Below are 72,089 nucleotides of genomic sequence, written 5' to 3' on the forward strand. Positions count from 1 at the left end.
CACCATGTCTCTCCACAACCTCTCCTTTAAACTTGCAGGGTTAAAGCTTTCAGTGTTGTGAAGATCTAGGCTACTTCAAAGTTGAGACTATTCCTTTTCTAGGAGAATATAACATGTCAGAGTGGCCCATGTGAAGCAACAAATTAGAAAAACTAAACACAGTGAAAAGCCCTCTTCACTTTCTCTGGTCAATAGCCCCTGGATGAACTCAGAAGGCCAAAGGCGATGGAAAATGGAGTCTTCTGTAAGTATCATAAGAGCAGCCTAGTGTAAAAATTTAGCCTATAAACTAAAATATCTACAGAATGTGACTGAAAAAAAAATACAGTAGACTGCCAGTGTAAAACTAATCAGTGTTTTCTATGTCTAGAAGCCGTCTGTCAAGACACTTGTGAGCTCTCCCCTTTCTGATGTTGCCAAAGGGTGTTGGAAGTCAGTGTTCTGGGGGCTAGGTGTGTTCCATATAGTGGCATGAAGACACAGACCAGAAGGAACTGTTTAAAAAATTCCTGTCTTGGAGCTGGACAGAAGGCTCAGCAGTTTAGAGCACTGGCTGTTCTTCCAAAGGACCTAAGTTCAATTCCCAGCAACTACATGGTGGCTCACAACCACCAGTAATGGGATCGGATGTCCTCTTTTGGCATGTGATGCAGCAGAGCATTCATACATTAAATAATAAACAAGAGGATAAATAAATAAATATTAAAAAAAAAAACCCTGTCTCCAGGCAGCTGTGTTCACTCCTGTGTGGGGCTCTGAAGAACACAGGTCACAAGGCAAGTCCAACAAGCATGATGAAAGGGAGAAACCAGAGGGTAAAGAGAGCTTGGCTAAAAACCTAAGCTATGTTTGGATTTGAAACATCTCCCAGCACTCATGATTTGAATGCATGCTCCCCGGCTGGCAGTGCTGTGTAAAGAGGCTGTGGAACTGGGCCTACCGCACAGAGGTGCTCGCTAAGGGCAGGAACTCAAGGCAGGAGCCTAGAAGCAGAAACTGAAGCACAGGCCATGGAGGAGTGCTGCTTACTGGCTTGTTCTGCCTGACTTGCCCAGACTGCTTTCTTATAGCCTCCCAGGACCAGCAGTCCAGGGGTGGTGTGAACTCGGCTCATCCCTCATCAATCAACAACCAAGAAAATGTTCCGTAGGATTGACCACGGACCAGTCTGGTAGGGGTGTTTTCCCAATTGAGGCCCTTGCTTCCAAAATCACTCTGTTTTGTGCTAGTTGACATAAAACTAGCAGGCACAGGCCCATGCTCTGTGCTTCCTCCTGCTATGAGACGAAGATGCTCTGCCACACACTCCCACGACTGTGGCCGGAGCCTCTCTGCCCTGCCATTCCTGTGATGGACTGAACTCAGAAGCCCATGGAGTAGTTTGAATGAAAATGGCCCCAAAAGCTCATTGTGGTACAATTGGGATGTGGGGCCTTATTGGAGTAGTTGTGTCCTTGTTACAGGAAGTGTATCATTCAGGCATGGGCTTTGGGGTTTCAGATGTTCAAGCCAGGCAAAAGAATCACTCTCTTTTTCTGCTGTCTGGGAATCCAGATGTAGAACTCTCAGCTTCTCCTCCAGTACCATGCTTCCCTCCATGATAATAATGGACTGAACCTCTGAACTGGAAGCCAGCTCCAATTAAATGTTTTCCTTTATAAGAGTTGCCGCTGTCATGGTGTCTCTTCCCAGGAATAAAACCCTCACTAAGGCTGGGCAGTGGTGGCCTTTAATCCCAGCACTTGGGAGGCAGAAGCAGGTGGATTTCTGAGTTCAAGGCCAGCCTGGTCTACAGAGTGAGTTCCAGGACAGCCAAGGCTACACAGAGAAACCCTGTCTCGAAAAACCAAAACAAAACAAAAACCCTCACTAAGACACATGGATAAGTCTTTCCCTACACTGTATCTATCAGGACTGTATTCATTGCCACACTAAGGTAACTAGTACCTCCACCAGTGAGTTTGCCAAAACCTGACTATTTGGTTCTTAGGCTTTGGAACTGGTTTGTGGGAGGAATGTGGAAGAGTTTGCAGGTGCATGTTAGAGAAGCCTGAGAATGTCATTACTGTCTTTCTTTATAATCATTTATTATTGCTTTTTATGTGCATTGGTGTTTTGCCTGCGTGTATGTCTGTGCAAGGGTGTCAGGTCCCCTTGAAGCTGGAGTTACAGACAGTTGTGAACCACCATGTGGATGCTGGGAATTGAACCCTGGTCCTTTGGAAGAGCAGTCTGATCTCTTAACCACTGAGCTACCTTTACAGACCCCATCATTAATGTCTTAATGGGACATTCTGGCGGGAGTCAAGAATACCATAATTCCAGTAGACATGTAGACAGTAAGGATGGGCTAATGAGACTTCAGATGAGAAAAGAGACTCTATTAAAACCGGGAATAGAAGCCATGCTGAATTATGGTAAAGGGTTTATGTATATTCTGCACATGTCCTGAAACCTTGATGAAGGTTTAAAGTTCAAAAGCAATGAAGTTGGGGGGTGAACTTTGAGAGCAACTTAGGCTTTGGGTTGTAGCACGGTTGCAACTGGCTACTTTTCACCAGTTAACCTTCAGCTTGTAGCATGGTTACCTTTTGCTACTTTTAGCCAGGTTTACATTGAAAATTGGTAATGAACAATCAGAGTAGGACATGAGAGGTTTACATTTTGGTCAGGAAACAGGAACAAGCAGAATTAAAGGTGCTGACTGAGCAGATGCAGATGAAGTGACAGGAATTATTAAAGATTAGTGACCTGAAGCAGACACAGTGCAGTTTGCACTGAGACAGCAGCAAAGGCCCTCAGGGCATTCAGGAAGTGGCAAAATCTCATGCATCCAGGCTCCAGGACACAACCCTGGAAAGGAGAGCTGTCCTGCCGGAAACAGGCTTCACAGAGAATGTGTTGTTTGTTTAGTTGGTTGCTTGGTTGCTCTGCTTTCCCGGGGCACGCAGAGGCCGCTGGAGCTGTGGTCCAAGGAGCCTGACTATTGTTTGAGATTGCAGCAGACCATGGCATTGCCCACACGGTACTGTTTTGTCAGGCATACAGAATGCAAGAATTATGGGATTATGAAGGCTGCACCAAGAGTTTTGAGAAAAGCCTATGGAGCAAGAAAATCTGTAGCAGGAATTGATTCCTCACTGAAAGCAAAGAAAATGGAATTAACAGTTCCCAGAAATGGGAAGATTTATGGACTTTAAGAGTGAAAACATGAACCAAGTATGGAGGTGCATACATGTGCTCCCCAACTCAGGCTACATAATAAGACCCCTTTCTCTTACATACACAAAAATAAATGATACTATCTATACAAATGTGCATATGTTTTTGATGAAAATATATTCTAGTGCATTAGTAATTGATGAATTAAAATCATTGCAAATGCAGTTCTTACAGAGGACTTGGGTTCACCTCCCAGCATCTACATTCAGTGGCTCACAGTCATTGACAATTCCAGTTCCAGGGGATCTGAGCCTCTCTCCTGGCCATGTGGGTTCTATGCTCATACCCATACACAAGGATAGGCACATAACTTTTAAAATGTAAATATAAGTCTTTTTATTGTTTGTTGGAGATTGGTACTAATGCTTTGAATCTGTGTGTCTAAAAGCTGAAGGTCCTTGTCCCCAACTGGTTTTTGATCTATCAATAAAGATGCCAGTGGCCAATGATTGGGTATGGGGTGGGACGCCTAATGTTGCACACAGGACTTGAGAATCTCAGGGACTCGAGAAGAAGAAGGGGATGTATCGGCAGGAGATAAAGCCAATCAGCCACGTGAGTTTTTGGGTAAGGGGCCACTGGTCACTTCCCTGATTGGGCCTGGGATGGCAGGGGAAGGCTTAGCAGTACCCAGCCTTTGAGGTAGCCAGGGCACTTAAAAATTGACTGGTGTGTGTGTGTGTGTGTGTGTGTGTGTGTGTGTGTTTTCCATTCACAGATCTGAGATAGCTCCTGGGTGGCATGTGCATGTGACCAGCTGGGAACACAAATCGGTGCAGCTAAAAACTCACTGCAGTAATTACTATCTAAATAACATTGGCTGAAACAGAAAGGTTCAATCAGTTGGCAAGTATCTGAGGTAACTGTAGCAATATTCACTATTTAATTGGAATATTATACAGCAGATAAAATTAACTGCAAGTATACATGTATTCACATAGATATATTTGGAAATACTATGAAAAATGTACCAAAAGGCAAAATGAAGTATATATGTAGGGGGAAGGGGGGCTCAGAAGTATGTCTACAAAGTAGTAATGGGGGAATTGAGGCATCTCATAATTGCAGAAAATTGGAACTGAAAAAAAAATCCTGCAACTTTTCATTTATTTAGCTCCCTTGTTTTAGAAGACAGAAAAATGTTAGTGCTAACTCCTCCCTCCTTCCCTTTCCTTCCCTTTTCCCTCCTTCCCTCCCTCCCTTATTCCCTTCCCCCTCCCTTCCTCGTTCCTTCCATCTGTTTACCATTTTTTTAGCTACCAGTTAGGGCTGAGGATATCATACGTATTTTCTGGCATGGATTTTGTACACAGCAGACATCAGCCACGCGTGGAATGGACAGGAACCCCACCCACCTCCGCCCACGTTCCTGCTCACTGCCTCCATCCCCTTGGCACTTGCCCTGCTGTGTAGACCAAGACCTGCACCTTGGAATCTCATTCCCGCCCTTCTTCCCTGGCTACGATGGGGCTGACTCTTCAGCTCAGTGTCATCTGGGAACTTGATGGAAATGCTCTTTCCTTGGCTCGGCTGCCAGCGATGATGCTGATTCAGTGGGTGGGGGTGGAGAGAGGAGCCGGTGGCCGGGTTGTTTTAACATGCCCGTGTGAAGCTGCCCATGCAAGTGGCTGCAGAGGACATCCAGAACACAGCCTTATTGTCTCACCACCTCTGCTAAATACCCGTCTCGGTTTCTACCGCTCTGAAAAGCGGAGGAAAGGAGGTCCAATGGACGGCGGGTGAACATGAGCCCACAGAAACCAGGGCAAGGTTCGCAACCTGCCCATGGAAAAGAAATACCGGACTAATTGCCAAACTGAAAGCAGACTACTCGTGCAGGTAGAAACGGCCGCAGCAGTTTCCACTCTCGGGGACAAGGTTAGTCATGGTAATGCAATGCTTGTTGAACGGGAGGAGTCAGGCCCTTCCCCTACCCACGGTGAACAGGGGGAGCAAACAGGCAGAATCCAGCTGAAAAACTTCCTGTTTTTCCACAATGGCATAGAGAGGTCTTATCACTTACTAATGTTTGCCGTGTTCTCTCAGCCCGTTTAAAAGGGACAAAATACTGACCTAAAATTCATTATCAGAATATTGAAACAAACAAACAAACAACAACAACAACAAAAACCAGCACAAATGTTAATGTGTTATTGACACGCAGAATGCAGAGCTTGCTAGCAGAACAGATAAAAAACTGGCAAGAAGACGCACAACCAGGCTCTGGCACAATGTAATTAAGCCTTAGTCTACATGTTGTTTCTTCATGTACAAACCATGTTCCATGTCTGTTCACGTGCCATAGCTGGGGTGACTCGATTGTGAAATAGTCTCCACTGGCTCGAGTATTTGAACACTTTGTTCCTGGCTGGTATCCCTGTTTAGGAAGGTTAAGACCTTCAGGAGGGTAGGGCCTTGTTGGAGGAATTCGGCCTCTGTGGGCATGGCCTCGCGGTTATAATCTCGCCTCACTTCCTACTGGCTCTCAGACCCCTGAATGTGGATGCATTGTGTTACCCTCTGGCTTCCTGTTTTTGCAGACCCGCCTTCTCTGTCATGATGCACTGTTTCGTTCCCTAAATTGTTTTTCCTCAGATACTTGTCCCAGCAGTGAGTGAAGTGACAAGACACTGTGCACAGCTGTAGGAAGAGACTCGGTAATGTGGTCTGCATGTCCATTTCTCTCTATTAAAAGGCATGTGACCTAGGCACCCTTTCAGTTTGATCATGGAGGATGTCTGTTAGTTACCTTTGAGGCGCCCAGACTCTTGGGGGAGGGGGAAGTGAGGTGGCCCATGTACCCTTTTTCTATTTCCTAGGAAGCCAGAGAACAGAAACCAATCCAGGATTTGCTGATTTGGATCTAGAATGTTCCCCAAACCCATGTGCTGATTAATGGCTTGGTCCCCAGCCTCTGATAATTGGGAGGATTTAGAACTTTTAGAAGGTAGAGCCTTCTTGAAGTTTTTCACTGAGGCATGGGCTGGGGGCCGGGAGGAGGGGAGGGGGAAGGGATACTGGAACATGGTCCCTCCCTCTTTTTCTTTTGATTCCCAGTGGCCAGAAGTGAGTGGTTAACCCTGCCACACACTTCTACCATGGTGAGCTGCTTTAACACAGGACAAAGGCAACAGAGCAGAGTGAAGACTGACTGAAACCTCCAGAGCCAGCAAAGTGAACCGTCACACTGGCTTGCACGTGTGTAGAACGAAAGGGGACACACCTCTCCACACTTGCATGCAAGTCAGTTCAAGATGGACCAAAGATCGGGATGTAAGACCTGAACTCTGACCTGCTACCTCTGACCTAAGGAAAATACTTCTACATGCAGCTCTAGACAAGGACTTTCTGAAAAGTCCTCCTAACAGCACAGGAAACAATTGGCAAAAGCAATTACACTAAAGGGCTGGATGGCAAAGGAAACCACGAGCAGGCAAAGAGACCATCTATACAACAGGGGCAGTCTTTGCCAATTATTTACCACAAAGGAGCTACCACCTGGATTCTAGAAAAAGCTCCAGCAAAAAACAACCGCACAACAACTCAAAATCATTAATTCATTAAATAGACCAACGAGTGGAATAGACAGTCCTCAAAAGGAGAAATACAAATGATGGGCTGGGGACAGGTCAGTGACTGGGACTTCCAGCCGCTCTAGCATGAAGGCCTGAGCTTGGATCCCTAGCACCCATGTGGAATAAGAAAGGGTGGTGGGGAGTAAGGCAGGGCTGGGGATTATGAGGGCATATTGCTCTTGCAGAAGGTATGCAGTACCACGTGGGGGTGGGGGGCTCATCACCCCCTGAAGCTCTGGTTCAGGGTGAGGGAGAGAGCTGAATCTACCCTCTGCTGGACTCTGATGCACTGCTCTCGTGTACACACACACACACACACACACACACACACACACACACACACACGCACGCTCCAGTGCACACACACACACACATACATAACAAAAAATAAATATATCTTAATAAAAAGAACTCATGCTGCCATATATGTGTCATGAGAGCAAAGAGGAGACATCGGAGGGAGGAAACAGGTCTTGCAAGAGGGGAGAGGGGAAGGGGAGGGTCAATACAGACCAAGCACGGCCATGAGCATTGTGAGGATACCATGATGGACCTATCACTTTGTGTAACTTTAAAGAAATGTTTTTTATTTGAAAATAAACATACAATCTTTCTTGCTCTTGAGCTGGCTACCTCGGATATTTTGTCATGGAAGCAGAAAGATGACGAATAGTTTGAAACCTGACTTAGTGAGCACAGAGCCAGTGACACAGCAGGCAGTGGCCCTGTTAAGAGTCTGACTTGGATGGAATCCTCCATGGTGGGTGCTGGACAGGGGGGCCGGACTGAGTTCTGGCCTCAGTGAGCACCATGAACTTCCTAGTATCTACTTCATTCAGTGTCTGTACCTGAATCACCCAAGGGAGAACCCCAGGCAGACTCCCACTGCCTCAGAATAGGAAAAGGTTCATGAGAAGGCAAACTCCTTACTTAGAAGAAACTTGCCATAGCTTTGGAACTCATAAAGTCAGGAATTTCAAATACCTTTGGATTGGTCTGAAGACACTGATAGATGGTGGCCCTTCTATTTTTTTTTTTAATTTATTATATCTAAGTACACTGTAGCTGTCTTCAGACACACCAGAAGAGGGTGTCAGATCTCAATACGGATGCTTGTGATCCACCATGTGGTTGCTGGGATTTGAACTCATGACCTTTGGAAGAGCAGTCGGTGCTCTTAACCATTGAGCCATCTCTCCAGCCCCAAGATGGTGGCCCTTCTTACCCCAGCATCAGCATCACTCGGTTTCCACCAACTTTGAGTTAAAGGATATTTGAAACACAAAATCCCACCTGTCTTAGAGATGTATACACACTCCCTATCATCAGCGCCTGAACAGCACAACACAGCCAGCATTGGCTTATTTTTGTTAAGTTGAGCATTGTAAGTGACTCAGAGCTGATTAAAGTTCATGAGAGGATTGCATAGGTTTTATGCAAATATACGCAGTTATATACAGGACCGAACACCTGTAGGTTTGGGTGTCAGAGTAGTTCCAGGAATTCAGGCTCCACAGACATCGAAGGTCACCTGCATTCCTTAGAAGCCTCTGACTCAGCGCTTGCTGTTCTAGGAGTTCATCTCCGGAAACACTCCTGAGATGCCGCTACATGGTGGCCTTGGATAAAGCTACACGATAGCCTATGACAGAAATGGTGACAGGCACACCATCCTGAAGCCCGAGACAGGCAGTTTGGGGGTTGAGGGGTGGGGATCAAGGGGATTAAGGAAATGTTAAGTTTGAGATGCTTCTGAAACACCCAGTGAGAGTCCCAAACCCATATTTGGATGGTTTGGACGTTGGGAGGACAGAGACATCCAGGTGGAATGAACTAGCAAGTCTTCAGCAAGTGCATGGCCTTTAAAGCCATGGATGTAAACTCCAGGAAAAATGAAGTGAAAATGTGAGTTGGCATGGGGATCTGGGGAGGTAACCCAGTGATGAAGGCTGGTTACAAGTGTTTGCTGGGGTAGGAGGAAAACCACAACATTTATTAAACTGTGAACCAGCAAGAAGGCAAACGAGGAAATGGAGTGGGCAGCTGTTTTGCCTTACAGATAGCTACCTTGAATGAAATCGCATTTGAGAACATGAGGTCAGGGACAAAGGAACCTTAGAGAAATGGAGAAGCCATTGACCAGACAAGGAACCGGAGAGCAAAGGAAGAGACTGGGAGTGTGTGCAGGAGATCAATGGTAGCATGCTCTAGGCTAGCCCATACTCTGAAGAGGATTGCAGGGCTGGGACACACACAGACAGAAGACTCCACAAAGTGATATCAATTACCTTGATGTCCACTACCAGGGTAACCATTGATATTGTCATTTTTTAAAGAGTTATTTATTTATTTTATGTATGTGAGTACACTGTAGTTGTCTTCAGACACACCAGAAGAGGGCACCAGATCACATATCAGATGGTTGTGAGCTACCATGTGGTTGCTGGGAATTGAACTCAGGACCTTTGGAAGAACAATCAGTACTCTCAACCACTGAGCCATCTCTCCAGACCAACTATTGATACTAATAACAGTCACCTTCTAGAGAAGATATTGATGAGGGGGTAAAAAGAGACATAAATGGAAGAAGGAAATTCTTCACATGGCAAACACTTCATGGTTACCCTTCAGAAGGCATCCTCATGGGCATACACCCAGAGCATCAATGGCCCTGGTGTAGCTGCCACTCACCCAGGCTGTCCTTCTGAGGCATGAGTTTTCAGGGAGCAGAATGCTTGTGGTATGACAAGACAGGTAGAGATGTGAGGGTCTCTGTAGATGTGCAAATGAGAAGAGAATCAAATTGGCCCATGTGTGAAGCAGGACAGCAGTCATCTTTGTGGGAGATGGGAAGGAAAAGTCTGAAAGCTCTCACCAGAAAAGAGTCTCCTAATGGAAATGCCTGAGTAACTAGATCACGTCCATTGGAGATTTGTGGTCATGAACTTGAAGGGAAGTCACTCAGCCAACCATGTACCATTTCCCTGCCATGGTCAATTAGCTCAAGGGCAGCCAGGGACACTTTCCCCAACATCGCTGCTCCACCAAAGGCCCATTAAGCAATGGGCCAAGCGACCAGGGGCTGACAAATCCGAGGCTGTAAGTCAAAATGAATCTCTGCACCTCTTGAAGTTCCTTACCTCAGGCATTTTGTCAGTGAGCAGAAGCTGTTGAAAGGCTTTTGAGTCAGAGTCTTAAATTATGATAAAGTTAGAAATGTGCCTTAAAAAAATTGACTCTTTTTTTGTTTGTTTTTTGTTTTTTCAAGACAGAGTTTCTCTGTATAGCCCTGGCTGTCCTGGTACTCACTCTGTAAACCAGGCTATCCTCGAACTCAGAAATCCGCCTGTCTCTGCCTCCCAAATGCTGGGATTAAAGGCAAAAATTGACTCTTAAGTGTGAGTGGCTGTGTGTATATTTGTGTAAATGAGGTACAAATGTGTATGCATGCATGTATAGACCATATGTCAATGCTGGGCATCTCTCTTCTGGCTCTACCCACCTTGTTTTCTGAGATAGGGTTTCTCACTAGCCTGGAACCCACTGACTAGGCTAGTCTGGCTCCAGCAAGGTGCAGGGTTCTCTTTGTTGTTATGTCCTAGTGCCTTTAAGAACAACAAACAAAACCTATGTTGTGGGGGCTGAACCCTGGTCTTCATGCTCGCAAGGCAAGCAGTTTACCCACAGAGACATGAGGATGCTTGAGATAGGGGGACGATGATTATGACAGCATCTATGATGGTGCAAGGCTGGAGCCGCTGAGCGAGGAAGTGGGTACAGCAGGTACAGTATGGGCTAAATGGCTCTACCAGCGGCTCCTGTCTAGACCTTGGAACTGCGGCTATGACCTTTGCCTGAAGAAGTGTTTGCAGATACCATGAAATGAAATATCTGGAAATACCATCAGCCTGATTGTCCGGGAGGTCTTTAGTTTGGATCCAGGATGTTCCTAAAAGTTGTTAAAGGCTTTGTCTCTGACCTTTGGCACTATCTGAAGGTGGCACCATACTTAGGGAGGGTATGGTGGAAGTGAGTTAGATCACTGAGTTGTGTCCTTGAAGGGGATGTGGGTGTCCCAGTCTCTCTCTCTCAATCTCTCTCCCCCTCCCTATCTCTCTCTGTGTGTCTGTCTGTCTGTTAGTCTGTCTGTCTCTCTGTCTCTCTGTCTCTCTGTCTGCCTGTATCTCTGTCATTCTCTCTCATCCAGCTGCCATGATGTGAACAGGCTTGCTCCACTCGCCCCACCGGTGATTCACTGCCTCACCACAGGCCCAAAACATTAGATCAAGAGAAATGAACTGATGCCTCCCACCCTTTATTGTGATTCTCTCAGGTATTTGTCATGGTGACAGACAGCTAGCTTACAGCTTCTAAATTAAAACAATTCAGACTGCCCTCTTCCCCCACCTCCAGTCTTTGGAGACACAGCATCATCATGTATCCTTGGTTGACCTTGAAGTCTTTGTCCTTCTGTATCAACTCCCTACACACCCTTATTACAACACCATAATGTATATTAGAGCCCTTAAGATAGAACGGTGAGAGGACAAGGCCCATAAGAGAAGGCCCTTGAAGAGACAGATGTTCCTCAGCTATAGGCCAGGTAGAGTAGATGAGACAAGGCAGGATTCTCCCCAAGTCCCCAGCGGAGATTGCACATGTCTTGACTTAAGTCTTCCAGTCTATACAACCATGAGAGAGCAAATTTTTAAGTACTCAGCTCGAAGGAATGTTTTATCGCAGCCCCTAAGGAACTAACTGGCTTCGTCACCTTCACATGGGTGTGAAAATATTGAGGAGAGATGTGTTAGCCAGAGCAGCGAGATCAGGGCTGGCTTGCTTTTAATCCAGGGGCTGGCCAGTCATTCCCTCCACCTTGCTAAAAACCACTAGATTTTATTCCTAAAGCTAGCCACCAAGATCTACTCCCTTATTTGGCCACTTCCTCCTCTTGAGGCTGACTACCAAGGTCCAGCTATCAAGTAAAGTCCAGCAACAAAAGCCCCCTTTGACTCACCTAATTAACATGCCCAATCAAAATTAAACATTTCATCCCAACATGGGGGGAAGTTGCTCCTCTTATACCTTTAGAAACCGACATTTGCCTCTGGGCCCTGTCTGCTTTTCTCTATCCAAGGCAGTCCTTTGTCTCAGACAAATATCCTGTCCCCCTCTCCTTTTTCCTTTCCCCCTCTCCCTTGTTCCCTCCCCACTCTCCCTGTTCTCTTCCCTTTCTCCCTGTCCTCTGTCTCCAATCTTTGCCTCTTATTCCTGCCTTTTGTCTCTCTGGGGACAAATAAATGTCCTTCGAACTTGGTCTTGGGGTGTCTTGAGTCAACTTGGAGGAATCTACAATGACAAGCTCGGGGTAAAGGAGGAAGACTTGGACAGCTGGGCTAGAGCTGTGTGTGTGGGAGAGAGAGAGAGAGAGGGAAGTCTGAGATAGGCTGAGCCTAAAGCATGAGTTTAGCATGTGCAAGGGCCTGAGTTCTATACCTAGGACAAAAAAATAAGAAAACGAAATGATAAAGCGAGAGAAAATAGAATTTAGAAACAGCAGTTGGCAAGGGTATGACCAAGCAAGCACTGTCCTGGGGTCAGTCTATTCCTGCTAACACAGAAAGGAAAGAGACAAACAGAGAAGACCGAGAGGCATGGCCTTCTGAGGACAGGAGGCCTGGAGCCCTGGGGCAATACCGATGGGTACTGTCTAAGCATGAGGACAATTGCCTGAAAATTCAGGTGGAGCTGAGGGGCTGAGGGGCTCAGCATAAGGCAGCCCTGTTGCTGGCCTCAGGGGACTCATCCCACTGACAGCTGAGCAAGCTGTTGGAGACCTGTCACCTGGCACACCTGCTCCTACTGCCTGGGGACTGCGCCAGCATGCAGCTGCCTTTATGGCTCCTGACAGAGTACCTCAGGGCAGAGCTGAAGTGCTGGTGCTTGTTTGTCTAGAATGATGTCCAGATTGGATCTCAGGATTTATATTCCTGCATTTTGAACACTATGGGGTCTGCTATATAAATTATGAAACAGCCGTGGGATGGAATGCTGCCCAGCCATTGCGCCTTATATGGTTGAAGAATGTGGGTGAATCTCCACAAGCGACAGTGTTCAACTCACTCAGACTTGTATAACAAGGCACCGCTGGCTGAAAGGCCTCTGAATGACTGAAACCTAGTTCTCACAGTTTGGAGAAGTGAAGAAGTCCAAGGTAAAGGTGCCAACTGCATATCCGGTCTCTGGAGAGAGCTACTTTCTGGTTTGGGCAGTCATACTTCCTCCTGTGTCTTGCTGTGGCATAAGCGAAACACTCCATGCCTTTTATAGGGTCACCAATCCCTTTGTATGTGGGGATAACGACTCCCTAAGTTACTTCTATAGCGCCACCTTGCGGTTGGGTTTCAGTATGAGTTTGGGGGTCCCAGGAGCATTCACTCAACAGAGTCACAAAGCTGTGAGCCCCACTCACTTTGCAGCTCTGCTACCCGCCAGCTCCCCAGCTCCTGCTGGCCTTGCACGCAGATGTTCCTCAGGCCCTGCACTGGCCGGATCAGTCTGCCTGCCACTGCTCCCCGCAGCTGGCAGGGTGCCCCAGATTCTCCCAAGAGCCGCTTAGGGCTGTCTGTCCCTTTCACCTCCTCCCTAGTGAGGGTTTTGGTGACAGCAAGGGGGAGACAAGGTGATGAATTGGACCTTTTTGACGTATCTCTGGGAATTTGCACTTAGGTTAAATTTAGAGTACAGATGTTATTCTCCGAACTCACTTTCAAGACACTTACCCATGACTTGCATGTCACCTCTGTCCCCTTTTAGAGAAATCAATGAGTTTGTTGAGTGGGTCAGCACCAAGACCTAGTATAAGTCCCCAGAAAATTCCTGTGGGATTCATATGACCCAGTCGTAACTGATTTATCCCATGTCCACATTTCAACATTTCTTCTGTGGCAAGGCCAAGGTTACGTTCTCACAGAAATCCCACCACAAACACCTCAGCTCTCACTGCTCTATGGCCCAGGGATCCTCCACAGTCGCTGCTGACCTCTGCACCGTGAGGGTAGTGACCCAACTCCCGGGCTTCATGAAATGTTGTACGTGCGGGCACAGTGCCGCTCATAATTCATGCGTGTCACCCAAAAGGTGGTGGCCGGCAATTGAAGCCTTTCCAAGAGAAGCCTAGCATGACTGGTTTTTGGTAACCTAGACTCCTCCCAATGATCACAACTTCATGCTCAGTTGCCGCAACTCATCCACTTCCCAATCCATTCTAGAATCTCGCTAGAAATTTATATGGTACTCAGTGTCCTCTAGTTCATTATATGAATTATCCTCCCTCTTTTGAAAATTAAAAGTGTCCTGCCCCAATAACAAGCTGATGTAGGAAACGCATCTCGTATATATAGAAGTCCTTAAAATCAGTAAACGTGGCAACAGCCCAATAGAAAAAAAAAAAACCTAAGACATGAATAATCGATTCAGAAAAGAGGAACCCTGCAAACCCCATAGTGAGACATTCTACCTCATTTGGAAACAGTGACATTCAAACTTAAATCAGTGGGGAAGCCTTTTCCCTCTGTGTAGATTAGGACATTTGGATGCTAAGCCCTGTGAGGCTGTGGGGGAGAGCAACTTTTACATCCTGCTATTCAGGCAGAACTGGGATCTGCTGAGCCACAGGTTAAGGCTGCTCTAGGGTGGAAGTGGCGAACCCACCCTCAGTGAGCCGCATCCCTGCAGTACTGTAACGAGGGTTCAAACCACTCAACTGTTCACCAGCTAATAAGGTGATTGATTACAAGTTGCTAGTACTGTTTCGCAAGGAAAATGAACGGCATGAGATAGGCTATGCCAGGGTTTCTAAGTCCTGGTGTTGGTCTGTTGGCTAATATCCATCTCATTAGAACTGCAGTTGTTTTAGAATAACATTAGGACTAAATCTATTTTTATGTTTATGTATCTATTTACTTGTTTATTTATTTTTGGTTTTGGTTTTTAGACAGAGTCGTGTGTAGCAGTAGTCCAGGTTGGTCTCCAACTCACTTTGTAGCCAAGGATTGCTACCATCAAGGGATCTTGATGGGGTTCATTTTCTCTGCCAGTTCAAGAAGTAAAAGGCAGGAAAAAAAAATCTCTAGCTCAACAAATAGCAGTGGGGAAAGTCTGAGCTACTGTAGGAAAATTCAACCACCAAAGAAAACCTTGCATTAGGGGGTGAAGAAACACACAGCAAGGCGCATGTGCACAGGAAGACCCCCTGTAGAGCAGAGAAGGGCTGAGGAAGCCAAGCCTGGTCTCTCCTAGAGGGTCTTCAAGGGGGTCTTCCTCCCCTAGGTCAGGGTTGGTCCTTCCCAACAAAAACAGGGAAGATGAACCATCCACAACTTTTGTAAATATATCCACAGGCAGGGGGCTCGGGAGGGGAGCTCACCAGTCCTTTGTTTTAAGCTGTCAGGCTTTTGTCACAGGTCAGGAGCGTGAGGAAGAAGCTGGACATCTTGGAAGTTCATCACCTTTATTTCCTAGTCATTCTTCTTCTCCTTTTCTGTCTACCTATCAGGGAACATAACTTCCAGTCCCCCAGGGAGACATTAAACTTCCTATCCTCCTGCCTCTGCCTCCTGAGTTCTGGGATTACAGGCACGCACTGTGATGAAGCCTAGTTTGTGTAATGCCGGGAGACTGACCCAAGGGCTCTGTGAGTCTAGGAAAGTGCTCTGCCACCTGAGCCACATCCCCAGCCCATGTCATTTTCCTTAGGCTGTGAGATGGTCATACAAGTGTAAGTACTCCATACATACCCCGAGCTGTAACTTTGCAAATCTGTGGGCCTTCCTGATTAGATATTATGCTCCAATAATATGGGCAGGGCTGGACATGAAGATCTGCGGTAGAATGCTTGCCAAAGCATGCTTGCGCAAGGCCCTGGGCTCCATCCCTTGCACTAAGGAACTGGAAAGATGGCTGGAAGGCAGGAGCTGAGTACAGCAGTGAACACTGCCAGCTCTCCCTCCAGAAGCTGAAGCCTGGGGGGGTTGGGGGGGCACGATCGTGTGCTCCAGAGATAGAAAGCATTCGGAGCAAACATACAGAGACTCCCTCATCTCAAAAAAGCAAGAACCAAAACATTCCACAACTACAAAAATAAATAAATAAATAAATAAATAAATAAATAAATAAATAAATAAAATAAAGGAACATGAGCCTTGTGTGTCAGCAGAGAGCACTCTCTCAATCTCAGAGATGCAAGGTTAAAAAGACAGCAGCAGATGTTTCTGAGAGTCACATAGCATAGTGCCATTTATATAAAGTTTTAGAAGTCACTCATCTAGATGACATGGTATTTATGCATCCTGTGGATGTGAATATATATGCCTGTGCAGATAAGGAGGAAATGAAGAGGGAAATGGGCCAAAACTCAGGGGCCTCTGCTTAGTAAGTCAAGTAGACAGTAAGCAACTAAATCACTGTATTATGGTTTCTACTTATGCAATAATATATATAAATACACATACACACACACATATATACATATATACATGTATTGTTGTTGTTGTTGTTGTTATTGTTTGAGACAAAGTTTCTTTGTCTAGCCCTGGTTGTCCAGCCTGTCTTGAACTCACAGACATCTTCCTGCCTCTGCCTCTCCAGTGTTGGGACTAAAGGCATGAGCCATCACTGTCTGGCTTGTACTAACATATTTTAGCATAAATTTTTTTGTTTAAAAAAATCAGGACATGTTACATCTCTTTCCATCCTTCTGGTTCCTCTTTCTCCAGGATTCCCACAGTTAACCTTCAAAGCTGAGAGTCCTGTTTTTCTCCGGCTTAGTGCTAAGGAGCATAGATAACATCTGGGGTCACATTCCCCGAACATAAACCCCAGCTTTGCCATTGGCTGTGTGACCTGAGCAAGTGACTCAATCTCTCTGGGCTTCAGTTCACTCATCTGTAAGAGGAGGGATCTATAGCAAGACTGAGCTAATGAAGTGGCTGCTGAGGTACATGAGGTAGAATTCCAGGCACGAAGCCTGGAGTATTGCTGCCAGTGCCAGTCCGTGTGATGACCTTCCAGAACAGACGTCAGGACAGTTGGAGAAGCTGGGTGAGTCCCCACTACCTTTACTCTCCGCTCACCCGAGGTTGCCGGCCCCCTTACCACCACCATCCCGGAAGTGAGGGGCGGGGATATAAGCAGGGCTCCTCCTTCCTCTGTACCTCGGTTCTCTTCCCACAGCCCCACCCACTCAGCTGCTGCGTTTTGTTTTTCACAAGCGGAGGATGGGCGGGGCCTGGCTTCTTCACTTTTTGCCTCCGAGGGTCTTTCCACTTTTGAGACAGTTGCCTGTATTAGAGTTATTGCCATCTGGTTCCTTGGCTTTGCTTAAGAATTTGAAAAATCTGGTCTTATCCAGTCTTCATCCTCACAGGACTAAATGACTGCCTTGGGGTAACACAAGCCTGGTAACCCTAGCACCTGCAACATAGGGCCACCACAGGGAGAGAGCCCCAATTCTATGTACTTCAGGACCCCTGTCATAGACACAGGGGCCCAGAAATGACTTGGGCTCTGCTTACTAATCAGACGAAAATCTTCCAGAAGTGGTCCCATCACCTGAGAGACCCAAAGACGACCTATGAACTCAAAGGATCCTGCTCTAGTTATTTGGGCAGGAGGGACTGTCCGTTTAGATAGGTGATCCCATGCCTTCTGTTACAATGTCCTGTTCTGGGTCCCTCCATCCCGCATTAAATCACAGTCCTGGTAAGAGTGTCTGTCCGTGGAGGCTCGATGGAGAAGCCACTTCATGAAGTTAAATTATTCATCTGAAATCCCTTGAGAAGTCCGGTCCTTGTGGTTAGGACAGGCTGGAATTCACCTGAGCCACTGGCTCCCACCTCCTAAGGGCAGGCCCTGCAAATCATTCTTGCAGTCTGGGGAGCCATGCAGGAAGAGCAGAGCTGGAGAGCTGCTGGCTAGTGCCCCTGTAAGCACGGCTATTCTGCCTCCTGAGGTGTGTGGAGCCAAGTGCTTTTCCAAGTGCGTGTGTGTGTGTGTGTGTGTGTGTGTGTGTGTGTGTGTGTGTGTGTGTGTAACGCTTATCTGTTTTGTTTGCTGTGATTTTTTTAATAAAAATCGATTTTACAGGTTTAAGTACAGGCTGGCAGCAGAGGCAGAAAAAATTCAATCCAGGTGTACTGGCTAGATTCACGTCAGTTTGACACAGCTGGAATCATCTGCGGGAACCTCAATTGAGAAATGCAAGATCAGGCTGTAGGCAAGCCTGTGGGGCATTTTCTTTTTCATGAAGTAATGGAGGAGGGTCCAGCCTATTGTAGGCGGTGCCACCCCTAGGCAGGTGGTCCTCGGTTCTATAAGAAAGTAGGCCGAGGAAGCCATAGGGAGGAAGCCAGTAAGCAGCCATCCACCATTGCTTCTGCATCAGCTCCTGCCTCCTGGTTCCTGTGCTATTTGAGCTCCTGCCTGGGCTTCTCCCAGTGGGCTGTGCTGTAGGACAATAAGAAAAATAAACACTTCCTCTCAAGTTGCTTTTGGTGGCAGTGTTTTATCATAGGGATAGGAATCCTAACTGAGACACTAGGCACAGGAGGAGTGCTGTGGTAGCCCTGCTACTGGAAAGCCTCAGGTAGGCAGGTCAGTTGAGCACAGGAATTCAAGGTTAGACTTAGTGAGAGTTAGTAAAACTCTGTCTCAAAGACAAAAGTACTTCTTAAAAAGTTGCTTTTTCTTTCTTTCTTTTTTTCTTTTTTTGGTTTGGTTGGATGATTTTGTTTTGCTTTGTTTTGTTTTGTTTGCCGGGAAGTGATGGCCCACACATTGAATGCCAGCCCTCAGATGCCATCTCTTGAGTTCAATGTCAACCTGGTTTACCAAGCAAGTGCCAGGATATCAGGGCTACTTTTTTTTTTTTTTTTTTTGAGTAGGGACCAATGAGGTGATTTAGTAGGTAAAGGTGTTTGCAGGGCCACCTTGGGGACTGAGTTTGACCCCTGGAGCCCACATAAAGGTGAAGAAGAGAACTGAGTCCACAAAGTTGCCCCTTGACTTCCCCATCATTCTTATATTCCACACTACGTGTGTGTGTGCGCGCGCACACACACACACACACACACACACACACACACACTAATAATAAATAATGCCTGATGCATTTTGCTATAACCCCAGCATTCCAGCCAAGGCTGGAAGATTGCAAGTTCAAGGCCACCCTTGATCTCATAGCGAATTCCAGGTTAACCTGAGCCACACAATGAGACACTCAAACAACAATAACAAAAATTTACCGAACAAAAACACCAGAACAAGATTGTGCAGCTCTGGATGAATGTGTGAGTGTGAAAGAAAGAGCTAGGAGAAAGGCTTCACTCCTCTAGGGCAACAGCAGGAATGGACCAGGGCCCACGAGACCACAGTGCGGAGCGCCGGCATGCTCTCCTGACCTGAGGAGCCAGAACTGTATCGTTCTTTTGCCCCCTCAGCTGGAATTGTGTTGGTGGGAAGAGCCCCCACCCCACTTGAATGATTTTCTGAATTTAGAATCACAGAACCTGAAGTCTCAAGCCGGCTGTTTCTCATGCAAATGTTGACACACCTTACAGATTCCCAAGGGAGACCAGTGTCATCATTTGTTCTGTTTATGGCCATGGTTGGGGCTTATTTATATATTTATATTTGCATATACACATATACATATGCATATACACAGATACATAGATACATATTTATATACATAAGTACACACATATAAATATATACTCATAAATAATAAATGATAAATAAAAGAATAACATGTAATAACTATAAATAAAAATATATAATATAAAATATGTTTGTATATTTATGGTGTATTGTGTATTTATGGAGGTTTTTAAAGCCATACTGACCAGAGAAAAAGGCCACATTTCCTAACATTCCTTGTAACAAGCTGAGACCAGGTAACCCAGGTTTATGACTAGGATACACAGTGGAAAGGCAACCTTAAAGCATGGGGCATGTTGTCCTCACACCCTCTCATCTCCTGCTAGCTGAGACCCAGCTGTAAGGGATGGAGCACGGGTAACAGGCTTGAAAGCGATGGTGTGAAAGCTGAGTCGTCCATCCATGATCGTACGTCTACCGTGTCACTGGTCTTTTTTGTTTCCTTTTGGAGACAGGATTGTGCTATGAAGCCCAGGCTGGCCTCCAACTTGATCCTCTGCCTCAGCTAGCCCAGGGCTAGCATTAAAAGTATGTATCATTTTTTTGCATCATCACATTTTGCTGGTGTTCCCTAGCCAGGAGCCAGGGAACAGGCCTGAAGGGAGCTCATCTAACATGTCATTAGCATATTGAGTCAAAATGGGCGGAGCATGATGGTCCATGGTCCTTCACTAGAATTCCTGTCGATGTGTCAACTCCTGTACATTCACATGTAGGGCTTGGTTTTAAATCCCACTTTATTTCCTTCCTTGGTTTTCTTTGTCCTGGTGTAATCAAAGAGATTTCCAAGAGCCTTTAGAATTTTTCGCCTCGAAGTAATCTGTTGTGACTTGTATTCTGAGAAATTAGATGCAAATGAGGTTTGACTTGCAAATCTTCGCTGGGCGCAGAGGGTATCACACTGAGAACCCCTCTTCTTCACCGAGGCTCCTTTCCTAAATAAGTTCTTTAAGCTCCAAAGGCATTCTTTTAAAAACCCGGAAGTGCTCACTCCAAAAGCACTAATCTTGAATTACTTTCATTACTGTCATCCAGTAACAGCTATTAAATCAGTCTAGAATGGTACCCCACTTGCAGTTCCTTGAGAAAGGCAGGACGTTTGATGTTCAGTCTTCCCATCTCTCCTTCAATGCTTTTAGGTGGTTTCTGCTTCCTGCAAGGAAATTCACACTGCATTTAAGCTATTGTTTTTGTCTGGTTTTACAAAACAGACAGTGTCCAAGTCCTCGGCTATATGCTTTAATCTTACCATTGATAACTGCAAAGCAGGCTTTGCAAGGTGAGGGGCTTGACCAGTCTTTACCTAGCTTCTCAGTCTGTAGGTGGTGGAGCCCTCCAGAATCCAATCTGTAGGTACCCCATGAGCCATCCACCTGAGACTTATCATTTGGGGAGAATTTCCAGAAGGAAATGACTAGCAGCCGCTGCCCTCATGGGGACCCGTTCTTCCTGACAGTGGAGGAGGTTCTGTTGCTGATGCATCTCAAGGGCAGCTAGGCAACCTGACTGGCGGCCAGGCGGGAGGAAACCAGGGGAGCTGGCTGAGTAGGTTTGTGGGGCATGTTTTACTTCTGCCTGTTCCACATCAGCTCCCGGGAGGAATGTGACAATAAAGTCATCTGATCAAAGGTGTAGGATAGAGGATCCATGGAGCTGGAGTCCCCTTTGCCAGTGTAAGACAATGATCAGTATAGGCCCTCCCACTGTAAAGCATCAGGAGCCAGATGCACAGCTGTAGTAGCCTCTGTGGAGCCTGAGGCAGGAGGATTGTAAGTTCAAGGCCAGCCTGGTCAACTCAGAAAGAGCTTGTCTCAAATGAAATTCTTCTTTTGTTTGTTTGTTTTTTGATACAGGGTTTCTCTGTGTAGCCCTGGCTGTCCTGGAACTCACTCTGTAGACCAGGCTGGCCTCCAACTCAGAAATCCGCCGGCCTCTGCCTCCCAAGTGCTAGGATTAAAGGCGTGGGCCACCACCGCCGGGCTTGTGTTTTTTTTTTTTTTTTTTAGAGCATTATCCCAGCATGCATGAGGCCCTAAACTCAGCCCCCAGTATAAGAAATAAATAAAAAAGGCACCTGGATGTATGGAATATCCTACTAAAACACCTTGCAGCTCCGTCTTAGAATCTGGGAGCACATGGTCCCAGGGCGCTGCTGCTACGGTTTGTTCCAGTACATCCTCATGGCGTTCAGTGTGGCTGAGGGCAAGCCCTCCAAAGCCACGGCCACTCTCTAATATCAATTATAAACATTTGCACAGAGAGGGAGCCCCGCACTCTGGAGCAAATGCCCACTGAGAAGGAGCCCTTGACCTCCCTACCCTGAATTAGCATAGTGCGCACAGAAAAAAACAAGTGATTTGAGCCAGATGCTCAATGTGACATTCCTGCATGCCATCTCCCCTGGGCCTATCTTTAGAGACTGTGACATCCCTAGTCCTTACTGACACCAGGTGAGGCCTTTGCCACTGCTTTGTGCACTTCACTGCAAAAAGTCTCTACTTCTAGCTGGGCGGTGGTGGCGCACGCCTTTAATCCCAGCACTTGGGAGGCAGAGGCAGGTGGATTTCTGAGTTGGAGGCCAGCCTGGTCTACAGAGTGAGTTCCAAGACAGCCAGGGCTATACAGAGAAACCCTGTCTCGAAAAACCAAAAAAAAAAAAAAAAAAAAAGTCTCTACTTCTTTTTTCAGCCACCGGCTAGTCTAAGCCAGGTTTCTATCAAAACTGCTGTTTGCTGGAAGTGGAGAGACAGCTTAGTGGTTGAGAGCACTTCTTGCTTTTGTAGAGGACCCCGGTTTGATTTTTCAGCACCCATGTGGTGGCTCACAAGCATCCATAATTTCCGTCCAGGGAATCTGACACCCTCTTTGAAACTCTGCAGGCGCCAGGTGTGCACCTGGCATGTATATGTGCAGGCAAAACTCTCATCTATAAACGTAAAACAAAATTATCTTTGAAAAATTGGTGCTTTTCAGTTTACTTCACGGAAAAGCCTGTGACACTGGCCTGTACTCTTCAGGAAGAGTACAGCTGAAGAGCTGACATGAGCCCATGGGACCTTCTTGGTGTAGCACTGCCCACTTCACCCAGCCTCCTACATATATTTTCCCTATCCCCAAGGATCAGCCCCCATCCTCCTATGCCTCAAGATGATCCCAAGATGCCCTTTGACTGACTGGGTCTCACATCCCTACTTCGTCCCATACTTCCTTGTCTTCCGACTGTGTTTCTGAGTCAGTTACTGCAGAAGTGTCCCTAGCTTTCCCAGACCCTGTTTTGGGCTCTCTCTATGCCCCAGACAGGCCTGTGCCAGAAAGCCGGTGTCACTGTGGGGTGTGAACTGCTTGGTGCAGAAAGCATCAGGATGTGCAGACTGTGGCATCTCTTAGGGAAGCCTATGTGCTATCTGACAGCGCTTGGCATGGTGCCTGGTACAAACGGTCTCCTCAACAAATATTGTGGATTAAATGAGGAGATCCAGGGCCTAAGAGAAAGGAGTAGAGAAAATTGACTGTGCTGCTGCTGCAGGCCATGGAGCTGGCTTCTTGTTCTCTCTGAAAATCCATGTTTTACCTTCACTTTCTTCTCCCCTTCCTTGGTGCGCTCCAGGTTCCAGCTCAGAACTACTGCTGAAGAATGCAGCACTGTTGGGGAGAGAGGAATGATCTTAAAGGTAAGATTGCTCGTCCCCCTTTCTAACCATTTCTACCTAAATCTCTAAAACTCTAATTGGATACTGTGTGATATACGCTCTAAGAACAATAAGAAAACAATAAGAAAAACAAGTGTGTGTCTGGGGAGTCACAGTTTAATTTAATTTAATTTAATTTTGGTTTTTCAAGACAGGGTTTCTCTGTGTAGCCCTGGCTGTCCTGGAACTCACTCTGTAGACCAGGCTGGCCTCAAACTCAGAAATCCACCTGCCTCTGCCTCCCAAGTGCTGGGATTAAAGGCATGCGCCACCACAGCCCGGCGGAATCAGGGTTTAAAAATAGTGCCAAATTGTGAGTGGTAGTGCGTGCCTATAATCCCACCCTGGTGGGCCCCGGCACTCTGGAGGTAGAGGCAAAGAGATCCGGAGTTTAAGGCTAACCTCAGCTACCTAACAATTAAGACCCTGTTGGGTTACATTAGACCTCATCACAAAAACCCTAAACAAACAGAAAACAGTACCTATAATATAAAAGTATCACCTGATGTTCTAAAGAACATCTCCAGACTGAGTAGAGATCATATTTAAGTCCTCCGACTTCCTCGCATACCCACACAGAGAGGTCAGATCGGCATGCTTGTCTCCCTTTCTAACTCGGATCCTTTCCTGCCCTGCTCTGAGCCATGTGAGACCAGGATCTATGGCTTGGCTTAGGCTCTCATTCCTTGGCTTGGGCCACCACTCAGAATGTCTGCTAGTGAACTGCAGGGGTGGAGAAGTGCGTGTTTGCTTCCAGATTCCAGGTCAACAGAACTTCTAGCCAGAGCTCAAAGGACTGGAAATAAGCAACCTTCTTTGTGGTTGTTGTAGATCCGAGACAGCCATCTTTCTAAATGTTACCATTCCAAAAAGGAGGAAGCCAGAGAAGAGTCTAGACTGTGGGGGTGACACTGGGTCTCTTGGGACACGTGTAGATGATGCCAGGTGACACTTTCTCATGGCCCCACCAGCAGCCTCTTTATCCACACCCACTCAACCGATTTAGTCCATGGCAAAGAATTTAACCAACGATGGCTCCCAAACACTGTCTCCCCTTACCTTCTTCATGCTGTTTGGGGTGCTTTATTCTCTTATTCTTAGGCCTAAACAACGAATTTGGACCATGCCATCTCTAAGAAAAATTGTCAATACGAATCAACAGCTGCAGGATAAAGAATCTTCTAACCGTTTTCCTCACACTGGGGTCAAACACAGTGCTAAGCACTTCCACATGCGCTGCCTAATTTAATCTCCCTTAAAACCCTGAGGTAGCAAGCGCTGTGCTCTTCGTCTGATAGATAACAAACTGATTACTGAGAAGTTTCGAAATTTGCCCAAGGTTACACTCATTCTTCACTGCCAAGGCGGGATTTAGACTGGAAGACGCCAGGATGCTTGTTCTTAACCGCCAGACTCGACTACTGAGAGAACTCAGTCAAACCTGTCATCCCCTTTAACCCTGAATTTCCTTCAATGAAAATCAGAGGGCAAAAAGAAATCTTTTGAAAAGTCCCTGTTGCCCCAAACTACCCAACGTCTCCTGAAGAGTCGGGTTTACCCCCGCTTACCAGTAGATGGCGCACAGCCAGCAGTACAATCAGCTTGCAGGCGCTCCAGGGGGAAGCCTGATTTCCCCTCAGCCCTGCCTGACTGGCGTGGGAATGAAATGGAAATGTGTTCCCAGTGGTAAATGGTGCAAACCCACACAGCTTCCACGTGGTAGAGCCGAGAGCTTAGCGAGTAAGTTTGACTCGTAAGGGCACGACATTGTCATAGCTGCTGTTCAATTGACAGGGGACCCTGGGGGTCCTCTCAGTGCCTCCTGCCGTCTCTACCTTGTAAGGAGGCAGAACAGGCACTCAAACGAATTAAGAAGTAGATGCTTGCCACACCAGCACGGGTGTTCTTAACCAATGAAAGAGACAGTTATTGTCACCAATTCAAACCCACTTTATAAGACTCTAGGGAAGCCTCAAACAGACAGTCCCATGCCCATGTTTGGACATCAACTGGGCGTGGCTTGTCCGGGTAGACACGTGGGTTGTGACCGCTGGATTCCAACAGAAGCTTTGAGTCTCGAGATGGGCATTTCAAGGAGAACCAGAGAATACAGATGGCCTCACAACACATACGCCGAGAAATGCTGGGGCCCTGGGAAGCCAGGCTTGTCCTCAGTGAATGGCTCTTAACCTATGGTTGGAATAAGAGACATGCTGGCCACACTAACTATGCCTGGCACATCGCCATGCCCTGAGACAACCCTGGAGGCTGGAAATGGGACTACAATTGAGACTTGGGAAGTGAAGGGAAAATGATGGAAACAAGGCTTCTTCCATCTTAACGTTCAACTAAGCATACGCGCTCATGTGGACACGGGGTCGGGTCATAAAACTGGTAGTAACATCCACACACCGTTGTCTTCCAAGGAGAGAGGGTAAAGCTGAAGGAGGTAAACGGAACTGTTTCACTAGAGTACAGAATCTCAGACTGCAAGGTCACTGTTACTGGTGCCCTACTGCAGTATAAACTCATATTCATCTGGAAGCATCTGGAAAGAGACGCCAGCTCCCCCATCCCTGCAGTAGCCACCGCCCCCCCTCCCCCACTCTGCCTCCCCCACAGGCAGAGTAAGAAATGGGCCGGGGTTAACTTCCATCTTTAAGAAAAGCAGTAAAATTATTTGCCAGCAAGAAATACATCTTCCCAGTCACCAAGATCTTTTGTAACCGTTTTCTAAGGTTTTACACTGGAAGAGAAACAAGGACTATCCGCTGTTGAAAATTTTTAAAAAGTGAAATGATTCATCTGGGCATTGTGTAGCACATGCCTACAATTCCTGTAGTTGGGAGTCTGAGCCAGGGGAACTACCGGGGGTTCAACTGTAGCATAGGCTACACAGCGAAATCCTGTCTTAAGAGAAAAAAAAAAGAAGAAAGAAAATAAAAATATCTGTTTGAAAGCCACTGAGGTTGGTATAAGATTGAGGAGTTCCCGGTCCCTCTTCAGCAAGTTTGCCCAGACTCTCGGGAGCTGGAAGTCGGCTCTGAATCTAGCATCAACATGCCAGTGGGGAGCAATTAGCCCTGAGTCAGGACTGCATGTCGCGAGCTGATAGGACTTTAATGGATACATCCCACTGCGTGAAGAAATCTGCTTTTCCATTAACTCCTGGACAAGGACCATGCCTCTCCTGTGTTTATGAGCCTGGAGTCTTGTCAGACTGATCAAGCAAAAAGATATGTGTGGCTCCTCGGGCTCCATTATCTTTCCTGGGACTGACTGTTCTTCCCAGTGCCACACTGTCAGCTGCTAGAGAACAAAGCGTGAAGAAAATTGCTTGAGGAGAACCAAGACACCATCTGGTGGTCATCTCCTATAAATCTTCCCCTTGCGCGTGAATGCCTGGCACAAAGGAAACCGGCTTTGTGATTTGTAGGCTGTAGGGAACCAGGCCCTGTGACCAGGGAACCAAAACTCAGCAAGCCTCAGAGTAGCCAGCTTTCTGGGGTGACTTACTATTTATTGGCTGGGTTAAAGTACTCATTTATTTCATTTTGGGGGTGCTGCTATTTGAACCCTGGACCTTGGCTATGCTAAGTACAGGTGCTACCATGGACCCCCCACACACCCTAAATTTTATATCAGCACCTGAACCAGGAAGCCCAGAGACAGTTTCCTTCTGAGGAAATTCTCAGCATGAAACAAAGAATCTTTGGATTGCCAAGTGTCCCCCTCTGGTTGTGAGGGTTCTTAGAAGGCAAATGTACCCACGAAATCCTGGTCGGATACATTTTTCCTTCCCTCACTGTGTTGTAGTGAAACAGAGCAGATGTTTAGCTCCTGTCCGTCAGGTTCCTCTCCTCATGGAAAGCCCTCTTCACCCACTGAAGACCGTTTGTATGAGAGCAGCACATCACAGACTTAGCCTTCTCCACATCCAGCCTCTTGCCTTTGGCTCCCTGACCACAGACTGCCCTTTGTCCTCTTTGGCAGATGGCAATGACTAAAGTGACCTCAAGTTGACATTTTTTGATCAGCAGCCACAGAGCCAGGCTGTCCTCGGGGCAGAATTCCCAAGCAAGTGAAGTCCATCTCTGGGAGTCCCTTTGTCCCTCATCCCAGCTGCACGGCCCTCCCCCCTGCCCACTCCTTTCTAACACTGTTCCTGGGTCCTCATAAGGTGTGAAGTGCATATCCTGACTTGGGAAAGTCCTGCTTGCTAGGAGAAAAGGTGGTCATGGTGGCTCTTCTGTAAAACCTGCACGAGCGGAGGACTAGAACTTCCGTGAGTGATTCAGGAAGGAATGGGAAGCTGGGAAAGGTGGCTGTGAGCAGGTGATGCTTGTAGAAGCCCTTCCACCCACAGAGAGCCTCTAGCTACATACTGGTGGGACTGCCTTCCAAGAAGGGCCACTCAAACCTGATCTCTGTACCCTATAAACCCACACCCCATTTCTCCTCAGTGTTGGAACCCCTGTGCCCATAAACTGACTGTCTTTTCTACTTCTTTCTCCTCCTGTAGTTAGCAGGCGTAAGTTTAGACTTGTCTGTTCTGAACTAAATAGCTGGGCACTTCTCAGCAAGGGATCCTGCAGGTTAATTAACAGGAAGGGGATGAAACAGGAACCAGTTCAAAAGCTGCTCACTTGTGGCTGGGGGAGGGCAGGAAGCTAAGGATACAAAGTGGGGTGCAGCGGAGCAGGGAGAGGCACAGGTTGACTTAGTTCCCCTTGTTTGGGACTAGGGAGGGGAGAAGAGAAGGAAGCTCCCCCATCACTCACTCATTTGAGGGATGTAATTAAAGCAAGCAGGGTCACCTACATACCCCAGTTTTGAAGCCCAAGGACAGGCACATCTGCTCACTATTTCAGAAGGTGGAAGTCACCTAGACTCCAGTTAGGGTTAGGGACAATGCTGTCTCATGATGCTCTTTTTAACTAAAATAGGCAGGAAACAGCCAAAGGAGAGTCATGCTCACAGACACCTGAAGTCTTACAGCTATGCTGAGGTTTGGACCTAGAATGTTCCCTGAGTTCCATGTGTTAGAATCTTGGTCCCAGCCAAGGGAGCTATCAGAAGACGGTGGAACTCCTGGGAAGTGGAACCTGGTAGAAGAGAGGTAGATCATCAAAGACATGCCCTTGAGGGAGATATTAGGGCCCTGAGGCCACTTCCTGTCTCTCCCTCTGCTTCCTGTCCACAATGTGAACAGCCTCATGGACCATCTGCAGCTCACTGTGATATTCTGCCTTGCCACAGGCCAAAACTACGGTGCTGTAGGTTGGACCGTAGGTTGGATTCACAAGCCAAATAAACCTTTCTCCTATAAGTTGCTGATTTGGGGTCTTGTCACAGTGACAGAATGCTGCTAACACGAGCATTCTTGTGGGAGACAGTTGCCATAGCTACAGACTACTCAGAGTTGGTCTGAGGAAACTGACAGAGGAAGAACCTCTATAGCCTGGAATGTGCTCCATAACCTCAGAACTCCTCCCCCTCAATTGCCTCAAGATCTTGAGAGAGAGGAAGCCCAGACCTCTGATGTAATGACACCTCCAAGATCTTCCCATAAACTGTAAATGGTAGAGTCTGTCAGACACACTCAGCCAATGAAAGGGCTTGAAGGAACAATGACGATGTGTTAGTACCAGGACACTGCCCTAAGAGCAGAAACTTCTCTTACTCCTGCTTCTCCACGTTGCCTCTTGCCCTTTTGTTCCCATCTCTCCCCATTCCCTTCCCCCCTCTCTCCACGTGGTCATGGCCAGCTCCTACTTCTTTACTCTCCCCTTCTCTCTGCCTTTCTCTGCCTCTGCTTCCCTCTTAACTCCCCTCCCCATGCCCTAAATAAACTCTATTCTATACTATAAAAAAAAAAAAAGCAGAAACTTACTGGATGAGAGGCTGGGAAACTAGAGCATCATGGGTGGATCTGTCCTATACCCACACCCCCTTGATCCAGATTGGCATCCACTATGCCTCAGTACCTCAGAAAGCGAGTTTATTTGGACATCTGATCTTTACAGATGTAATCGAGTCAAAATGAGATCATCAGAGTAGGCCCTAATCAGATATGATTGATGTGTCAAAGGGGAAAAGCTAAGACACGGGGGACAGACATTAGAGAATGCCATATGAACATGAAATGTCAATCCCTGAGCCGATAAAGCACAGCTGGGACCCATCGGAGGCTCCCAGAATGCTCTCCTCTGAAGCGCTGGTTTCTGGAGTTAGCTAAGCCCAGAGAGGGAGGGAGAGTTGCTACCTGGGTCTGAAGCATTGTTTGATGCAGGACATGGTTGTGCTCTCAAACACATCTTGAGAAAAAGTCAGCAAACGGATTAACGAGACTCTACCTTCCCCTGTAATCCTTGATCTTCCTCCTGAGCTGCTCACCTTCAAGCTCAGCCTGTGTTTTTCTTTCATGTTATGATTGGGTGGCAGCAATGAAGAAGGCTACACCTCTGCACCCACCTTGCTAACCGCAGTCTCTCTTCCTGCCTCTTTCCCACAGTTTCTGCCATCAATTTTTGTTGGGCTTGCACGGGGAGTACGTGTGGCGGGCGAACTCTGAGCGTGTTTGCCTTGCAGGTGGAGGCTTGTTGGAGGAGGAGGCGTAGGAGGGGTGTGCCCAGGGTGGAGATCATGGTTGGCTTCATGTGAGCAAGCTGGGGAGGGTCTATGGACTCTTGAAGGAGCCTTGACATACGAACACTGTGTTTTCTCCTTTGCAATCTCTGTGTGTTCTGAAGAAACAGCTCATTTGGAAAACAGATTCGGAGTTCACAGGTCAGTTGAATAGCTTTGGACCACTGGGACACCAGTGTTGGCCTGACCGTCCCAAGAAAGAGTCTAATTGGGTCTCATGCCTTAACAGCAGGGTCTCGTGCCTGGCTGCTCACACCTGTGGAAGGAACACAGAAAGCACATCTTGGAGACAGAAAAGGCGCCCTGGAAGTTGACCTAATGTGACATTATACTCCTAGTGGGTGTCTGAGGGGAAGGGAGGCCAGTCCTGGGGAAGGGGGGAAGTAGTCTCCTTCAAGGTCCCATCTGTGCTGAATGACTAAAGTGAAGGTGATGTAATAAGTAATCTGCAGACTTCCAACTGCTGTAACACTGTGTGAATAATTCTGATAATGGCCCTTTACTCAGCGAGGGTGGCATCCAGATAAGCAGATTGCCACAGCTCTCCTGTCAGCCTAAGTTAACAGCACCTTCGATTGCCATCTGACATGACGTAACACACTGCTGTGACAGACATGTCCCTGTTGGACCTGCTGAGCCTAGGGAGAGATGATGAAACAGGAGCCCGTCTTGGTGGAACGCCTCCTGAGGAAGGCCTTGGCCTATTTTCCTCCTCTGTACTCCTGGGCAGCACTGTCATCAGTCCCTAGGTCAGCAGCAAGGACAGATGGACAGAGCCCTCAGTGCCCAAGGCCCAGAGTCAGGGCTTCTTTCTTGTAAGAGGGATTATGGAAAGGGACAAAGGGCTGTCCTGACAAAATGGCTACGCTTTGGTTCATCAGCCAGTCTCACAGTCACCAAGCTGAGGTTTCCTGTCAGCTTTCCAAATTTTCCCTACTCCTTTTGGTGGTCAACTCCAGAGTCAGAGTTCTTGGGTAACCCAGCCATCTCTGGACTCCCAACCTGTGTGTTTTGACATGCTTCACCCACACTCCCTGTTCTAAGGAGAGTTTCATAGGCCAGATCTGGCTGTGAGAATCCAGCCAGGCACAGGGATAGGCTCAGACCTGGGCCAGGCAGAGAAGTTTGCAGGATTTTTGTCCCAACTATAGCAAAGAGTTTGTTAAAATAGCATGGTTAATCTAGAATGACCCAGGAAGCACTCCTGCCCCTTGGGAGAAGAGGCTGACCAAAAGGATAATAAGGCCAAGCGGAGCTAGGGGAGAGTTGTGGGGAGGGCACACAAAGAATGGAAATAAATACACAGTTGAATATACATACACACACACACACACACACAATTGAAAAATATAGAATCACTTCCATATTTTTCACACAACAAAGTTGTGTCTAGATGCTTTGAGTGGATGCCAAAAGTTGAGGAACATTTCCTTCTCCACTCCCTATTCCCTCTTGGGTTGTCCCTCCATCATTTATTACTGTCAAGAATGGCCCCAGAGCACAGGTGCCACCATGGCGTATCATATGCAGCTCTCTGGTCTTTACATCCTAGAAGATGGTCCACTTCTCACAGAGGGCCCCTAGTCTGACCCTGTGCTCCCAGTCTTCTCAATGGCCCCTCCTGCTCTCTTTCTACCTTTCCCATGGCTCTCTCTTTTCTTCCTTTCTTTTGCTAAACATTTTGCTTTGACATCAAGTGAGCCAGTGCTGTAGAACAAGGAACAGAGGATGGGTTCCTTCTAGCTAATCCTGGAACAACCCAAGAACCAAAATGGAGAGAGAAGAAGTGAACTATGAGTCATTTTAAAACATCTAGAATCGTGGTGGCACCCGTGGCAGCTCAGGACTCAGTGCTAGTTGCTCAGGGCAGCTCAAGGCAGCATGGTCTTCAGAGGCTCTGAGGTCTCCTACCTGGCCTTTGGTAGGCAGTCTGTGCAGAGGAACACTGCTGTGGTAGAGTGATAGAAAAGTAAGCCTGAAGAGAAAGTCTTCATGGACAGGGTAAGGGAATGCAAATCAAGGCCACTGACATCTGGAGGGCCTGCTGCTATGGGCCCAGAGTAGCAGTGCTAAGGGCTGAGCAGAGCTTTTGAAGCTCAAGACAAATGTCTGGCAAAGCAGGCAAGAATATGTTTCCTACCTTCAAATTCGACGAACCCCAAGTTTGAGGTCATCGAAAAACTCCAGAAATAATACAAAGTCTGTCTAAATTCCAATGAACATTTGCTTCACAATTTAAAAAAAAGAAACGTCTGAGTCCATACCAAAAAAGGAGGTGAATTAACATTGCAGCCAGCAGAGGAGAAGAGAGGGTTTTGCTGACAGAGACACGCGGGATACTGGCTAGGAAATGTGTGGGAATCGTTGCTAAAAAGTTAGGGGCCAGAAAGATGGCCCAATGGGTAAAAGTTGTGGATCCCCAGAACCTATATATAAAAGCTGGATTCAGTAGCACACATCTATAAGGCCAGTGCTCCTGTGGTAAGATGGGAGTCTGAGACAGGGGAAGCACCCTGCCTGCAAGCTTGCTGGCCAGCTAGCCTGAAACAGACAGTGCAGTTGTACAAGTAAGAGAGTTTCTGCCTCTGACAAGGTGAAAATGAGAACCGACTCCTGAAAGTTGTCCTCTGACACAAGCAGGGACCCCTATACACATGGGCACATGAACACATATACGCCCAAGATATTTTTAAGTTAATAAATTAAAGTTGAAAATAAGGAAGGCTAGCGTCTGTAGAGGCAGCTCGGTGGTTAAAAGCATCCGCTGCTCTTCCAGAGGACCCAAGTTTAGTTCCCAGCATCAACAGCAGGTGGCTCACAACTGTCTGAAACTCCAGCTCCAGGGGACACAAGGTCTCTGGCCTCTGAGGGTACCTGCACCCTTTTTTACAGGTCCCCACACCCACGCACACACACACACACACCCATGCGCGCGCACACACACACACACACATACACACGCGCGCGCACACACCTATACACAATTACATTGAATTTTTAGACCACTTTGTGTAGAAAGGACATTTTAATAATATTAATGCTTTCAGTGATATAAAATTTCAACAAGAAAACATCTTCCTACTCTATCTTCTTTAATTTCTCTCAGCAATATGCTTATAAATTGGGGACCATCTAAATATACAGACTCTCTGATAGCTTGGGGGTGGGGATCAGGAGAGGGAGGGAAGAGGAAAGTGAACGGAGAACCTATGCGACCCATAGGGAATGGAGTCTACAGTGGTTGAGGCTAAGGTGGCTGTAGAAACTGTTTTCCTCTCCATCACCTCAGTAGGTTTGACATGACCCCCAACTTCTTGCTACTGTTTTGAAGGCCTGGCTTCGGGTGCCAGGCTGTTTCCGCTAGTCTGGGAACAGCGGTTCCCACCAGCTGTGTATCTTGCAGGCTCCCTGGCCCTGCCAAGCCCTGCTGGAGCAGTAAGCAGTGCATGAGACTTCTCTCCACATGCACCAGTGGTTTTGTCAAACGAACTTTAATCCTTCCAAATCAAGGGGATTATTCGGGGTAAGCCATTAAAATTGTTCATTAAAATGCTAATGTCCCATTGCTGCTCTCCTATTTGTAAGTGTTCTCCCAGAGCCTGGTATGTGGTGCTTCCTTGCTCTGCTCCAGTCTAACTCAGGTGAAATCCAGGAGGTGGGCATGACTTGCATTTCTTCCCAACCCTGAGGAACCGTCCCCTCCACGGTGGGCACAAAGCTTAGGAAAAGATGTGTGTTTTAAAGACACCTCCAAGTTCAGAGGATTTTGGATCATTTGAACTAAATATTTCTGAATATTTCTAACATGTGCAAAATAGCTTTGGCAAAAGTATAAGCTATGACCCCTGTATCATCCGAAATGAAAACCAGGAAACATTACAAAATCCTAGTAGGTGTATTTTCCTAGTTCCACATGAAAAAATGCTGCCATGCAATGAAGACCGCTAGCGGTGGTGGAGCCTGCTGTAAGGACTCACCCGTCTGTAGGAGAAGAGCACCTGGGGATGGAGCAGGCTGCGCAGAACTTACGGAAGGAAGGGCTGAGGATGGGCCTGTGTTCTGAGTAGTGCTATATACACAGCTGGGAGCCAGAGAGGCTCCCAAAGGCCTATGCATTGAAAAGCTCAGCTACCCACCACAGCATTATGGAGAGGTAGTGGAGTCATGGGGAACTGGTGTCTTGTGAAAGGTTTGGCCACTGGAGGTGTGCACTGAAAGAGACAGGCCCTTCCTTTCTCTATTTGCTTCCTACTGTGAAGTACAGGATTACTGCAGGCCCAAGGGACCTGGGGAGCTAAGCCAAATCCACCAATCTTCTTACAAGCTGGATATCTTGAGTGCTATTGTTGGTTGGCTGAGTTTTTTGCTTGTTTGTTGTTTTTGTTTTGTTTTGTTCTTGTCACAATTACAGAAAGCTGATGAATGTAGGTAAGAGGTGGGGAAACTATGAACCAGAAGATGCAGATGGGATATCAGGCTTGCTCAAAGTGCAGCTTATGGACCACTTATCAACAACTGAGACTTTGGGAAGAAGTTCAAGCAAGCACTTCTTCCCTGAGAAAGTTAGTGACACACACCTTGCAATGAACCAGCTATAGGTATTTAGAGCCCTGTGGCAGAGAATTACAGTGTTTAGAGCCTTCTGATCAATACAAGAAAAGTCCACGGAGCTGACTGGGTCAAAAGAGACCCTTCAGACATTATGGTTTGTGTGTGTCTGTGTGTGTGTGTGCATGAGCACATGTGTGTGTATACTTGGTGAAGACTGAGGGCCGTAGTGTACTAAGCTTGTATTCTATCACCAAGTTACACTGTAGAGTCCATCACTGAACACCCACGATGATTCAGGTGCCTCATACACCAACCTGGATCCTTCCAAAAACCCAAGAAACAGAGTCACCTTCACACCAGTTCCCAGGAAGGGAAATCTTTTGTCGGAGTAGGATGGGGAAGCAGGATTCACGTGAACTTGAGGCCTGTGGGAAGTCAGGGTGCAGCTCTCTGCAGGATACCATTTCTTCTCCCAGATGGTGTAGCCACCTGGAGCCAGACGGTCAACCGTGCAATCCTATAGACACAGAAAGAAAAGGAAAGTTGTGGGGAACACATGGAGGGTGAGGAGGTTTCCAGGGTGAAGAATTTCAGTGAGTAAGATCTTGTTGGCACTATGATAGCTTTTTAGAAGGAGCAGGGTAAAGATCATAACGTTGTCCCCTCGCAGTGACATGACAGTCCAGGATGAAAGGTTATAGACATGCATGAATATGTATCATATAGGAAAGAAGTCAGCACGTGCTGCAGAGCACAGAAGGTTAGAGGAGACAATCTAAGTTGTAGGATCCAGACATCGCTGCAGAGGAAATGCTGGCCCCAGACTTGAAGACATGGATCCAGCTTTGAGGATTAAGAGAAGTAAGAGGAGACTGATCTACATTGGTGGTTCAACCTCAGAGAGCTGATGTTGTGGCTGGATAATTCTTGACTGTTGGGGGCCTGTCCTGCATATTCTAGAAGAATATGCCACAACCCTGACTCCCACACAGCGGGTAGTACTCCCTACTGTGCTTGCCAGAGTGATTGCTAAATGTCCCCTGGAGGGCAACCTTAATGGAGAAACACTAGCTTGATCTGAGAGGACTGTGTGAGAATCTAAGTGTTTGGGAATAAAGAGGTGCCTGTGTTTGCTCGGCCGAAAATGTGTTCCTTGGAACAGTGGCATCTTGTGAGATAATGGTGGCCCCTTAAATGGGATTCATGTTCAAACAGTGTTGAGAAATAGCATATAATTTTCCTCTCAATTGAAGGCTCACAGTATATATATGTATCAGCATAGTAAAGGCTTTGAGAGGTTGTGCAAGAAAACTGCTCGCCTTTGGTTAAATGCAATTACCACAGAACGTTTTTTATCAAGGGACAGTATTCACTTCCTGAAGGTCACTATTGTGTTGCAGGTCACAGCTTGAAAAATGGCAGTGTGTGTAACTGAGACTGGGGTATGCAAATTAATTAGAGCCAGAGAGTGCAGATTCTGAAGCTAGAGAAATCAATGGACTTCTTAACTGAATGGTTAAGAGCTCTGAATTTCACAATCAACAATCTCAAAGTAACCAGTGGGTAGTATTAGTAAAACTGGATTTGTTCTTTATTGCTATATACTAAGCAATGTTAGCCTAGTGGCAGCGAGGCAAATAAATGAAAAGATGTTGAAATAAAAAATGAGGGCCAAGAGGATGGAGAAGTGGGTGAGAGTGCCTACCAGGGGGGATCTGGCACCCTCTTCTAGTCTCTGTGGATATGTACATGCATGTATGCCTGTGCTTTCACACATATATACACACATACAGATAAATTGAAAAATATAAATACATTTTTAAAAGAGTGAGTCATGAAAAGAAGGCACGTGGAAAACGCATTCTGGAAAACGCATTCTGGAGATTGACAAAACATAGTGTGGGATTTTATGGAAAAAAGGGTGGGGAAAGTTGATGATGAGACTCCCATCCCTTCAGGCTGGAGTTAAAGGGAGCTTCCTAGGCAGGTAACAGGCAAGGGATGGTCAGGAAAGAAGATTTGGGGTGAACTTGTTTGAGGTGAGTTATTTGGAGGCGATTGTCTTAGTTAGGGTTTTACTGCTGTGAACAGACACCATGACCAAAACAAGTCTCTATAAAGGACATCATTTAATTGGGACTGGATTACAAGTTCAGAGGTTCAGTCCATTATCATCAAGGTGGGAGCATGGCAGCAACTAGGCAGGCATGGTACAGGCAGAGCTGAGAGCTCTACATCTTCATCTGAAAGCTGCTAGTGGAAGATTGGCTTCCAGGAAGCTAGGGTGCGGGTCTTAAATCCCACACCCACAGTTAAACAGGTACTCCAACAAGGCCACATCTACTCCCACAGGGCCACACCTTCTAATACTGCCACTCCCTGGGCCTAGCATATACAAACCATTGCAGTGACGTTAGGGAATTCAAGAGAGCAGCAAGACTCCTGCATCAGGAATGGGAACAGAAGTAGAAATACATTTGGGGTGTTATTTTCCTTAAGGCGATTGTGTGAACAGAAATGTGGCAGCCAAAGAGGGATGGAGAAGGGAATAAAGGAAAGGAACTGTTGACAATGGCTACACTGAGAGAGCAGAAGAAGGAAGATCATGTAGTGAGGAACCCAGAGCTTGCCGAACAGAGTGAAGAATGGAGGAAAAGTAATTAGAGAGAACATTAAGAAGCGGTTGGCTGTAGGCTACAAAGAGTTGTTCTACTTAATTATAATTATTATCAACTTGACACAACCCATAGTCACCTGTAAAGAAAAAAGACTCAGTGAAGGCATTCCCCAGATCACACTGACCCGTGGCCATGTCTGCTAGAGAATGTCTTGAATAAATCAATGAAACAAAGAATTGATTCCTTGAAAAGATGGACAGGATCACCAACCACCTTAGGTAAGCCAGCAGAAAGGAGAGAGAGATGAGAACAGCAGCTCTTCAACCGATACAGGATAAAACCCATAGCATCATTGAGCAGCACTTCAAAACCCCTGGAGAACTCACTAGCCACCTGTGGCCTACCAATACTAAACCAACAGGATGCCAACAGCTCAAACAGGTCTATGCTGAGCAATGCTATTCCAGCACTTATAGTCTCCCAATAGAGAGAAACCAGGACCAGACAGAGTCCTAAATATCCAGACTTTCAAAGAATTAACACCAGTGCTCCTCAGACTATATCAAGGGAAGGGACACTACTATCCTCACACTAAACTTGTAAATATTAAACTCATTCTCAGAAGCCAACCTGATCCTGTCACCAAAACCAGAGGACACACAACAAAGAGAACACTACAGATCAATATTTCTGATGGACATAGATGCAAGTATTCTTAATTTAATACTTTCAAACCTAATCAAGATTTTTAAAATTTTTAATTATTGTTATTTTATATAAATAGATTTGGGGGACACATACGTGACTGTGCCCATGGAGGGTAGAAGATCCCCTGGAACTGAAATTACAGTATGTCATAAGCTGCCATGTGAGAGTTAGAAACTGAACCCAGGTCCTCTGGAAGAACAGCAAATGCTCTTAACTGCTGAGCCATCTTTTCAGCTCCTGAATCAAGTTTTGGCATCTTGATTGTACTGTGTAATAGGGATGGGATTCTAAAGGCTTCCTGTGTTTGGATAAGAGAGAAGTATGAGTTTCTCCTATTCAGGGTAACAGAAAAAAAAATAGAAAAGAAAAACAGGAATTTTGAAGTGGAGGCCTCAAGTATAGAGCCTAACAAATCTAGAAGTGTGGGACATCACCAGGCCACACAGCCAACAGGAGTGGAGTTAAACACTAGGGAGCATGGCACAGAATTATCAGTTATAAAGCACGTAGGTGAGGGAAAGGGTGTGGCTCATGTAAAGTACAAGGCTCCAGTTTCTATCTGTAGCACCACAAATAAGATAAAAACAAAAGAAAAAAACATCTACACAAGCGTAAGTTACTATGGGCCTATGGCTGTTATAGTAATCTCATGACCTTTGTCAAGAGTGATCAGAAGGAAAGGTAAACAATGTGAAGAGAGAGAGATGTTCGAAATTAGCAACCAGAGATGGAACAAGTCAAGTAATGACCTCATTAAAATAGAGTCCATAGAAGTGAGGACTAAGTGGGGGGGGGAGGGGCATCAAGTAGCAAACTCTACTTTAAAAGCTGAAGATAAAAGGGGGATTGGTGGTATACACACACACACACACACACACACACACACACACACACATTACTACCAACATTCCAGAGGCAGATAGGTTTCCATGAGTTTGAGGTTAGCCAGCCAGGGCTACATTGTTAGAACTAGTTAATAAATAAATAAATAGCAAGAAAGAGATGATGAAGAAGGAAGAGAAGGAGAAGGAGGAGGAGGAAGAAGAGAAGAAAGAGAAAGGGGAGGAGAAGGAGGAGGAAGAGGAAGAAGAGAAAGAAGAGGAAGAGGAAGAGGAGGACTCCTATTTGAAGGTATGAGAGAGTACAAAGCTATAAAGCCAGGAAATGCAGAACTCAGATCAAGAAGTTTGTTGAGCTCAGCATTCCCCCAAGCTTTCCTCTCAATGGGCATTCCTCCTCAGAAGGGGAATGCACAATGGAAAGACAGACTGCTGGATTTAGCTTCCAGCATCTCATGGTGCTGAGAAGGCAGAACTTGGTGTTCAACATGGCAGGCAGAACTTAAAGCCACATCAGAAGCTAAAAACAAAAAACAAAAAAAAAAGGAAGAGAATTCAACCTGAAATTCTCAGTAGCTTTTACTTGAGGCTGCTTGTGAAGTTTTAAACAGCACAGACCTTGAAGGTCGGGAGGTTAAGCAGCAAGAGGCAGGTGAGAGGCAGGACTGGAGCAGAGTCATTGATACTCTCTCTGTGTCTGAGACCAATGTGGGAGATCAGGGCTGATGAGGAAGGACGCGTGTGAAGTCCCTAGGCTTTCACCGGGTCTCAGAGAGGGTTAGACTTTGGAGTTAGGACAAAACAGAAGTGGGCAAGGCTTTTCAAAGACTAGAACCCAGTTAGAAGCAGATCGATCCTGAATAAGGTTATATGGGCTTGCATTAGTTTCTTACATGTTATGTGATTAAAAAACAAAAAACAAAAACAAAAAAACAAAAAACAAAACAAAAACAAACAAACAAACAAAAACAACAAGCCATGACCAAAGGCAGCTTGTGGAAGAAAGGGTTAATTTTAGCTTACAGTCCTAGAGGGGTAGAACACCATCATGGCAGGGAAGAGGAAGCATGAAGACAGGAGCAGGAAGTGGGGCCAGGCTATGAACTTCAAAGCCTGTCCTTTAGTAATATGCTTTTTACAGCAAGGCTCCACCCTAAAGGTTCCCCAAACAGCACCACCAACTGGAGAGCAAGTGTTCAAGTGTGGGAGCCTGAGTGGGGGGACACTGAGTCAAACCATTACAGAGCTGTTCTCACTCTACCCAGAAGAAGCAAACCGTCCTTAGAAACAACATCGTCCGTAGCTCCTGCTAGTTTGCGTACTCAAGGTGAGATGGCTAATCCTGGTTATAAACTTGACTACATCTGAAGTCAGCTAGAACCCCAGCAGCTGGGTAGGCACGCCTCTGAGGGATTTTCTTGATTGGATCTCTAGAGGTGGGAGACCCACCCTAAGTCTGGACAACATCTTCTGGTGGCAGCCCACAGGGAAGAACGTGAAAGAAGATTTTTGCGTTTTGCCTGTTTGCCTTCACTCTCTCTGGCAAGTTCATCTATCCTGTTGCTGAGACATCCCTTTACTGTATTAGCATGTATACCAAGAGACACAATTAAAAGGGAAAAACTGACAATAAAAATGGATACACAGGTATAGGCTGCAAAGACAGATTAGAGGTTAAGAACACTTACAGAGGCCCAAGATTTAGTTCCCAGCACCTACATGGTGGTTCACAACCGCTGGTAACTACAGTTCCAAGGGACTTTCTTCTGACATCTGAGGGCACCAGACATACGCCAGCTGTGCTAGCTAAGTTTTATGTCACCTTAGCACAAGCCAGAGCCATTTGAAAAAAGGAAACCACAATTGAGAAAATGCCTCCATAAGAGAAAGGAGGTAGATATTGGAATGTAGTTGAATAAGTAAATAAATTAAGAAAAAAATCCAGCTGTAAGGAATTTTCTTAATTAGTGATTGATGAGGGAAAGTCCTGCCTATTGTGGGTGGGGCCATCCCTGGGCTGGTGGTCCTGGATGCTATAAGAGAGTGTCTGAGGAAGCCATGAGCACAAGCTGAGAGCAGCATCCCTCCATGGCCTCTTCATCAATTCCAGCCTCTAGGTTCCTGCCCTGTTTAAGTTCCTGTCCTGGCTTTCTTCCATGACGGACTTTTAACTGGAAGTGTAAGCATATACACAGGTTATCCAGAGTCTCAAATATATTGAGAGTTAAACAAATAATAGAAAACAGAAAAGCACAACTTTACACAACCAATAGAAGAAACTGTAAGGTCTGAACAGGTTGTTTTGAAGGTTTTTGTCTTTGTTTTTCTGTTTTTGCTTTTTTAAATAAAAAAAATAAAACCAAAATGAATGTTATAAATGTTCTCATGAGATTTCTTCCCTACTTAGTTTTAAGTACTAAATTCTTAGTACAAGGAAAATAACTCCTATTATAATATATAAGCTTTTGAGAGGATAGAAAAAGGAAGACTTCCTGCTGTGTTTCATGAAACGTGACTCTAGTAATAAAATGCATAAGCTAGTAAAAAATGTGAAATTATACGGTGATTTCTCTTGCAAAAAAATCTGAACAAAATATCAGGAAATTAAGTTCTATGACATTCAAGCAGAGAAATGCAGCTAAATTGATTTTATCCCAGGAACTTAAGGTTTACATAATACTTCAAATCAAGTTTGATAAAACTCTATATTAATAGACTGAAAGAGAAGTTTATTACAATTATCTTTTTTTTAGACTTATTTTATGTGTGTGAGTACAATATCACTCTCTTCAGACACACCAGAAAAAAGGCATCAGATCCCATTACAGATGGCTGTGAGCCACCATGTAGTTGCTGAGAATTTAATTCAGGATCTTTGGAAGAGCATTCAGTGCTCTTAACTGCTGAGCCATCTCTCCAGCCCTGTTGCAATCATCTTAATGGAAGTAGAAACGCCTTTAATGAGATTCAGGACACAAAGATGATAAACACAAAGAGAATTTCCTCAATCTGATAAAGGCTAGATAAGACAAAACAAAACAAAACAACAAAATAACAAACAAAAAACATAGTAAGATCACACATAAGAAAGCCAGGGGAAAATGAGGAGGGCCTAGGGAAGAAGAAGTATGAGGACCGCTTTTGTTTTCAGAAGTCAAGTAGAGTGGGCTAGGCTATATTCAGAGGGAGCATATATCCCACATGTGGGAGGTCCTGGGGTTCTGCCACCAGCAACACACTAACAATCAGAGTCTATAAGCTCCTAAAAACTCATCAACAAACTCAGTGAGTTTCTTGCTTCAAAGTCAGCCCACAAAACATAGAGAGCAATGCCCTCTATTTGGAAATAGTAGAGAAAATATAGAATCCAATGATTAGCTGCATAATTAGAGGATATGAAATGGGGAAAACATCCATGGAGTCCGTGCAACTCTCGAAAGCCGTCTCCTCGCTGGTGCACTGGGCTTTGTTTGCACATGGAAAAGACAAGCTGACCCTCAGAAAGGTGTCTGTGAGAACAGCCCAAGGTTGGGACAATCCTGAGGAAGAGAACGGAGACTGCAGACATCAGCCGGGCCCTTGGCTGATGACAAACAAAGCTGTATAGAAAAACTCTGCATGGTTAAAAAAAAAAAATTTCCTCATCCATGTTGTCTCCAAAATCATTAAAGACAAAGAACACCACCTCCACAACAAAACCTAAACCAGTCGTGGCTGCTCACCTACAGTATAAACTACAGGGGAGACTGAGAAAGGGGGATGGCAAGAATTCAGAAGTTGGAGGCCAACCTGGGCAACGTAGCAAGAACTCATGTCAACAACAACTCTTTTTAATTAATCTAGCGCCAGAAAGATGTCATGGTGGATAAAGCCTCTTGTGGCCAGGCTGGGACCTGTGTGGGATCACTAGGACCCACACGGTGGAAGGAGAGAACTGACTCCTGCAAGTTGTCCTCTGACCTCTACACGTACACACCATGGTGTGCACATGTACATGCATGTGTCCACACAAACCAAGTACATATAAAATAAAAATCCACATGGGTTGTAGATCGAAAACACGAGAAGTAAGGTGATTATCCTTTCTAACAGCAAAGTGGGAAAGTGTCTTAGTGGAAGTGAGAGATGCAAGATTCTTACATGTACATGAGAACCATAAGAAAGCACTCATAAATTAGAATCCATTAAAAGAAAGAATGCCTGCTCTTTGGAAAACCCAGAGCAGCCATGATGACAGGAGCAACTGTCAGCTTGAAGCCCTGATAAAGGACTCATTCACGGTGAGGAGGGGACTTTAAGTGGACAGGGAAAAGATGGGGAAAGCTATTACAAACAGCCAACATGCTTCTGAAACAGTGGTCAACTTCATCAGAAGTCAGAAGCATGCAAATCTTAACCACACCCCAATGCTAAATGTCCACTCGTAGAACAGCTAATTGTGGGTGAAGGTGAGGAGCCATGCAAATCTCATAACTTCAGAAAACGATATATGCATATCTACAACTCAGTAATTACACGTCAAGATGTACTCAATAGAAAAGCTCACCTGAATACTTAGAAGATGTGTGGGCTGGTGAGATGGCTCAGTGGGGAAAGGTGCTTGCTGCCAGTGCTCACATGATGGAAGAACAGAACCCACTCAAGAGGGTTGGGCTCACCTCTACATGGGTACAGCGGCATGCACATGCACTTGAGGGTACACACGCACGCGTGCACACACACACACACACACACACACACACACACACACCCTTATATTATTTTTTTAAGGGTGTAATATTATTCACCCTTAAAAAAAGAGGGCAGAACTTCTGATACTACAATATGGATTAACCTAAGGACATTGTTAAATGAAAAAAATTCAGCCTCAAAACCCACAACTACTGCCTGGGTCTACTGCCTGGGTCCACTTCGATGCAACACCAGAGGAGTCAAAATCAGAGCCGGAAGGAAGTGCGGTGCTTGCCAGGATACAGGGAAGGGCCTGGCAGTTACTGCTCAGTGGGTTCATAGTTTTAGTTTGCAAGGTGGAGTGAGTCCCTATGATTGGTTTCACAATAATGTGAGTGTCCCCCATGGCTGAACTGTGCATTATAGAAGGGTAAGTGTTGAGGGTGCATCCCAGCAGAGCTGCACTTGCCTAGCAGGCACAAGACCTTGGGTCACTCCCAGTACTGCCAAAAAATAAGTAAAAATAAACATACATGGTTTACCTTTTTTTTTTTCTTAAGACGTAAAGCCCTTTGACAAGTGAGAAATGAAATAGAAAAAAAAATCCAAAAAAGACACAAGGCGAGAGGTGGCCAATGGGTGTAAGAACTATGCCCAATTTCTCAAGTCATCCAAAACCACAGATAAAGGCTCCTATATATACACATCAGTTCATCAGATTGGCAAAGTTTAAGAATAATCTCCCAGCCCAGTGCTGGCAAGCATTTGGGGAAGTAGACTCTCCCATGTGCTGAAGCTGAGGTTAAACCCCTCAGGACAGAATAAAAACCAATCTTCATCTGAATTAAAAATAAAAATTCCCTCTAACCCAACAGTCCAAGTCCTAGGAACCTATCTGCAAGTAGATATGTTTGGAATATGAACTGCTCCCGAGGTCATGTCTCATGGGCTTGCAGCTGGTGGCTGTTTGTAGAAACGGTGGAAACAGGAGGGATTCAGACCTAGCTAAAGGAGGCAGGCTATAGGGGGCGCGTTCTCTGCCTCCTGCCTAGTGCCAGTAGCCTCTGTCACAACATGGCCCCAGAACCAACAGAGCCATGGTTATGGGCTGAAGTCTCTAAGACCAAGAGCCAAATGACTGTTTTTCCTTGTGTTGTTCTCAGGTGGTTTTGTCACAGCTCTGAGTCAGCACGGACGTCCATTGCAGCAGAATTTAGAATAGTAAGACAGCAGAAAAGGAGCCTAGCTAAGAAATTACAACATTCAAGGAGGAGCACATAATTCAGTGCAAGTACACTTGCCTAGCATGCTCAGGGCACAAGGTTTCATCCCAGGGATGGAGATACACACAAACGTGCACATGCGCACGTGCGCACGCACACACTACACATATATACACACACACACATGCCGCTGACACATGACTCCATGAGGACAGTTCATATTCCAACCATAACAATATCTTTTGGGTATGTGACAGCTTAGACTGATTAACTACTTGGGGATAGATTCCTAGAGCTTGGACTATTGAGTTAGCAGAAATTTTTACTTTAGATGCATATTGTTTTTTATTCTGTCCTGAAAGGTTTAACCTTAGCATATATATATATATATATATATATATATATATATATATATATATATTATGTGTGTGTGAGAGAGAGAGAGAGAGGAGACAGACAGACAGGCAGACAGACTGACTCTTTAGGGGTGGTCAATGTGAAGTCATTAAGTTGCTGCTGATTCATTATGAGATATGGATATATATATTATATCCTAGGGTACAACACTTACACGTCTTTGATAACACTAGTTTCTGAGGCTTTGAGGGTAGAAGTTTTTATTTGTTTGGTTTGGTTTTTTAGTTTGTTTGTTTTTGTTTGTTTTTATGGTATTGTTTTATATTGTTTTGTCCTGTTTGAGACAGGGTCTCATGTATCCCAGTCTCTCTACCTTAAAAATACAGTTTTTAAAAGACTCCCTCAGTGTTAACCTATTTACGATCACACGGATGCATTTCTTTGGGCTGAAATGTGTGCCCCAGAGTTCAGCGATTGGAGTGAGTCCTATATCCCACTGTCTCAGAACCTGACTCCAGGAGACAGGGTCTTTAGAGGTAGTGAACATGAAGCCATTAGGCTGCTGCTGACCCAGTATGACTTATGTCTGTGCTAGATGAGGAAATTGGAAGGAACAAGTACCAAGGGCCTACCATGTGGGAGGACAGGGAGGACACCCTTTGCAAGCTGCAGAAACCTCAGGAGAAACCAACCGTGCCCACACTTTGATCTCAGAAGTCAAGTGCCCCACACACTCTAAGAGTCATTTCACAGTTTAAGGTCTTAGCTGTGCCACCACCGTGCTCTGGGGCCTAGCAAACAAACACACAGGTCTCTGGGGAAACAGCCACTAAATCTCAATAGCAGCTATCTCAGGGGGCAGGGTTCAAATTTCTCTTTAATGCTTTTCCCTCTGTTTACACTTTTCCAAGTAACAACACATCATTTTTATGACAGAAAACCCAGTGTTAGCCTCTTTTGAAAAGTAAATGGCCCAGGAACAATAACCTGCCCTGCCTTAGTCACAGGCTGTCTTTGCACATGGCTTTCTCCCAACCTCCTGATTCAAACAGAAAAATCAAAGGACTGAAGGGGAGCAGATTCCCTGGGGTTCACAGTGGCTTTCTGCTGCATTTCAAATGAGTGGCATTTTTAATGGGATCCTATGGACCTGGGCATTGGCTCTGTGGCTCAACTCTTTCCTGACATGTGTGAGAATCCAGGTTGAGTCTTTAGTATAAATAAGGAGAAGGGTGGGGGTGTCTCATCATAGTAGCTGGAAAGTCTTGCACTTGGGGATGCTTTCCTCTGATTGTAAAATGCCTGTTCCCTCCAGGCGCTAGGGCTGTCCCTTTCCCTGCACACTAGGAAGGCAGAGAAGGGTGGATGCCTGCAGGGCCTCTGTGCTTGAAGGAACTGGGCCTGCCTGGTGTTTTGCATTTCTATAGGTCTTTCACTGGGGGTTTTAAAGAAAGGAGTCCTAGAACAGTTATTCTTCACCTGTCAGTTGTGACCCCTTTGGGGTAAAATGACCCTTTCACAGGGGTCATATGTCAGATATCCTGCATCTCAGATATATACGCTATGATTCATAACAGTAGCAAAGTTACAGTTATGAAATAGCAATGAAAATAGTTTTATGGTTGGGGGAAGGGGGTCACCACAACATGAGGAACTGCAGTAAAGGGTCCCAGCATTAGGAAGGCTGAGAACCACTGCCCTAGAAGCTCACGGGAGGCTGGAGGGGACAAGCTGATCTGGGTTTTGGAGGAGATGTGGAAGTTCGCCAAGGACAAATAGAAATTGCATTAATCAGGTTACTCTTACACATTAGAGAAATGTGTGTTTAAGTATGCACATTGGATTGGATTGCATAGATACATATATATCCAATAAGAAATGAACATTAATAAATATATATCTCCACATATACATTAGATACTATATATCAGTATCAGTAAGATATGAATATTTATGTGTGCTTATATATTTACACATGAACTTTGGATCATATACAGTATGTACACATGTGTGTGTGTGTTTGTGTGCACTTGTATACACGTGTGAACTCACATGCAGAACATGTGAGTTGCAGTCAAAGTCCTGCTACGTAGCAATTTTCTTCCAATTGAAACCTTCCATTCGGAAGGGAAGCTCCTTGAGACTCAGGAAGTTAATAAAACTTGTAAGTTGAGAAGTGAACAACTCACGAGTCTCAGAAAGTGCCTGAAACTTAAAAGATTCACAAAGTTCTATACTTAGTAAGGATTACTGGGGAGTGGGAACTACTGCTGAGGAGAAGCTGGGCAGCGAGCTCTAGGGCTGTGCCTTGTGTTGAGTGAACTTTTCCGTGATGGAGCTGCTTTTTGAGTCATCCATGCTCTGGTAAGTAGCCCCTTACCCATAGTCCTGTAAGAAATTCTAACAAACTCATTGGCTCTCCAAGCTAGACTTCGGTGAAGTCATTGTTTTGGTCTGTCATCGGTGCCCTATATAGGGCAAATGGACATTTGTTCACATTTCCCCAGGAACTTGTAACTTCAAAGTAGTCTACAGGCAGAATCCCTCCTTAGATCTTTTTTCTCCTTGGGCCTTCAACTGAATGGATGAGGCCCACCCATGCTATAAACAGTACACAGCTTTTAACATCAAGCCACCAAGCTTGACAATCTCAAACAAAATCAAATAAGCTTAGACCCAACATCTGAACACTTTGGCCAAGATGACATGTGAAATGAATCAACACACACACACACACACACACACACACACACATACACACACACACCGAGGTTTGGATGTCTGGTGAGTTCATCGTCTCTCACCATGCTACCTCCAACCTCATCCTAAGCCCGACATGAAGAGCCAGAGTATTGATGTTCATCAGTGGCTGGAAGGACATAGACAAGAGTAGGGAGGAAATATTCAAGACCTAAGATCCACTACACACTGCTTCCAGCAACCGGAGAGCCCCCGTCCAGACTGTGTCAAAGCCGCATTCGCATGAGACCTTGAATAACTGGACTCTCTTTTAAGTAGTTCCCAGTTAAAAGTGTAGACATCTCAGTTACTGCATAGAACTTTTTGAAAAAGAAAAAAGAAAAAGATTGATAAAGTTCCTAACTTTAAACGGCTCCAGCTTGAGAACTGGCAGTGAGCATTGGTCTGAAGTCTTGTGGGTCAGGAATCAAGCTCTGCCTGCAGGCTATTCTCTTCTGATCTACACACAGGCCCTTCCTCACAGAGTGGCTCCTACAGACCCAGGAAGCACTGTGGTCACATGGCTCAGCCCATGCCAGCTCCCAACTTGCACAGGGAACCTCCAGTTAATCTGGAAGTTTGGTTGCTAGCCAAGGGGAAGGGTTATATAACTCTGAAAGTTTAAGCTTGAGAAAATGCGCACATGCAAATAAACAAGAGCCCGGTGTGAAGCTGAAAGCCACCGAGGAGGTTCTGTTTCCCTAGCTCATTGCTTTGGAAAGCAATAAGAAGCATTAATGATGATAGTCCGATCTAAACAGCCATGGAGCAAGTACTTACTGCCCTCCCAGGGCTTTTAGTGTTATCTCTTGCATGCATGTAAACATTATCAAGGTCTTCTGTGTTCATTTTTATGGGTCTTCCTTATGCTCGGGTCTGGACTAGACACATATTTGTCTTAGAGGGCTCCAGGTCAGGGGTCATGCTAAGCATCAGCAATACCTTCTTCCGGTTGGATAGGGGTGGGGGTGGGGAAAGAGGCTGCAGTGCCAGGGGGAGCAGAGGGATGGAACAAGGCTCCAGTTCCAGGGCCCAGCCTCCAGAGGTCAGTCCTGGAGCCACTACCTCAGTTTCCCTCCCTTCTCTTCCAGAAAGCTTTGTGGAGGACTATAGGTGGGGTGGGCCAGGGACAGGTGGGATTTTCCCAGGAGTGTGCAGAGGACAGGAAGGTCATGGCTCTCACCCCTGAAGAATGGAGAGAGCTCCTGGCCCTAATCCCTGTGGGAACCTGCTTCAGGGAGAGCAGGGCAGGAGGCCAGCTGCAGAAGCAGACTACCCACCGGAGAGCTGATGCCACCACAGGCCTAGGGGCAGAGGGTCATGAGTCAGCTGGGGATGGGGAGCTTTGCTTGGGACCAGTTTCTAGGACTCCTCTTACCCACAACACACGCACATACACACACACAGAGAGAGAGAGAGAGAGAGAGAGAGAGAGAGAGAGAGAGAGAGAGAGAGAGAGAGAAAGAGAGAGAGAGAAATCTGGGCAGTTCTGCTTGGTCGACTCCTGGGAGGAGGGGCAGGTGGTGTAACTCTGTGCTGATCAGTGCATTTTGCTTTGAAAGGACATAAAGGACAAGACTACACTGTAAGACTTTTCTTTTACTTTTACACAGTAGACCTCTTTGTTCTCAGGGGCATGGTCCCAGTAGATGCCTAGAACTACAGAGGGTACCAACCCCGTGTATGATTCCCCCCACCCCCCACAAGTCCCTATTGTGTTAAACAACAACAACAACAACAACAAAAACTAAGCATAAAGTAAAAGGATGATGACAATTGTCATGTTTAGTTAACCGTCAACTTGATGTATCCTAGAATTAACTTAGAGGCTCAGTGAGGGATTGTCTGCATTGGATCAGCTGTGGGCATGTCTCCGCAGTGTTGTCTTAATTATGTTAATTGATATGGGAAGAGCAAGCTCAGTGTGGGTGGTATCATTCCCTAGGCAGGGGTCTAGAAGTATGCAAGAGTAGAGAAGTTGAGCTGAGCACAACCAAGTATGTGCATTTTCCCCCTCTCCTCTTGACTGGGGATGTGATGTGAATAGCTGTTCAAAGTTTTCCCTTGGCTTTCCCACAATGATGGACTGAAATCTGGAATTGTAAGCTAAAAGAAACCTTTTTTCCTCCCCTGAATTGTTGCTTTGTGTCAGGTTATTTTATTACAAAAAAAAGGAAACTAAGAAAATAATATAAATAATTGTATAGATTCTCTCTCTCTCTCTCTCTCTCTCTCTCTCTCTCTCTCTCTCTTCAAAATATCTTATTGTTGTGATGCTAGACATGATAACACACGCCTTTAATCCCAGCACTCAGGAGGCAGAGGCAAGAGGATCTCTGGAATTTAATACAAGCTTGGTCTACATAGCAAAGTCCAAGCCAGCCAGAGCCATACAACGAAACTGTCTAGAATGTTTGTTTTTGCTTGTTTGTTTGTTTACTTAAAATGTTATTGTATCTTAGCATTTCCGCCTCCCAGTTTCCTTTTGGCAGAGTTAAATCACTGGTATCATTAGTTGTGCACTTTGTATCACAAGATAAATTAAAGGTAACCTGGACACAAGTATCCAGATACCAGGCCATCTGGCTGATGGTGGAATCTAAGGGGCTCTCAGGCAGGCAGTCCCTGCAGCATGGGCACACTGACTAGGGGCTATTCAAATCCTGGGTCATGTAGTAAGCCAGTATAAGACCTCATCCTACCATTCAGTACCGAATGCAGTTTAAAACATATTTTCCTTCTATAATCTACCATTTAATATTTTCACGTCACAGTTGACCACAGCAGAAAATGAAAGCCCAAACTTCAAGGGAGAACGATAACCCTAGAAAGACAGAACCAACGTCCAAAAGTTGTCCTCTGACTTCCATAAGTGCACCGTGGCATGCATGTGCTCCCCAGTAGATAAATACATAATGCAGTTTTGAATCACCCAGGAATGGGTTTAAGTGATGGCACCACCCTTCCCTTTCGCTGTCTGGATTTTCACTCTCCCTTGTGCCTGAGTGAGGTGCAAGCTGGGGACTGAGTCTCAACTGGCTCACTGCTATGGAGAGGGCAGCCATCCTAACTTAGGAGTGACTGACCTGCTCTTCAGCTAACTTCCCATCACTGCAGTGAGGATCTGAGGTGACCGGCTTGTAGAGTAGAGAAGCAAGGTTAATCTAGGACCCTGTTGCTTGGTCCTGCAGAAATGTGGCACATCTGGACAGGCATGTGTGGTTGAGTTAAATCACTCATTTTATAACTCAGAAGCAGAACGTGAAAATTGGATCTGGGTGCCCAGGACCCCCTTGGAGGTCATTCCCAAGGGTCCAGAAGAGTCTCCCGATAGTGCCAAGTGTGTGGCACCTACAATCCAAATGACAGCAGCTCTAATTCCCTCTGAGTGACCACTAGGCCGAGTTTAACATCTGGACTGTTGCTTCTGAACTGTAATTTGAAGCTTCTTAGCTTCTCTGTGTGTGTCTCTGCTCTTTCTGTCTCTCTCTCTGTCTCTCTGTCTCTCTCTCTCTCTCTGTTTATCTTTCTAGATGAAGTCATTTTCTCACCTGGTGAGGTTTCCTCCTTAGCTCTTGTCTTGAAGGGAAGAATTCATTCAAGAGACACACACAGTTTAGGCAGGGTGTATAACTGAACTTAGCAAAGAGAAGCAGGCTCTGCAAGGGATGGATGGGGTCACAGTACAGTGAGTTCTGTGCTCTGGGCTTGAAAGTCATTTTAATACATGTTTATAAGGTGGGTGACATGGGATAAAGTGATTCCTGCCCCAAGCCGTCATGGATGAGTGGATCTCCCTTTGCAGTGGTTCTCAGTCTTCTTAGTGCTGAAATGTTGTGGTGACTCCAGCCCCCAACTGTAAAATTATTTTCTTTGCTACTTCACAACTGTAACTTTGTTCCTGTTATGAATTGCAATGTAAATACTTCTGTAGATAGAAGGCTGTCAAAGGGGTGGAGACCTGCAGGTTGAGAGCCACTGCTTTATGGTACTTCCTCACATGATCCTTTAGAAAGTGCACAAGAAGTAAGGAGTCAAAAGTAACAACGTAAACAGTACAATAATGAACCTGGGGTCCTCTGGAAGAGGTAGTGGGCATGGTGTGGTAGTGACCCAGTACCTTGGTTTCTGATATAATGGGAACAACTTATTGGCAGCCTCAAAAGCACTTAATCACAACGGCGGTGCTATTTGGGAGACACACCACCATCAAATAACTGTGGTTTTTCTGAGCATTCTGGCCCATGCCTTTAAACCAAGAACGAGGGAGACAGAGGCAGGTAGGGTCTCTGTGAGTTCAAGGTCACCCTGATCTATACCAAGTTAAAGGCTACCCAGAGTTGCAAAATGAGACCCTATATGAGACTACAAACCAAACTGAAGTTTCCCAGCTACCCTGTGACTAGCCCCTTGCTTGTCCCCTGCGTTGACTAGTGTTTTACATTGTATACTGTCAGCCCACCTTTACTCTTTTCAAACCAAATATTTCCTGAGGTTCTAATGCCTTCTTCATGGTTCTTGTTGATGACTCTGTCTATAGCCAATATATACTTGGCCTGGTGTTAGCATCTCTGGGTCTTGCACGGTGCTGAGCAGAGGCCATTCAGCTGGGAATTGGGAGCCCAGGTTTCTATCAACATTTTGTGATGCTGAGCCTGGCTGTGTAACCTCTGGCCTCTCCAAGATCCCCTGGTCTCCATCCAATGTGAGGGTAATAGTTCCCTTCTCATGGGACTGTGGAAAATCCGTAATATGCTTCATGTAAGCCACTGGGCATAGTACCTACCACATAGGAGCAACTCACTAGGCATTGTATGTTAGTGAGATTCCCGATACTATGACAAAATGGGGAAGGCAAACCAACCCAGTGTTGTGTCAGTGGACAGCAGAGGTAGATGCGTGCCTCACCGTGGCCAGGAAACACAAGAGACAGAGAAGGGGCTGGAATCCCACTACAGCCTTCAAGGACACCCATCCCATACTTAGCTCCTTTCCACCATGGTTCACCTCTCAGAGTTTCCTATACCTCCAGTATGGGGGCGGGGAGAATCTTTAGTATATGGATTTTGGGAGACACTCAGGCTCTAAAATATTATTACAATATATACTAATAACAAGGAACAAACAATAAATAGCTTAAATGACAGGAATTTACCTTCCTATAGTTCTAAAGGTTCTGTCTGAAATAAAGGCAATGGCAAGGTTGGATTCTTTTGAGGCCTAGGAGGGAGACTGTTCTGGGCCTTCTGTTTCTGGTAGTTTGATGGCATTCTCCCCGAGTGTCTGTCTCCATGTGGTCAACTTCTCCCACTGTTGTAGGTCAGCCCCTGGCACACACCACAGTGTGACTTCTACAGGCCAAGACACATTCCAAGGTACTGGGCTCATGACTGAAATCTTTTGAAGAAACACAGTGGGAAACAGAATTTTGTCTGTTGTTGATGTTATTATTCTTGTTGTTATTTTTAATTATTATTTTCTACTTCCAACTAGTTAAGCACAATGGGCCAGGAAGAACCATCATTAAGTGCTGGCTAACTGGCAGCTTTGTGAAGACTTACCTCCACTAACGAGTGCCCAATGCACTTGTAACCAGAGCAGATTCCTTCCCTGTACCACTCCGTGCAGAGGGCTCCCTGGCCTGACTGTGTCTTGTCTTTACCATTTCTCCAAATTCTATCCACAGCTGGAGTAAAGAGAAACAGCAGAAATGGAGAGCACACCACATCAATCTGTTTTGTCTTGCTGTAATAAAATGGCCAAGGGTGGGGCTTTATGAAGAAAGTATGTTTTAAGAGGGCATAGTGGTTTATATTTTTAATCTCAGCATTTGCGAAGCTGAGGCAGAAGGACAGCTGTGAATATGAGGCCAGCTTGGGCTACAGAGTGAGACACATGTTGGGGAAAAAGAGTAACAGGGGAAAGGAGTAAGGAGAGGGGGAGGAGGAGCAGGAGGAGGAGGAGGAGGAGCAGGAGGAGGAGGAGGAGGAGCAGGAGGAGCAGGAGGAGGAGCAAAAGGAGCAGCAGGAGGAGCAGGAGGAGGAACAAGAGGAGGAGGAGGAGCAGAAGGAGGAGGAGCAAGAGGAGGAGGAGCAGGAGGAGCAGGAGGAGCAGGAGGAGGAACAGGAGAATGAAGAACAGGAGGAAGAGGAAGATGAGCAGGAGGAGGAGCAAAGGGAGGAGCAGGAAGAGGAGGTGGAGGAGGAGCAGCAGGAGGAGGAGCAGGAGGAGGAGGAGATCCAAACAGCATGGCACCAGTGCCTTGGCAAGGGCGCACAGGATGTGCTACAACATGATGTAGAAGCCTAAAGGAAACTGCCTCTGGCAGAAGGGGCCAAGCAACATGAGGTGGCCATGATTGGTAGTGTACACTCAGGAGAACCTACTTTTGTGAGGCTCATCCATTCATGATGCGATGCTGGAGCCCCAGGGCTTGACTGCCGTTTCCTATACCTATTTATATCTTGGAGTTCCCACCACATCACTGCCTTACGCTGGGACCAGGCTTCCAGTACACCGGCAGGCCTTGCCCAAACATGAAGCTCACAGCAGCCCTACCTCACACTCACAATGTGACTGTGACTGTGTGTTACTGTGGCATAGTGACTGAACATCCAGGAAAGAGTGGGGACTCTCTCTCTCTCTCTCTCTCTCTCTCTCACACACACACACACACACACACACACACATACACACACACACACACACACCTGTCTTCCCAGCTCCCTGCAGATGTCTCCAGCCCTTCCCCTCACAGAAGACAAACTTGCTTTTTCCATCCCTGCCCTTCCTCGGGGTGCTGTGGCAATCCTTCTGTTTATTTTCTCCTTTCTAAATAGAATCCTGTTCTAAATGCATGAGGGGAGTTCACTCATTAAAGAAAGCCTACGGTCTCTCCTAGAGTCAACAGGATAACATAATCACTCGCTTTGGTATTTTGGCTAAGCACAGATTTTTCCGAGTGACTGGGGTTTGCTTCAGTTTCAAGGGCACCTAAGCATGGCTTTGCAGCCTAAAGACAGGTGTGACTGTCAGGAGCCAAGGAGGCGATGACAGCTAGATCCAGGCCATTGATTCCTGACTTCTCCAGGGCCTACCTTGCAACGGTTTTCAGCACCTGGGATTTGGTCTCTGCTCTCCCTGGAGGGTAGCCTCTGTGGGCCCATAAGGCACCTCAGTAGGCCCCCTCCTTAGGGTCTGTGGCTTCTCAGGCTCTGGACCAGGAATGTCTTCTTCCCCCTACACTGTCTGGGCCTCCTCCTCTCTCAGGAGGAGCCTGATTCAATTTCCCAAACCAGGAGACGACTCCTGACTACATGTATACTACTGACTTGGAGGGAAGAAGGGTTAGTAGGGGCAGTCTGCCTTCTCTTCGTCAGATTGAGCACACAGAAAGGCAGGGCACCCCGTTACTTCTGTTCTCAGATATGTCATATATAGCTTTTAGAAGCCATCAGAACTGCCGGGTGGTGGTGGCTCACGCCTTTAATCCCAGCACTTGGGAGGCAGAGGCAGGCGGATTTCTGAGTTCGAGGCCAGCCTGGTCTACAGAGTGAGTTCCAGGACAGCCAGAGCTACACAGAGAAACCCTGTCTCAAAAAACCAAAAAAAAAAAAAAAGAAGCCATCAGAACTAATTTTAATTAGAATTTCCCAATTATTTATGTATTGTGTATACACGTTTATGTGTGTGTGTTACAGTACTCATGCAGAGATCAGAGGATGTGTGTGTGTGTGTGTGTGTGTGTGTGTGTGTGTGTGTATCACAGCAACCTATCCAGAGGTCAGAGGACAAGTTACAGGAGTTGATTCTACACTATGTGAGTTCCAGGGATCAAACTTAAGTTGTCAGGCTTAGTGACAAATGCCTTTACCTGCTGAGCCATCTCGCTGATCCACCTTAACCATTTTATGTGCATTTATATAACAATAATTAATATCTAACATTAAGTATATCCTAGACAATAGTTGAGAAATATATATGATAAAAACCCATCTGTTTACCTGAAATTCAGATTTAACTGAGTGTGTGTGTTTTATCTGACAACCTATTCCAGTTTTCCTGGTTTATTATATTGATTTCTTGATTCATTTATGTTACCAGTTTCTTATTTTCTTTAAAGCCCTTGGAAACTGAGGCTGTTCTGCCCCATGCCCTTCCAGGCAGGGTGCTAGCAGCTAGGACACATAAACCAGAAGCTTTGGAGGCAACTCCAAACAATCAAGACGCTGGGTAAAATCACAGAGTGGGGCGCAGTGCTGCCCTGGCATTGACCCTCCCTCTGTGGTGTCTACTCAACAGGCTGGCTGTCCTCCTAGTGCCTTAGCTCAGTCTAGCCCAGCCTAGCCCAGCCCTGACCCCCAAGTTCAAGGTGTTAACTGCTGATAAGCTGAACAAGTAAGCTCTCCCCTTCAAATTCTAAGATGATAAGATAGACGGTTAGGCCAGAAAGGGTAAACAGCAACCATCACTTGTGAGGGAATGTCTTGCCACAGTGTGGGGATCAAAAAGCCCACAGTGGGCATCTCTGCTTTGCAGTTCTGAGAGGAAGAAGGCATTAGCTAATATTTCTCAAGCTCTTCTATGTAATGGTAAATTCACCCCCCATGATAGTAGTAGACAAGTGGTTCTCGCCCCCTCCCCCAGTGCTGTAGCCCTTTAGGAGAGCTCCTATGTTGTGGTGACCCCCCCCACCATAAAATTATTTTTGTTGTTACTTCAGAACTGTAATTTTGCTGCTATTTTGAATCGTAATGTATCTAATACGCAGGATATCTGATATGCAACCCCCAAGGGGGTCACCACTCACAGTTTGAGAACCTCTTTTTTAGGTTCTCAGAGGTGAGCTATTCGAGGAGAAGAAAATTCCCAGTGAGAAACATTTCAAGAGTGAAGAGCTGCTGTTCTAGTCGTTCTTCCTTGCTGGGATGCACACAGTTAACCAAAAGCAACCTGGGGAGGAAAGCTTATTTCACCTTACAGAGTAGAGTCCACCATAAAGGGAGGTCGTGATAGGACCTCATAGGGACCTGGAGGCAGGAACTGAAGCAGAAGCCGTGGAGGATGCTGGTGTCCGGCAGCTTCCACAGCCCACTCAGCTTCCTTCCTTACACTGCCCAGGACCACTTGCCCAGAGGCGGCACAGTCTACAGAAGGCAGGGCCCTTCCACATCGATCATCAACCAGGAAATGGCTCGGCAGACCTGCCTACAGGCTAGTTTGGTGGAGGCAGTTTCTTAGTTGAGATCCTCTCTTCCCAAATATGTCTGAGATTGATTAAAAAAAAAAACAAACCCTAACTAGCATAGCGTAGCCTCTGTCTATAGTTTAGTGGGCGATATCTGCAGTTCTGGTGCATGGGCAGAGGCTGGGCAAGTGTTTTTCTTACTGATGTCCTTGGGTTCCTGGCTAGCTTTAGAAATGCCTGCCCAGCTTGTGAGATTCCAGAAATGATGGATAGGGTATCAGGCACATTAAATTTCACATGTGATCCACCCATACAAACCATTCCTATCTGTAGAGAGTTTTACAATAATCAGTTTCCATAATACCAAACTAAGCCATCTCAGCACATCATCCCAACATGTTTCTAAGAACAATTGAGTTCAGTGCATATTGGCCACGCCCACATGCTGGACCACTCCATAGAAGCTGGAGCATAAGGCCAACCACTCAGACCTGCCAAGGGATGCTGGTGATCATTTGGCAAAGAGTAACAACAGAACCATCAATCCCAGCGCAGAGTGGTTTGTGTGGTCAAAGATATTGTGCACAGGATACAGGAATGCAGAGGAGGGCATCATAGGATGGGAGGGAGGAAGTGTAGAAGACCAATGAAACTGTCTGGAGGAGTGAATCCTTGGAAGGTCAGAAAGAATAAATGGCTACTTAATCTTTTTAATCATTTTATTGTTTTATGTGTATGCATGTTTTGCCTGTATATATTTCTGTGGACCATATATGTGTCTGATGCTCCTGCAGGCCAGGGAAGGACCTTGGATTCCCTGGATCTGGGGTTAAGATAGTTGTGACCCACTATATGGATGCTAGGGGATCAAACCCAGGTCCTCTAGAAGAGCAGCCAGTGCTCTTAACCACTGAGCTATCTCTAGGCTCACAAGTGGCAATTTAAACAGATGCATCCCTCCTTTGGTGAAGAAAAACCAACAAAAACCCACCCGGTTTGCCCCTGCTATTCTATACCCTCAGTTTCTGTTGAGAATCCTGTAGAGTCCACCATGGGAAGTAGGCAGAGAGGTGCAATGCCCTTTCTAGAGCTTTCTATGTATTCATTTCTGCCAAACATTTAATTACTTTGGGGAGATTCGTGGAGAGATTCCAGCACTTCCATCCAAAGTCCAGTGAGTGCAAAGCTTCATAGAGTGTGTTCTCCAGAGTGCTCGCATTCAGGCTTTCTCCTGCGAGCCCTGAATAGCTGCCTTTGAGGCCAGTGGCCTAGGCAGGCTGCTCAGCTGTCTGTTGTTCTGTTGTTTTTGCAGCTCAGCTATGACTAAGGATTCTGACCACCAGCTGGGCTTTCAACACTGCTTCTGCTCAAGGACAGAGCCACAAAAGCTGTTGTTGCCTCAAAGAGACCTTGTCCCACCTTCACCCCAAGGGCCACTCTCTCTGACAGCCAAGTCAACATTCATTCCTTTCACCAGCTTAACTCGCCATGGATGGTGCTACAACACAGCTAAACATCTGAAAGTTAGTCAACTGTATGATTTCCGGGGGAAGATTGCCACTTGTGTTCACTGCATGTCCCTTAGGAAGGCCTCTACCAAAGGCCAATGGGGAGGAGATATGAACCCAAGGGCTCTCAGTACAAGGAAGAGAAAAGTGGTGCTAATTCTTACATTTGGGACCCAAGGGTCCCTTCTGGAGGAAGGCTCCTGAAGCTGCCGCACCATCCTGCAGCTCACAATAATAACAAGATTCTCCTAAAGTTAAAGAGAATGGTCAGTAGCAGCCTGGACTGGCAGAGAGTATCTAGAGCTGGCAGAGATCTGCTGCAAAGTGGGCCATGACCAAAGCAGTGTCATTCTAAGGCCCAAGTGTCATAGGTTCTGTAGTGCTGCCCTTAATTAATACATCTCTCTCAGCATGAGCTCCCACCTCTCTTCTTCATCTCTCCTCTCCCCATCTTTTCTGCTTTCCTGTTTGGTTGCTCCTCCCTCCCTCCCTCCCCCCACCTTCTTCTATTCTTCATTGCTCACATTTTACCACATACTCGAATCTGCTTTTCTGTTGCTGTGATAAAATAACCAAAACCCCTGCAGAGGAGGAAAGGGATAATTTCATCTTACACTCCCAAGCGACAGTCCATCCCTGAGGGGATTCAGGGCAGGAACTGAAGCAAAATCTGTGGAGGAATGGCTGCTTAGTGGCTTCTCAGGCTTGCTCTCAGCTTTCTTGCTTACACAGCCAGACCCACCCACCCAGGAATGGCACTGCTTACAATGGGCGGGCCCTTCTCCATTAATTAACAATTGAGAAAATGCCTGTGGACACACCTACGATTCTTCAGCTAAGATTCTCTCTTTCCAGGTGTATCAAGTTGTGAGCCATCACAACCCTGCTCACACACACACACACACACACACACACACACACACACATATTTTTTCCTTCATCTTTCCTTGTCCGGCTCATCTAGAAGCTAAGCACCAGACTCAAAATCATAGCTCTCAGGTTAATGCAACCGAATTAAATCAAAATGATAAGGGCAGGTTCTAAAAAAAGGGGGGGAGGGGTTAGTGAAAACTATCCTATAGTAAAGGAGTTTATCAAGCAAGAATTTAACTGCTTTATAAACATCAGAAAGATATGATTGAGCAGGCAGAGAGATGAAGTGTTGGCTCCAGGCTGAGGTCCCTTGGTTTGGAAAGCAGATCTTTATGCACCCTATGTCTTCTCTGGGATCGGTGGCATTCTGTCCCTGTCAGATTTTCAGTCAGAAAGCAGAGTCCTCTGCTTTGCTTCACAGCACTGCTCCCACCCTGCTCTTGAAAGCTGAGGCACCCATCCTCTCAGAGCTCTCACGACAGGAGCTCACATTCACACCTGGGCACCTATCACGTCCATCCTCTTCTCTCTCCTTGGCAGTGGTCATCGATGCTCCTCCACGGTACTTCTACTGGCTTCTGTGTCTAAATCATTCTCTGTTTCTATGGCTACTTCACAGCTCATGTGTGAGAGCATACACACACACACACACACACACACACCAACATGTAGCCCATACAGGAGCGATAGAACGCATAAAAGAAAAATGCAAGAGCCCAGGAATCTATAATAAAGGCCTCCAGGAAGCTCCAAGAAGAGAGACTAGAAGAGAGATAACAACCAAGTAGCGGAGCATCTTCAGAACTAAAACAAAATATGTTCAGCTTGAAAGAATCTCTGTATTGTCCATTGGATTAACAACAAAAAAAAATCTGTCATGCAAACATGATCTTGAAACCTTTGGGCAGATGCAAAGAAAACTTATAAAAGCTACAAGAGAGTTAAAACAGAGAATTTAATAAAGACAATTATGGGGGTGGGTAGAGTTCATCGGTAGAGCCCTTGCTTAGCAGACATAGGCCCCTGGCTTCAATGCTACCACTGGAAAAAAGTGGTCAACTAGACCATATTCAAATTAAAAGCCCTCTTCTTTACCAAGAGCATTGACAAGGAAGAGGCATGTCACAGAGGAGGGATGCTCTCAGCACCTGGCGATGTGTTAGTGCTCAGGGTATGTAGTAAAAGCAGAGGCTAGTAACAGATAAAACCATCTGTCCTCCTTCTGTGAGTGAAATATCTAAGCAGACACCTTGCTAAACAAGATCTCCAAATGGCCAATGGCATATAAAAGTCACTTAGCACACTATTCATCAGAAGGTACAAATTAAAATAACAATGAAATATGATTATACGCCCACCCAAATGACTAAAATTAAGAGTAACAAGAGGAAGTGTTGACAACTACATTGAGCAATAATTCACTCATACCTTACTGGTGGGAGTGTAAGTTCGTACGGCCTTTTGGAACACTGTTTGGCAATATCTACTATGGCTAACCTTGTGTGCCCTGGGAGCTGTCAATTGTATCGCTGGGTAGACAGATATTGCTTGGTACACAGCTCAGAGAAGTGAGTGTACATGAACCACGTACACCAATGTCTGGAAAAAGTTACTTCCAAGTAGTGCCAAACTGTACACTGCTCAAATGCCTGTCAGTAGTGGAATTAAAACTGGAATATTCATGCACTAGACTAACATACAGCAACTGAACCTCACTGCTACACACAACTCAAAGACCTGCCCAGACATGTACTAAGTCACAAACATATGACTAACAAGTGTGTAGTACATGGTGCCACTATTGTGGTTTTAAAAGCAGAAAGAAACCTAACCCATGTTGATTAAGTTATTAAAGTTGTGTGTGAGGTGACGTTGATGCTAACAGAGAAGGGACCTCGGGAACTTGTGGGATGCTGGAAACGTTTTGTATCTCAACCTGAGCTGTAGGAAGGTATACATAGCTTATGTGTGTATGTAATATGCGTGTGTATCTGTGTAGATATGCAGGTATGTGAGGAGTGTAAAATCTCACTGGACTATGTTCTTGAAATCTGTGTACCTCATTATACATCTTACACAGAACTATGATGAACATTTTAGACAAACCTTTGAGATGGGAAATTTAAAAACAAAAGTATGTTTTTGGTTTTTGTTTATTTGTGTGCTGGTTAGATTTTTTTTTTTTTTTGTTTTGTCAACTTGACACAAGTTAGACTCCTGTGGGAAGAGTGAACTTCTATTGAGAAAATGCCTCCATTGGCTTGGCCTGTAAGAAGTCTTGACTAACAGTTGTTATGGGATGCTCAGCAGTGCCTAGCCATAGTAGGTGTGCTGTCCCGGGAGGTGGGCCTGGGTTGTACAGGAAAGCAGACTGAGTAAGCTGCCAGTGAGCAGCTTTCTCCACGGCCTCCACCTCAGTTCCACCTCCAGGTTCCTGCCTTGAGTTTCTGTCCCGGTTTGTCCAAGTCATGGAGTGTGCTGTGAAAGTATAAGGTAATAAACCTTTTCCTCCCCAAGTTGCTTTTAGTTAGAAGGTTTATCACAATACAAAACAAACTAGAACTGTTTGTTTTTCAGATCTGGTCTTACAGTAGCTCTGGCTGGCCTAGAACTCACTACATAGACTAGGGTGTCCTGGAACTCACAGAGGTTGCCTGCTCCTGCTTCTTGAGTGCTGAGATTAAAGGAATGCACTACCAAATCTGGAAAAAAAATCAAAACAACAAAAAAGCAAGCAAGCAACCAACCAACCAACCAAAACCAAACAAACAACAACAACAAAACAACAAAACCTCACAACTCTTTGAGCTAGGAATCTGTCTCAGTTCTGTCAATACACAAGAACTTTCGGGAGAAAGAATGGAGAAATTTTCTAGGGAAATGTGTATGTGTGGGAGGGGAGTGGGGTGGGCTCAAGAAATTCAGTTATATGCATATAACTTTCAGCATTATGTATGTAACTTTCAGCTTCATGCATGTAACTTTTAGCTTTGTGCATGTAACTTTCAGTTTTGTGTGTGTAACTCATCTTGGGCAGTTGTCTACATAGAGCCATAGCTTGCAGAGGCCATGTATGAGTGCTCTGCAGCTATAAGCAGTAGTATTTCGAAGGTGAAACTCCACCCAGTACAGTGAAGATTGGGCCAAAGACAAGGCCAGATTTGACAGAGTTTCCAACTGGGGCAGGTGCCTGTGGGTTTCTGGAAGTAGTACACATCCTGTCCAAGATTGATGCTCACTACTTTGCTCACAATTGGAGCCAAGATGGTGGTCAGGGGCATCAGTGGGCAGACTGAGGGAGTCTGGTGAAGAGAACCATGCAACTTGGAACAACACATACATTTAAGCTACAGAATAAGGAAAGGAAATACAGTAAGACTGTGCCATCAAAGGCATTGAGCTTTTCAGATCAGCTGGAAAAACGTACACATGTTAGCAAGGATGCTACTGTATGAGGGCCTGTGCTGCCAGTGTGTAGTGAGGACCCAGACTGGACCCGTGGCTGGGGTCTCCCCTGGCTACTCCCACAGGGAGTCCTCACAGCATCCTGATGGGGTGAGGCTATGAGTCATCACCATGCTCACCATAACCATAATTATCAATAGCTAACTGAGCACGGTTTGACACACATTTCCTATTGAATGTGCAATAGTCCTCCAAACAGGAAGAAGTACTATTCTTATCCTGATTACACAGAAGAGGAAATGCAGACTTAAAGAAGTGAAGTAATTTGTTCTAGGTCAAGGCATCTAGGAACACCAGAGCTGCCAACTGATTGTAGGTATCTGATGTGTCACCCCAATCCTTTCCCCAGAGTTGTCCAGAACTTGGGAGGTGTGGCTCTGGGGTGGCTGCAGAGTCAGGATCCTGGGCCTGAAAGAGGGCGAGGACAGGTTCCTGCGCTTTATTATAAGCATGGTGTTAATCAGCTTTCAGTTACTGTAACAAAGTGCCTGAGGCAATCAGAGAGAAAAAAGGTTTACTTTGGCTCAGAGTTCTATAGGTTTCAGTTGCCTTCATTTGCATGGCTGCATTTGGGTCTGCAGTGAGGCGGGTAAATTGTAGTGGGAAACCAGGGTAAAGAAAGCTGCTCACTCATGGTGGCTGGAAGCAGAGAAACAAAAAGGACTACAGTTATAATACCCAGTGCGCCCCTGGCCACACACTCAGCAAAAAATGTAGAAACAACTAAGAACTGAAATTACACTACAATTTAAAAAAAAAAATCTATTTTTTTTAAAATCTATTATTTCTGTTTGAGGTTCACAGCAAAAGTGGAAGACGGTACATCCCTTACATTTCTCCTGCTCCCTATCAACATCCCCTGTGGGACTAAACATCTATTACAATTAAGGGACCAAGGTTGAGGTGTTTTTTTTGTTTTTTGTTTTTTGTTTTTTAAAGACAGGGTTTCTTTGTATAGCTCTGACTATCCTGGAACTCACTCTGTAGACCAGGCTGGCCTTGAATTCAGAAATCCCCTTGCCTCAGCCTCCCGAATGCTGAGATCAAAAGTGTGTGCCACCACCACCCGGCTGAAGGCTTACTATTGGTGTTGAGATTTGAACAAATATATAATGGTGTCCTCCGTTGTGATATCTGTCATGCATGGTGGCTTCCCTGCCTGCATTCTCTGTGATCTGCCCCTGTTCCCTCTTTCCTGTCTAGCCCAAACACCGAAGGGTCCACCGACATCCTCATGATTTTGTCGTGTGTGTGAAATGTCAGCTCACTGAAGTCATGGGCGATTGCAGCATGTGAAGGAAGTATCTGATGGCTGCTCTCCCAGAGTGGGCTCAGAAGGCTCTGTGTGTCTTTTCATGTTATAAAACCTCCTATCTTGTGTTCACTGAAGAGCAATCCATCATCTGGACGTACCAAAGTTTCTTTCACCATTTACCTATCAAAGAATGTCATGGCTGCTGTCCCATTTGGACAGTTGTAAAGAAAGCCCTATAAACGTCACATGCAGGTTTCTGTGTAAACTTAAGTTTTCAATTACTTTGGGTTAAAAACAAAGGTGTGCGATTTCCAGATCATACGATGAGACTATGTTTACTTGTTTATTTTCCTTTTTAAAGAATTCGTCAGACTGTCTTCCAAAGCAGTTCTACGGTTTCACATTCCTGCTTATCCTGTGGACCCTTTCGCTTGCTTGCTGGGGCCTGTACATGTTTATTGAAATAATAGTGTTTAGCTGGGCATGGTAGTGCATGCCTGTAATCACGGAGCTCGGGTAAGGACTAGGAGTGGAAGCAAGAAGATCAGTTAAAGGACAGCCTCAGCTACATGGCAAGCTTGAGGCCAGCCTGGGCTACATGAGGACAACTGCAGCAAACCCATTTTCACAACCCTACAGGAATGAGTGATAAATCTGTCACTCCATAGCCTCACCAACATCCGCTATTGTCAGCCAGCGTTCTGGATTCGAGCTGTTCTAACAGGTGTGCAGTGGTATTTCGCTGATTTAATTTTTGTTTCTCTGATGACAAATGACTATGGAGTCTCTTTTCATTTGCTCACTTACCCTCCGAATGTCTTCTCTGGGGAGGCGTCTGTTCAAGTCCTCCTTCCTCTTTTAATTGCGTTGTTTGTTTTCTTACTATTAAGTTTCCAGATGTCTTCGTGTACTTGGGACGTTTGTCCTTTGTCACATTTGTCTTTTGCCAACATTTCTCCCAGCTGAGCTCTGAATTTCCATCCTCCTCAAATGTAGCTCAAGAATGTGTGCCTCTGACAGCAGATATGTACCCTTAACCTTCTGTTAAAGTGAAGGTAGGAGCCGGCAAAACTTGGTGATTTAACTTGTTGGGTTTGTTTATTTGTTTGCTTTTTTTTTTTTAATTGATGCAACCCATTCTAAGGTGCTTCAGAGCTGTGAAGGTACTCCAATTCAAATCCAAGAAGGGAAGCAAGGAGACCCCAAAACCACCTTCTCCTCTCCTCTTCCTCCTCCTCCTCCTTCTCCTCTTCCTCCTTCTCCTCCTCCTCCTCCTTCTCTTCCTCCTCCTCCTCCTTTTTCTTCTTCCCCAAGCCCCTTCCTTTTCATCGAAGTCTCACTAGTCCTGGACACAGCTCCATCCCCATCATGAATGGAAATGAAAGACAAGAGAAGGTTGAACCTAAGGTCCTTGTGAGCTGCTATTGTGCTTCTAATCACAAGGTGTGTGTAATGATAAGCACATAAGCAGAGGAGTCAATGCCTCAGACCTAAGTTAGTCCCTTCATCTCTCAGAGCCTTTGTTTCTGTATCACTAGTCCAAGGTTGACCATCGTGAGCCTGTGTGTTCAGAGCTCAGCACCCCACCTGGTCCCACAGCTGGGCTTCAGACAATGGAACCATGGCTGGAAACAGCAGACAGTTCCTTAATAGCGGAGCTGGTCTGCTTGGGTAGTTTCTGGGCTTTGGCCTCCTGGTTAGAATCACCTAGAAAGCTTTGAAGAGCCTGATGCCCAGGCCACACCACCTGAAAGCCACCTTTTAGATGTTTTCTTTTCTTTCTGATTCTGGATTGTGGGCCAAAAGAGGAAGCCTGCCAATGAAACTGATTAAGTTATTGCCCAGAGCATCTCCCCATTCATCGACCCCCAGAAACCCCCTGAAACTAATTTTAGAGGCCACAGGGAGATACAACATTTAGCCCAGAGGCACCAGGCCCAAATGTCAATCATTTCTGGCCCCAGAGGCACTGAGCAGGTCCATTCAGTCTGTGCATCCCTCTTGGACTTTTTGTTTGTTTGTTTGTTTGCAGTGGTCCAGGACTTGGGAGCTCTGATCTGCTCTTTCTGTGGTAGCCACAACAGCTGTTTAAGCAGGGAGTGGCAAGCAGACCTAAGGCCTGGTCAGAGACACCTTCCGGTGTCATGATTTCTATTTAAAAATTATTCTTTGGATTCCATTAATAACCCCAGGGAAACACTGACTCTGTCCAGGTACAATCTGCCTTCCCTCAGGAAACAGATAGAGAGGTCAACAGACTCAGTATCCGCTGGTCCCGAAGGCCAATCCCACAGTTGACACTATTAAAAAGAAAACGAATCCAGACTGCAGAGAAATTCAGGGGATTTTCCAGAGGTCTCCAGCGGCATGCCCTCCCACCCAGCCAAGGCCAGACTTTTTAACTCTGACCGACAGACATCTATGGGGAATTCCTAGGCATGGGACTCCAGTGGCAGTGTCTCAGCCATGTAGCAGAGTGTTGGGGGATATTAGCTACTGGAAAATGGGTAGGAACAGAAAAAGAGAACATCCTAAAAAGTATAAAGAAGAGCATTTTGGCCATGAGGACAAATCTGTGAAAGGAAAAATAGAAAAATTAATTACAGGGGTATATACTGCGGAATGACAAAGTAAAACCACAACAGGGAAGCCGCTGAAATGGTCTTCTTTTTAATTGTAGGATATTAGAACAATGGGCAGTATTTTTCTGTTTAACACTTAACGAACATAGATATTTTATTAGATTGAAATTTACTTATTTTCTTACTTATTTACTAGTGGGCATAAAGGATGCCACAGTCTATGTGTGAGCAATTCTGGGGAGTCAATTGTCCTCCACCCACCTTCATGTCAGTCCTGGGACCAGCATTTCAGCCACAGTAAGCCGTTTCCCTGGCAAAGGTCAATGCTCACCTCATACATGCACAAGAGTGTCCCAAAGGCACCGGCCACGGTGACCAGATCCTAGACATTCTGAATGTCTACCAGCATGACAACTAGACCCTGTGGTATGCAGAGAACTAACAACCAATGACACGTGACCTGTGCCATATGAAGCAGCCAGAGGAACCTCATAGACATAACACTGGTAGGCATGAGCAACAAAAGATGACAGAAAAGGAATGGCTTCATAACATTGGTACAAAGGCTCTTGAAAAGGTAGACACAGAGCAAGATGGAAGATAAGGGTTATTCCCTGTGGGAAGAAGAAGGGGAAAGCCACCAGGATACGAGTTGGGTATATAATAAAAAACATTCCATGTGCTGGCTGCAGTGTATAAATCTTATTCTTCTTTTAAACTGTATATATGCACCATATAGCCATGTTTTATATGTAATATAAAGCCTAAAGGTGAAAGATGATATGGTTGCAAAGAAGGACCAAGAGAGGGAAGGAAGGGAGATAGGGAAAGGGAAGCCGTGGAGAAGAGAGCGCCATTGGACTGAAGGCAGGAAGCAAACTGTGGTGGGAGCTGGTGTCTTCCAGTGTGGTTGCCACAGCCTGAGAGTCATTGCAGCGGTAGCTGTGACCCCTGGGTCCTGTCCTTGGCTTTCTGCTCCTTCCTAGCTGATAGTCTCTTTGGATGTCTTCATGGCCAGAGCTTTCTTTGCCTCTGAGCCCTGGATCCTTCTCTCTCACTGCTATCTATCTGGACAGCTCTGCTTGGCAGTCCACCCAGACACCCAAACCCATCAGACCCAGAAGCAAGCATCTCTTCCCTCTCCCTTGCTTTCCAGTGTGATCTCCCACCCTGGCAACCCTGTATCACAGGGACTAGAACCGTGGGTGTGCTCCTCATTTCCTTCCACCTTCTACCACACGTGCGTCGGCTTCATCAACAACCCTTTGTCCCTCCCCGGCTTTATCAACAACCCTTTGTCCCTCCTGAGCTTGTTGTATTTTTCTTTCCATGTTCCCTGTCACAACCAGAGCTCAAACACCCCCTCAGAGAATCATAACAGATCTTTTTTAAGCTAGTCACCCAGCCTGCGAGCTGGATGCTCTGGCCTCCCTCTACCAGCTACCAGAGTGATCTGGCTGATGTAGAACTCTGGCCACATTAAAACACGAGTGCATGTTTACCACCTATATAATGAGCCCCTGATCCTTGCCCTTAAGTGCAGAGCCTGACAAAGTCTGACCTATTTTAACCCCTCCAATCAAATCTTTACTCCTCTTGACTCAAAATGTACACTCCTGCCTCATGGAACTAGCTACATGAACACACACACACACACACACACACACTCATATGTGCACCCCCACCCCATCTCCATTCATACAGATATACACACACATATATATACATATATATATCCACACTCATAAACACATACATGCACTCTTGTACACACATACATACAGTCATATATGTAGCACATACTCATACACACACACATGCACTCTCATACATGCACACACACACTCATACACACATGCATTCTTGCACACACACACACACACACACACAACACACACACACACACACAGAGAAGCTCCTCTTCAAATGAACTGTCCACTTCATTTCTCATGCCCCCTCCTTGGCTACCAGCCCCTGCTCCATCCACCACCCATCATACAGCACACCCTAAGGAGGCAGCTGCTCTATAGCTCGACAGATCTTGGCTGTCATCTTCAGATATTCCACTTTCCTATGGGAAGCCAGAACTTCAGTTTCATAAGAATCTACTCTGCTTTTTATTTGTGTTACGGTGTTTTACTATTCATTGTTTTTGTTTGTTTGTTTTGCTTTTGACAGGCTCTCACCAGCCCTGGCTGGCCAGAACTTACTTTGTAGGTGAACCTGGCTTCAATCTCACAGGGACCCAGCCTGTTTCCCAAGTGCTGAAATTGAAGATGTACACCACTGTGCCTGGAAAGTCGACCTGCTTTATGTGATGCTTTCCCAGGTTTCCACATTGCTTCGAGTGATCTGCAAGCACTGTCAAGTCAGGGAAACCCATGTGTGGTCTGAATCCTAACTGAGCCACGTTGCAAGCTTCTGCTGGAGCGTGCACCCTGACACCAGAGTTTGTGTTATGATCAGCCAGTGTCACGAGTTTCTATTTCTCCAAGAGGAAAGTTCACAGCTCCACACAGATTTAAATAACACATATGGTAGAAACCAGACAGTGCCCATTTCCAGAAGAAAACAAATATATCTTAAAGCTTAATGAGATATCCTGCTATTTAGAAATGTGCTGAACTCGGTTGTATATACTGGATGATCTATTAAAATTCTCAAGGATGTTTTCAAGCCTTAAAAATTTTGATTCTAAAGAGGGGCAATGACTTGATTCAAATATTCCTTAACACACCCTTAACCCCAGAACTGGGAAGTCAAATCATGAACATATTTCTTGTGTTCTCCTAATTCTTTTGGATCTATTCCATGACTTTACCACACCATTCTGAGTTATTTACTTAGTGTGTGTGTGTGTGTGTGTGTGTGTGTGTGTGTGTGTGTGATGTGCTGTGTGTGTGTAGATATTGAAGGATGGCTTGTAGATGCTAGCTCTACTTCCACAATATGCCTTCTGGGACTCAAACTCAGGTCACAAGACTTGACAACAACGGCCTTTTACCTCCTGGGTAATTTGCCTGATCTTAACATTGCTTTTTCTAAAAAGATGTGATTTTATTATTTAATCCAGGCTGGCCTGCGTGTAACTCTTGAGCCTCTTACATCAGTCTCCCAAGTGCCAAAATTGTAAACGTGTGCCACTGCACCTGGCTATATTTATCTTTTCAAGTATCTGCCTTCTTTAAAAGATTATAAACTCTTGGCAGGGACTAATCAATACCACAATATGAGGTTTTTAGTAGATGCGATGTATGGAAAACTATAGAAAGCAGTGCCTGGCATTTAATGAGGAATACAGAAATTTATGTCAAGGCATGGCTTTCTACAGAACCACAGGTAAATAAATAATTTTTTTGTAGTCTAGCATGGTATATTTGTTATAGTAGTTGAAATTCTCTGTGGGGGAGAAAAGAATCAATGAAGTTAACCTGGGCTGGAATCTACTTGGTGAGATTTATACCCTCTTGCTACCAGTCATATACCATGGGAGCAGTAAAACCCTCTGTTCACATAGTGCTCAGGGATTCTCAAATACAAATCAAACCTCCTTATAGCAACCCCAGCACTGTATAATTGCTGCTGCTGAAGATGCCACCAGCTGCGGCTTGGCATTGTTTTGTTATGCGGGAGTTGTTATTGTTCCTGGTACTATGTATTTAGATGTATGCAATTTAACTAATGGCTCTCTAAAGCATGCATAGACTCCCAAAACCCACAAGAATGGAGAAAAAAATGAGTTGGAACGATCACATGCCCATAGCCTTCTGTTGCTAGAACAGTTCATGTGGCAATTCCTAAGATGTCTCAAGGGACTGGAACGTTTGGCATCTAGCCTGACACAATACCCAAAAGACAATTTCTGGGTTTTAGAAGTGGCTTTTCGGATCATTTTGGACTCCTTGGCTCACCTTAGCTGTTTGGGCTTTCTAGTGAACAATCTTTATCGCCATCCCGATGGCTTTAGAGTCACGTAGGAGACACACCTCGAAGTGGCTCTGTGAGCTAACCAGCAGAGAGGACGTACCCTAAATGTGGACAGCTCAATCCTCTCGTTGGGATCCCAGACTGAACAGAAAGGGGGAAGTGTTGAGCACCAACGCTCATCTGTTTTTCTTCCTGACTCAGGAGGCGATGTGAGCAGACACCTCACACACCCTAGCGGCCATGGCTTCCCCATCACAGTGGACTGTATCCCCTCAAACTGTGAGCCAAAATAAAAACACTTCCTGCCTTTAGGTACTTTTGTTAGGTGTTTCACTGCAAGTAATGAAGGGGAACGAAGCTAGTACAGGCCTGACGTCAGACTCTAAGGAAGGAGAAAAGAGATATTGTAGAATTCATTTTCACTCCAGAAACCTCTGTTTTGACAAACGAAACTAAGAATAATGTAGGAGATCCAGAAACAGCAGCCTGGCGCACAGCTGAATTTTCCCCCTTATGGAATCCTAGACATGTTCCATCGAATTCTAGAACAGCCTGGAACAGTCATGTTCTTATCTAACTGCAAAGCAATGTTCACTAGCTAAACGTTACCCAACAGGGAGCCAATCAAATCCTGTGTGTTAGAAGCAAAGCCAGCACTGTGATGAAGACCCAGCTGGTACCTCCAAGGGGCTCAAGGCAAACACACCTCCCTCAGGCCAAACTCAAGCAAAAACAAAGTCACACCTATTGGCTATAATTATAAGTGAAAACCTACTGCGACCTCCATAGGAGCTTGGTACAAATCAGATTATCCAGGGCAATACATAACCTTCCCTGCCTCTCTTACCACACGAACATGTTTGGGAGTGAGGGTGGGGTTGCGATATCACCACCCGGGTGACTTAAGCAGGACAATCATGAGTTTAGAACAGACTGGGGTACACAGGGAAACATGGTTTCACAACAGCAGAGAAAAAGAACAAAAGCTCCTAGTCATCTTCAGGGTAATGCCTTCCGGATTTGAGCTGCTGTCCATTGCCTGCACGGAAGCAGAAGGATTTCGAAACCCGCCATGGGCTCTCGGGCTTGGGCTAGTGTCTGATCTTGTTTTCCCCTTGGCTCAGTTGTAGCCTGTGATAATGACTTGTGGCAGTGAGCTCTCCTGGGATACCATTCACTGCGAAAGGGAAAGAGATCTCTATTTCACTGGTTTGGAATCGCAGGGAGCCATTGTGCCTCTGTTAAGAGAAAAGCTGAGTATGTGGAGCTGAAGGGGCCATTCACTGCTCTGTGGGGGGATATGGACGGGAAGAGCATTGGGATTTCTGGGACTCAGTCCCTGACCTGCTTCCCTGCACAACCATTTCAACCATTCAACATCAATCGTTGTGTGACAGGAGATAATAACGTTTCTTTTCAGAGCACTTGACCTACCACCTGGTGGGCCTGTGTGCTGGTGAGACAGGGCCTCGCCTCTCAGCGTTCCAAAAGGATAGCTTGGGCCTCAGTGGAGGTGTTAGAGAGCCAATGGCTTGTTAGTACTCCTCCAAAGGGGGCCATTCCTCTACTTCCAATCATCTCATTGGCCCAGACTCAGGATGTGTTTTGACAGGGTTTTGGCAATATATTAGCATATCAGTGGGTTGACCCAGCACTTGAAGCTCTTCAACTGAAGCTCTACAGAGCATTGGTTCTAAAAGAAGAGCCCAGGAACCCTGAGCAGTCCCACGCTACT

The 72,089-nt window shown here is 45.8% G+C and overlaps 2 long non-coding RNA genes across 3 annotated transcripts; one reads left to right on the forward strand and one right to left on the reverse strand.

The window, feature by feature from the left end:
- The first annotated feature begins 4,636 nt into the window (after positions 1-4,636).
- Positions 4,637-7,421, forward strand: LOC116094091. 2 transcript variants are annotated; one of them, XR_004119965.1, is made up of 4 exons: positions 4,637-5,100; positions 5,818-5,879; positions 6,042-6,169; positions 6,280-7,421. It is a non-coding gene; the product is annotated as an uncharacterized LOC116094091 (long non-coding RNA). The 2 variants fall into 2 exon arrangements; XR_004119964.1 differs by having other exon boundaries at positions 5,818-6,169.
- A 12,221-nt stretch (positions 7,422-19,642) lies between these two features.
- On the reverse strand, positions 19,643-28,218 carry LOC116093051. The gene is made up of 3 exons (XR_004119603.1): positions 28,029-28,218; positions 23,086-23,156; positions 19,643-20,667 (listed from the first exon to the last, which is right to left on the reverse strand). It is a non-coding gene; the product is annotated as an uncharacterized LOC116093051 (long non-coding RNA).
- Positions 28,219-72,089: the final 43,871 nt, after the last annotated feature.

The sequence above is a fragment of the Mastomys coucha genome, unplaced genomic scaffold (genome assembly GCF_008632895.1).
Source record: "Mastomys coucha isolate ucsf_1 unplaced genomic scaffold, UCSF_Mcou_1 pScaffold16, whole genome shotgun sequence".
NCBI lineage: Eukaryota > Metazoa > Chordata > Mammalia > Rodentia > Muridae > Mastomys > Mastomys coucha.